This window comes from Maylandia zebra, linkage group LG3 (genome assembly GCF_041146795.1).
Source record: "Maylandia zebra isolate NMK-2024a linkage group LG3, Mzebra_GT3a, whole genome shotgun sequence".
NCBI classification, from domain to species: domain Eukaryota; kingdom Metazoa; phylum Chordata; class Actinopteri; order Cichliformes; family Cichlidae; genus Maylandia; species Maylandia zebra.
In genome coordinates this window covers 3,929,652-3,999,721 of record NC_135169.1, presented here as the reverse complement: position 1 = coordinate 3,999,721, position 70,070 = coordinate 3,929,652, and the positions used below count along the sequence as shown (strand labels likewise).

General features: G+C 45.1%; 6 protein-coding genes across 6 annotated transcripts; all 6 read right to left on the bottom strand.

Moving 5' to 3' along the window:
* Positions 1-1,742: 1,742 nt before the first annotated feature.
* LOC143414209 (P2Y purinoceptor 14-like) lies at positions 1,743-3,720 on the bottom strand. Its single transcript, XM_076878078.1, has 4 exons — positions 3,634-3,720; positions 3,275-3,534; positions 2,047-2,403; positions 1,743-1,965 (listed from the first exon to the last, which is right to left on the bottom strand). The coding sequence occupies exons 1-4, from the start codon at positions 3,718-3,720 to the stop codon at positions 1,743-1,745; spliced, it is 927 nt and encodes a 308-aa protein (XP_076734193.1).
* Positions 3,721-7,618: 3,898 nt separating this feature from the next.
* On the bottom strand, positions 7,619-9,300 carry LOC143414208 (P2Y purinoceptor 14-like). The gene is made up of 5 exons (XM_076878076.1): positions 9,196-9,300; positions 8,832-9,091; positions 8,132-8,213; positions 7,857-8,077; positions 7,619-7,775 (listed from the first exon to the last, which is right to left on the bottom strand). The coding sequence occupies exons 1-5, from the start codon at positions 9,298-9,300 to the stop codon at positions 7,619-7,621; spliced, it is 825 nt and encodes a 274-aa protein (XP_076734191.1).
* Positions 9,301-20,769: 11,469 nt separating this feature from the next.
* Positions 20,770-23,183, bottom strand: LOC106676760 (nuclear factor 7, ovary). The gene is made up of 2 exons (XM_076878771.1): positions 22,729-23,183; positions 20,770-22,627 (listed from the first exon to the last, which is right to left on the bottom strand). The coding sequence occupies exon 2, from the start codon at positions 22,608-22,610 to the stop codon at positions 21,219-21,221; it is 1,392 nt and encodes a 463-aa protein (XP_076734886.1). The 5' UTR covers positions 22,611-22,627; positions 22,729-23,183; the 3' UTR covers positions 20,770-21,218.
* A 12,896-nt stretch (positions 23,184-36,079) lies between these two features.
* LOC143414207 (P2Y purinoceptor 14-like) lies at positions 36,080-37,761 on the bottom strand. Its single transcript, XM_076878074.1, has 3 exons — positions 37,657-37,761; positions 37,293-37,552; positions 36,080-36,674 (listed from the first exon to the last, which is right to left on the bottom strand). Exons 1-3 carry the CDS (start codon positions 37,759-37,761, stop codon positions 36,080-36,082), a joined length of 960 nt encoding a protein of 319 aa, XP_076734189.1.
* A 16,813-nt stretch (positions 37,762-54,574) lies between these two features.
* LOC112430815 (nuclear factor 7, ovary-like) lies at positions 54,575-56,675 on the bottom strand. The gene is made up of 2 exons (XM_076878769.1): positions 56,540-56,675; positions 54,575-56,438 (listed from the first exon to the last, which is right to left on the bottom strand). Exon 2 carries the CDS (start codon positions 56,419-56,421, stop codon positions 55,024-55,026), a length of 1,398 nt encoding a protein of 465 aa, XP_076734884.1. The 5' UTR covers positions 56,422-56,438; positions 56,540-56,675; the 3' UTR covers positions 54,575-55,023.
* A 5,307-nt stretch (positions 56,676-61,982) lies between these two features.
* LOC101485636 (P2Y purinoceptor 14-like) lies at positions 61,983-64,096 on the bottom strand. Its single transcript, XM_014414650.3, has 2 exons — positions 63,892-64,096; positions 61,983-63,000 (listed from the first exon to the last, which is right to left on the bottom strand). Exons 1-2 carry the CDS (start codon positions 64,074-64,076, stop codon positions 62,340-62,342), a joined length of 846 nt encoding a protein of 281 aa, XP_014270136.3. The 5' UTR covers positions 64,077-64,096; the 3' UTR covers positions 61,983-62,339.
* Positions 64,097-70,070: the final 5,974 nt, after the last annotated feature.

The following is a 70,070-nucleotide window of genomic DNA, read 5'->3' as shown; positions in this document are numbered from 1 at the left end:
AGAAAAATGTTGCTTTACCTGTAGCCTAGGTGTGCTTCATTCCAGAGTTAGACTTTCATCCTGCCAGCAGCTCAAAAGCTATAAAATAGGTTTTCCTCCATTCCAGCTGCACATGTCACAACATTACTCTTAATTTTAATTACTTTTGCAGAATCTATTTAGACTTTGAAGCAAAACTATCAGATTTCTCACATAACTAAAAGATTTAATTTATTCATCAGTAATCATCAGTGCACCTGACTCACATATTTTGGGTAAAACACACTGCTAACCTCAGTAAGGGCCAGTCAAAACACCCTTTACCTCAGGTCACAAATAAGTACAGTATTAAAGTTCTGTGAGTGATGAGACATTCTGTATGATTTTAGGATAGATTTCTTCATTTTAGCCCTGATTTTGATTTTGCTGTATTTCCAAATCTTAGACATAATGGAGGATTTCGGAACATAACACTTATTTTTTAATTCTACCAAAGTACAATATTTAGATTCAGAAATTTTTATATCCGAGGTTCGACTAGCTGCTCTTTTTCTCTGGTTCTGTTCATAATTTTTATGGACAAGATTTCTAGGCGCAGCCAAGTGGCGGAGGGCTTTCACTTTGGTGGCCTCAGAATCTCATCTCTGATTTTTGCGGATGATGTGGTTCTGTTGGCTTCATCGGGTGAGGGCCTCCAGCTCGCAGTGGAACGGTTCGCAGCCGAGTGTGAAGCAGCGGGAATGAGGATCAGCCAACCCGTTCTCACTCCCGACGCGTAAAATAATGACGATTTGTCACGTCCCTTAACTTCTCATGCTGACGCCTAAGGTACCCTTCCACGTTTTTATGTGACGCTGTGGGTTGTCAATTCATTCCAATATGAACCCGCTCGCGGCGATCAGAGACGCTTCGAGCAGAGGCTCCAGCCATCCATTTACTCCAATAATAACCCCGTCACGGCGAAACATGACGTCGTGAAGCACAATCTAACTGGAGAACCGGGGACCCTCTCCGCGAACGGGTTTTTCTCCCTAATTTAATGCTTTCTTTTAATGACATCGTTAACATTTCTCAACAAAAACACGTGAAAGTATCACTGATAATTCAACAATAAAATCGCTTCATGTTGTGGCCATCACACAGTGTTTTCCAAACTGATTCACGATCTGAAAGTGCGCAGATTTAACGTACATAATCCTTTGTTAGGTTTATTATTTTCATTTCACACGTAAAACACATTTATAGATTCATTCATAAATAGCTGTGAATGTTTCACCTGGTATTATGAGATAAACAATGATCGGACTGCCTGTAGATGAATGCTGGTGTGTTTGAGGTGACTGAGGGGTAAAAAGTAAAAACTCAGAAAATATTTAATTGTCACATTTCTACTTTATTCCTTACTTATTGCCAAGTCTTTATATCAGCAAAATGTGTTAAACTATAGTGTGTACAAAAATATTTTTTTACAGAAGCAGACACCTGGTAGAGGGAAACTCAAGGTGGCCAGCTTTGGCTTTTATGGGGTACTGTGTTGACACCATGCATTGTTTGTATGATGTTTATCATAGACTGGTTCAGTTTATTCATGTTAAATCACATGTTGTACTAATAGGTGGAATTTGGCTGATTCAGCCTTTTACTGCAGCTCAGCAGAAACTCCTGTGCTACAGTTTTTCTTTTTGTGATCCTTAAAACAAAAAGAAAAACTGAATAACATCTAGTCCTGCCTTTGTGACGACTTGATTTTTTTTCCTTACAGCTCACTGGTTTGACTTGCTGCTCTTAATGATGCTCAGTTTCTCCTCAGTGCTCTGACTCTCTGTGTTTGCTTGTTGGATGTTGGTCCTCCTGGACGCCTTTCTCACCTGGGCCCAAAAAGTCTTACAGAGGAAAAAGTAAACCAGAGGGTCCAGACAGACGTTGAAAACTGACACCATGGTGGCTGCCTCCTTCAGGTAGTACAACACTGGATCCACAGAGCAGCTGTTCAAAAGAAAAACAAATAGAACTCGAAACAGGTGATGGGGCACAAAACAAACACAGAAGATGCTGACCAGCACCAACATGTTCCTGCGAGACTTCACCAGCTTCTCAGAGCCAGAGGAGGCCAGCTGCCTCTGCTGTGCCTGCAACACCCTGCGGGAGGTGCTGTAGTAGAAGAAGACCATGGATATGGACACCAACAGGAAGATGATAGCAGAGAAGGTGTGCATGATTTTAAGCATCAGACTAACTGATGGACTAAACAGGAGCCCACAGTGGTTGGGGATAGAGGTCAGAGGTTTCTGGGTGATTAAAAACATGATGCCGTAAGTAACTGATGGAGCAAGGAGACAAATCCAGGTGACCACCGAGACAATGTTGGCAGTTCGTACTGACTGCAGGACATGAGTTCCTGAAGGTCGGACGATCTTCAGATACCTGAATAGAGAAGACAAAGCATCCAACTTCAACTAATCAGTCACAGTGGAGCCAAATCTCTCATTTTAGGTCAAATTACCACAACTTTCAACCATTGGCACGATTGAAAAAATTCCAACTGTTCCTGACAGTATCAACTCTGTGCTTTTACAGTGATATTAGGATCATTAAAGTAATCTTGGCAAATAACACAGACAAAAAAAAAAAAAAAGAAAAGAAAACATTAAAAAAAACAAAAACAAACAGTATTTAAAAAATGGCCTGAATAAATGCTTGTTTTCTGTTGAACTCCATCACACTCACTGTCTGTTTTCTCAGCCAACCTTCATCCTCACGGGGGTGCTGCAACAGAGTGCCTGAGATTACCATACTGAAACTAATACCACTGAGTTGCTGCTTTCAGGAACTGTTAGTTATTAGAAGTGTGACAGGAAGTTGCTCATGAGTGAAGCTCGACATGGTTGTTCCTTCCAATCTAAAGCCGTCCACTGTATTAAATCCCTTTGAGTGGCAATATGAGTAAGTTTCTTACCTGTGTTCAATTATCAGACAGGGTATATGATATTATTAAAGTGATTTGAAATGTATGATGTGTTTTATATGTCAATAGAAAGAATTCAAATCTAAGCTTGAGTTTATGTGACATTTCTGTATTTTGTGTCTTTTTTGCATTAAATCCTGTCCAAATACAACATGTGTCTGTTCCTTGGAGGAAGTGATGCAAGAGAGAGTTTAACGGGCAGTGAATCTCAATACAGGACACAGGGTCACATTGGGTGCAACAGTGCATACACATTGATAATTTAGTCAGGGACACAGCGTTTGTGGTCATTAACACTTTTTGTAATCATTAGCAGTAAAGGCTCCTCACCTGTTGGCAGCTACATAACACATGAATAAGATGCTGGCGTACATGTTGAGGAAGAGGGCAGAAGCTCCAAAGCTGCAGTAGAGCTGCCAAACGATGACTGATGTGCTACCATAGTGGCTGATGCGCAGTGGCAGAGAGAGGCAGAGCAGGAAGTCAGCAGCTGTCAGGTTCTTCATGTAGACCATCAAGCTGCTTGATGCCTGCTGCTGAGCTCCACAAAAGTAAAACTTCAGGATCAAGCCATTGAGGAGTAAACCTACCTGAACAGACACGGATCATGGAGAACAGGAATTTAGCACATGCACAAAGATCTTTTGTCAAATTAATAACAGTCCACAATCTGAAGATTTGAAACTTACCAGAAACAACAGGCTGTAGACCAGCATAAAGAAAGGGTTGACCGATGTGCCGACAGGATCACAGGTCTCGTTCAAAGGCGAAGTCATGTTTTTTGGGTCAACCATGTTCCTGAAGCTGAAAAATTAATCCTTTTCATTGAGATCCGTCTTTCAAAGTATCTGGCTCGATAGAGTCTACTGTTAGTCAAAGACCAATGATTCACTTCCTCATGTTGTTTTACAAAGAGATTGTAACATGGAAGTGTGCCAAATGTGATGATATCTGAATGTGAGCAAGGTGTTAAGCTGTCACATATAATGCACCAAGTTTCACACTGGTTCAGATCTTCATGCCTCACACTGAAAATCAAGGAAACATTTGTATTTTACATTAAGTCATATCCAAGTATTTTGATGGGGAAGAAATAAAGAAAACAGTGAATGGACTGGACTCATAACTCAGACGCCCTCTACAGGAAAGGGCAGAGCAGGCTGTACCTGCTGCGGAGACTCAGGTCGTTCGGAGTAGAGGGCCCACTCCTGAAGACCTTCTATGACTCTGTGGTGGCCTCAGCCATCTTCTATGGTCTGCTGGGGCGGCAGCATCTCTGCTGGGGACAGGAAGAGACTGAACAGGCTGATCAGAAGGGCCAGCTCTGTTCTCGGATGCCCTCTGGACCCAGTGGAGGTGGTGAGTGACAGGAGAACGGTGGCTAAGATGTCATCCCTGTTGGACAACATCTCCCACCCCATGCAGCAGACTGTGACAGCACTGAGCAGCTCCTTCAGTGGGAGACTGTGGCAGCCACGGTGTGGGACGGAGAGATTTTGCAGGTCTTTACTCCCCACTGCTGTCAGACTCCACAACAAAGACTTTCGCAGCTGATCAAACCCTCACACGTGCAATAAGACTGCTATATGTGCAATTCTTCTTCTGACGAAGTTGTATTTTTGTATTTTCTTACTCAGTTGTATATAGTATTTGTATTTCTATTTTATTGTATTGTATATAGTATTTTATTTTATTCTATTGTATTTTATTGCATTCCAGTGTTTTCTAATTTCTGCTACATAACTTTGCACTTTTGCTGTAACAAAACAAATTTCCCACCTGTGGGACTAATAAAGGTCATCTTATCTTAACCAGGCAGCTACTGACATATATGACTTGATTCTTTTTTATTTATTTATTTTACTTCTTTATTTATTCATTCTATTTATTGTCCAATTCTTCACTTAAACTCATCTAACCACGTTCTCCTAACACAAAACATCAAGCCATTTCTCTTCTTCTTTTCTCTTTTACTCAGTAGAGTGTTGACTCGAGTCAGACCAGTGTTCCAGTCCAGGTTTTCTCTATGTTTCTATAGGTGGTGCAGACTGTTTCGTAAATAAGAAACAAAGAAGGACTCATCCAGGCTGGAGAAACTGATCAGGAAGGCTGGCTCTGTGGTCGGCATGAAGCTGGACACTCTGGTGTCAGTGACAGAGAAAAGGACACTAAAAAAACAGCTGGACATTATGAACAATGCTGGGCATCCTCTGCACACGGCCATTAACAACCAGAAGAGTCTGTTCACTGACAGGTTGCTTCTCTCCAAGACAAGAACTAACAGACTTAAAAACTCCTTTGTCCCACACGCCATCAAACTGTTTAACTCCTCTCTGGAGGGGAGAGGGAGGGGAGACAGGAGGACATAGGAGGGGGGAACAACTAAGCTGTAGTGCCTCTTCACTTCACTGTGCAATACTTTTGTTAATAGTCAATGGTGCAATAGACCTCAATACTTGAAATGTGCAATTCACTTGTATTTTTATTTTTATTCCTATTTATTCTATTTATCCCCTTCGTATATTTTATTTATATTTGTTTCTGTATTTATATATGTGTGTGTTTAATATATATAATATTCTGTAACTCTGTAACTTCTGTCGGTGCTGTGCTTTTGGAAACCGAATTTCCCAGAGGAACCCACCCGAGGGATTAATAAAGTTTTATCTTAGCTTATCTTATCTTATCTTATAAGGAGGGAAGATGAGCGGAGATCTCAGACGGTTGCAGGAAGTACACCAAGACAACCACTTTGCCAGTTTAGCTGAGATGATCCATTTATCTTCAGAACTCATCCTATGACTCCTCAGCTCACATCTGGTTAATGGACGTGTTGTTAGGAGGTGGTGGGTAGGTTTATTGTTGTTGTTTGGGTTTTGTTTTCCCTTTTGTTATAGGTAGGCGAGGCGGGGCTTGATGGCATTTCAACACACCTGCGACGCATCGGACGTCATCAGTGAGCGCTTTTAGGGAGTGGAGTCACGGACGTCTGGTGTCGGAGTATTGTCGCTGTCACAAGTGCCTGTTCCATTGCCTGCCCGCCTACCTAGGATTTTGTGTTGGCTATTGTGGATCCGTGACGGAGTGCTATGTTCCATCAGGCTGCAGTTACTGCAGCTGCTGTGGTTTGTGTGTCAAGTAAGCTCTCCAACTCTCTCTGTCCACTTGTGTTTAACGTTCGGCTATCAACGGTACGCCATAAACTCTGTTTTGTTCCTTGTTGTCAGGTAGCTCCGGTGCGTCACCTGTCTACCTGCATACCTCGGCTCCGCCTCATATCCTCGGTGTGAATCTCCTGGCACATTTTTATTTATCACTGTATATAGCCCTTCCCTTGTAAATATTCCCTAATCGTATATATAAATTGGCATCACAAACTATTTTGTGTCCGTGTGTGTTTCTGCCACGTAATCCATCTGTGTCAGTTTACCTAACACGTGTTTAATGTTGGAGGAACAAATCAATGAATGGGTGGGTATGTGGATTTTCATAAGCATCGGTCACACACTCACATACTATTTTTTCAAAAGGTAACAAATGCATATGTCTGGTTTTGTGTTAAAGTGTAAGGCCAAAGATATTACAGACCAAATCTAAAAATAATATTAATCAGCATTTCGAAAAGCTCTTCACTTAAACAACAGCCAATCAGAAAAAAGCTGCAAACCACAGGAAGAATGAGAACTCTGGCCTCCTTCATGACGCTCCGAGGTCTTAGATTTTCAAACCACTTCCTGAGCTCACACTAAATGTCGTTACAGATCGTATGATGATAAAGAGCGTGAGAATTTAGTGGAGTGATACCACAAAGTAGCCTAAATATGATCCACAGAAAAAGTCAGTACATGTCAACACTAAAATACACCAGCTCATGTTATTAGATACATGCAGTGTGATTTCTGGTCATTTCTGTGTTGGGCTGCTTCAGCCACTGTATTTATTTTAGCTGATATTTTTCAGATGAGGTTTAATTTTGTTTTGCTTTGTTTATTTATGTGAATAAAACCCTGGCTGAGATAATACAGCACAGATGCCCCCTGAAGCATCATTTAAAAAAACTAAATGTTAGTAAGTGTCACCAGGTTCCTGCAGCTCTATGATCATCTTTCCTGTTCATAAATAACAACAGATATTAAAACACAAGGTACCAAACAGACACACACTTTGTAACACTATATACACTTTATTATTAGCTCTGTGATGAGAAATCTTGCTGTAGCAGGAGCAGGAAGTAGCTGCTGTGGTTATACGTGCACATCATACAAACATATAAATAGATACTGTAATGTGCTACTGTTGCCCTGTCTATGTAACTGATAAAGTGAAGTTAAAGAGTTTTATACAGATATTAACTGTCCCATGAGGACAAAAAATGATTTTTGATTTTGTGTTACATCAGCAGGATATGAGAACACCCAAAAGACTGAATAGAAAAAAGCTGACACATGAACACTGATGTTGTTTGTGTGGGAGTGGGTTTGTGCTGAGATCAGCCTTCTATTGATCTCTGAGCTCAGTACAAACTCCTGTGGTTCATGAGGACTTGGGATCCATGACACTGGTTTCACTGAACTAAAATGTCAAACTTTTCCTTAAAGCTCATTGATTTAACTTGTTGCTATAACAATGTCCACTTGCACTCTTGCTCCTGCTCTTGCTATTCTTGGTTGCTTCTTAGATGTTGGTCCCCACTGATACAATCCTCTGGCTCATCTGATCCCAAAAAGACTTACAGAGGAAAAAGTAAACAAGAGGGTCCAGACAGATGTTGAAAACTGACACCATGGTGGCCACCTCCTCCAAGTAGAACAATACTGGACCCGCAGAGCAACTGGTCCACAGAAAAGTGACAGGAAGACAAACCAGATTATAGGGCACAAAACAAACACAGAAGATGCTGACCAGCACCAACATGTTCCTGCGAGACTTCACCAGCTTCTCAGCATTGGAGGAGGCCAGCTGCCTCTGCTGTGCCTGCAACACCCTGCGGGAGATGCCGTGGTAGAAGAAGACCAGGGATATGAAGACCAAGAGGAAGATGATGGCACAGATGGTGTGGAGGATTTTGAAGAATAGGCTGATTGATGCACTGAAGAGGGGCCAACATTGGCTTGGGGTAAAAGTCAGGGGTTTCTGGGTGATGAAAAAGAGGATGCTATAAGTAACTGATGGAGCTAGGAGACAAACCCAAGTGACCATGGAGATGATGTGCGCAGTTCGCACTGACTGCAGGACATGAGTTCCTGAAGGATGGACGATTTTCAGATACCTGAAGAGAGAAGACAAAGGAGACAGTAGATAACTTCACGAAGCAGTCACAGTGGTACCACATTCGCAAAGGTCATTATCAAGTTAAAATGATATGTCTACACTGTTTTTAGGTGTCATGGTGCAGTGAGTGGACGTGTTTGGTGGCTGCTCCTTACAATCAGGAATAGAAAACACTGAAAACTCGTTAACAGACAACTCAACTGAGTAAGGCGAACGTAGTTGGTGAGGAATAAGGCAAACGGAGGCCAAAATGCCAAGGGGACAGGACAAAGCCGCAAAAACTAATACTAACAATGCAACAGGACAAGCTTGCATGAGCCCCAACAGTATAATTAGCGACTCAGCTGGAGAGCTAATAAAAGCTATCGAGTCATCGAAATCAGAAATGAAACAAGATAACGAAAGGCTGAGAGAAGACAACACGCTACAGCAGGAACTGGGCGGCAAACTTGATAAGATAAAGGAGGACATAAAAACTCTGTCGGAGAGAGTGGGGGAAGCTGAGGACCGAGTGGGAAATATAAAATGATATGTCTACACCTTGATCAGCAATGCAGGGGTTTTAGCCATTAACACTGTCATGAACTGTAGTGGGAAATATGTAAAGGTTCCTCACCTGTTGGCAGCGATATAACACATGAATATGATGCTGGCATACATGTTCATGTAGAAGGCAGAAGCTCCAAAGCTGCAGTAGACCTTTTGAATGATGAATGACTTTCTATCATAGTGGGCGATGCGCAGTGGCAGAGAGAGGCAGAGCAGGAAGTCAGCAGCTGTCAGGTTCTTCAGGTAGACCATCAAACTGTTTGACTCCTGCTGCTGAGCTTGACCAATGTAAAACTTTAAGATGAAGCCATTGAGGAGTAAACCTACCTGAAGAGACAGAGAGAGGGTGAGGAGATGAGAACCTTGGTACATACAGTCCTTTGAGAAACTTAAAGCAATTTCTAACACAGCACTGAAGATTGGAAACTTACCAGAAACACCAAACTGTAGACCAGTACAAAGAAAGTGTTGAGTGATGGGACAACTGGATCACAGGTCTGGTTGAAAGATGAAGTCCCATTTGTTGAGTCAGCCATGCTTCTTCAGCTGAAAAACAAATCCACTTTATTCTCTCTTTGAATGGCTTTACCATCATAGTCTAATTTTATTGTTAAAAAAAACAAAGTCAAACTATCCATCCACCCATCTTTATCCACTTTATCCGGCCGGGTCGCGGGGGGAGCACCCTAAGCAGAGAAGCCCAGATCTCCCTCTCCCCAGCCACCTCCTCCAGCTTATCCGGGGGAACACCAAGGCTTTCCCAGGCCAGCCAAGAGATATAATCTCTCCAGCGTGTCCTGGGTCTGCTCCAGGGCCTCCTCCCAGTGGGACATGCCCGGAACACCTCACCCAGGAGGCGCCCAGGAGGCATCCTTGTCAGATGCCCGAACCACCTCGGCTGGCTCCTTTCGATGTAGAGGAGCAGCTGCTCTACTCTGAGAACTTCTCACCCTATCTCTAAGGGAGAGGCCGGCCATCCTTCGGAGGAAGCTCATTTCTGCCGCTTGTTCTTTCGGTTACTACCCACAGCTCGTGGCCATAGGTGAGGGTAGGGATGTAGATCGACCGGTAAATTGAGGGCTTCGCTTTTACACTCAGCTCCCTCTTCACCATGACGGATGAGTGCAGCGTTCGCATCACTGCAGCCGCAGCACCAACCCGTCTGTCAATCTCCGGCTCCCTTCTCCCATCACTCGCGAACAAGACCCCGAGATACTTGAACTCCTCCACTTGGGGCAGGAACTCATCCCCGACCCGGAGTGGGCACTCCACCCTTTTCTGGCTAAGAACCATGGCCTCAGATTTGGAGTTTCTGACCTCATTCCCGCTGCTTCACACTCAGCTGCAAAGCGTTCCAGTGCGAGCTGGAGGCCCTCACCCGATGAAGCCAACAGAATCACATTATCCGCAAAAAGCAGAGATGAGATTCTGAGGCCACCTAAGTGAAAGCCCTCCGCCACATGGCTGCACCTAGAAATCCTGTCCATAAAAATTATAAACAGAACCGGTAACAAAGGGCAGCCCTGGCGGAGCCCATCACCCACTGGGAACGAGTCCGACTTATGCAAACCAAGCTCTTGCAACGGTTGCATAGGGATCGAATGGCCCATAGCAATGGGCCAGACACCACATTCTCCCGCAACACCTCCCACAGGACACCTCGAAGGACACGGTCAGATGCCTTCTCCAAGTCCACAAAACACATGTAGACTGGTTGGGCAAACTCCCATGCACCCTCAAGTATCCTCGAGAGGATAAAGAGCTGGTCCAGTGTTCCGCGACCAGGATGAAAACCGCATTGTTCCTCCTGTATCCAAGGTTCGACTAGCGGACGAACTCTCCTTTCCAGCACCCTGGCATAGACTTTCCCAGGGAGGCTGAGGAGTGTGATCCCCCTGTAGTTGGAACACACCCTCCGGTCTCCCTTCTTAAAGATGGGGACCACCACCCCGGTCTGCCATTCCAGGGGTACTGCCCCTGATCTCCACGCAACATTGTAGAGGCGTGTCAACCAGGACAACCCTACAACGTCCAGGGCCTTCAGGAACTCGGAGCAGACCTCATCAACACTAGGGGCTCTGCCACCAAGGAGTTGTTTAACTGCCTCAGTGACCTCGCCCTGGAAATTGGCGGGTCTTTCCCCTCATCCCCAGACTCTGCTTCCTCCTCGGAAGACGTGTCAGTGGGATTAAGGAGGTCCTCGAAGTATTCCTTCCACCGCCTGACAATTTTCTCAGTCGACATCAGCAGCGCTCCGCCAGCACTATACACAGTGCAGGTAGAGCACGGCTATCCCCTCCTGAGACGCCTGATGATTTGCCAGAATCTCTTCGAGGCAGTCCGAAAGTCGTTTTCCATGGCCTCTCCGAACTCCTCCCACATCCGAGTTTTTGCTTCAGCCACTGCCCGAGCCGCATTCCGCTTGGCCTCTTAATACCTGTCGGCTGCCTCCGGAGTCCCACAGGCTAACCAAGCCCAATCGGACTCCTTCAGCCTGGTGGCTCCCTTCACCTCTGGTGTCCACCATTTGGTTCGGGGATTACCACCACGGCAGGCACCAACCACCTTGCGGCCGGAGCTCAATGCAGCAGCTTCGGCAATGGACATGGTCCATTCGGAATCAATGTCCCCCGTCTCCCTCGGAATGCTGTTGAAGCTCTGCCGGAGGTGTGCGTTGAAGATCTCGCGGATTGGGGCCTCTGCTAGACGTTCCCAGCACACCCTCACTACGTGTTTAGGTGCACCGGGTCCGTCCAGCGTCCTCCCACGCCACCTGATCCAACTCACCGCCAGGTGGTGATCAGTTGACAGCTCAGCCCCTCTCTTTACCCGAGTGTCCAGAACATATGGTCGCAGGTCTGGTGATACGATTACAAAATCGATCATTGACCTGCGGCCTAGGAGAGTCCTGGTGCCACGTGCCACTTATGGACACTCTTATGTTCGAACAAGGTGTTCGTTATGGCCAAACTGTGATTTGCAAAGAAGTCCAATAACAAAACACCGCTCGGGTTCAGATGAGGGAGGCCGTTCAATCACGCCCCTCCAGGTCTCGCTGTCGTTACCCACGCGGGAGGATGGGCCCATGTCTCCTCTTCGGGCTGTCCTAAGGCCCGGCCATCAGACGCTCGCCCTCGGGCACCCTCCCCGGGTCTGGCTCTAGGGCAGGGCCCCGGTAACCCTATCCCGGGCAGGGTAAACTGTTCCCTCGATGTTCTCTTCATAAGGGTCTTCTGAATCGCTCTTTGTCTGGTCCCTCACCCAGGACCAATTTGCCATGGGAGACCCTACCAGGGGGCAGAAGCCCCCAGACAACATAGCCCCTGGGATCCCTGGGAAATACAAACCCCTCCAACACGATAAGGTAGCGATTCACTGAGAGAAAGTTAAACTAATTTTAAATATTCTTTTGAACTCTACTGCATCTCTTTTTAAGACAGTAATTTTAATACATGGAGCTTTCTGGGGGAGTTTGCTGACAGTTTGACTAAATTCAGTTCACAACAGTTGTCTCAAGTTGGTTTCTATATGATGCACCCTACAGTCTTGCAGCATTAAAAGCAAAGTTGAGAGCTTAACATGCAAGTATAGAAATCATTAGTGGTGTCATCTTTCATGTACAGTTTATATTTATGGAAGCAAAAATGAATCACTTCCTCTCACGAGTCTAATCGTAACAATCATTTCAACATGGACCAAGACAATTCTTTACTCTGAGCATTACAAGGTATCATGTATAACAACATATAACTGGTTATAATCTTGTCTGCATATGTCCAGGTCTACAACATGTTCTTCTTAACAAGAGCTTGTAACATGGGATTGCTGCACAGTCTGTGTGATGATATATAAAGCGTGTCTATACAGATGATAATTTCACATACGGAATCGGAGCAAGGAGGTGTTAAGTAGTCACATATGTTGGACAAAGTTTCATACTGGCATTTCATTTGTGTTTCACCCAGAAGTGTAAACAAAAGTTGTATCCAAATATTTTTGATCATCAGAAAGCATGCCAACAAGAGGAAAGTGAAACCAGTCGCTTTTTCTCATCTGTGATTTCCTCACGAAATACCAAATATTAGTTTATTAGATCTTAGATTTTGCACATTGGCAGAGGCCATTTGTAATGCTGATGCAGCTGTGTAGAGTATTTCTATTCCGGGTGTCAGTAGTCACTAAAAGTGATCTTTTAAGCTAAGCATGAAATATGTAGAAGTTCAAACAATTTAAGGATGATCAACCAGCAAGACTCACCTCTGTTTCTGCAGTTTTCAGTGAGCAAGTAAAGCTGCTTGAGTAGTTATGCCCATCTGGTTTAACAGTATTGCTGCACATCAGGAAACACACAGTGATCACACCACTAACAGGCACTCTGACTTATTTCCTGCTTGTCTTCCCTGCTAAATAGGGCCAACATGTTTCTAATACAGGCATGAAATTTTCTGATCAGTTGTGATATATGCCATTTTTCTCAGATGACCTCATGATGAGAATGAGGACCCAAGCACACACAAAATGGTGTGAAGGTGTATGTTAAAAAAAAAGCTAGCCTTTATTATTGGCTTTACACAACACTACAAAGTAATGAGACATGAAACATGAAGGAAACACAGATGGAGATGAAGAACAGAGGTAAACACACATAACAAATATGCACAAAGGGAAAATGAGGAAATGGGTAGGAGACAAAGCTGACACAAATCAGACACGAGCAGGAAGAAGCAAAACAATACACTGATGCAGGGCACAGGACTATCAAAGTAAAATAAGGACAAACATCAAACCAGGGACACTAGACACAACACAAGAAACACAGGAGGCAGAGAGAACACCTAAACACTGGAAATAATTAACAAATAACCAGGAAACAAGTTAAAATTGTGAATATTAATAAACACAAACATAACCACGGAGTCACTAGACTCCAGACCATAACAGTTTGATGTTATCTTCTATTTTAACTGCATCAGTCAGCCATCTAAACCACCCACACCAGCCCCATCTTCATCTTCATCTTGATCCTTATATCTGTCTTTTTTTACTAAAACACACGTTTTGCAGGATGTTGCTGGCACAGCAGTGGCAGAGGCCCCTCTGGCTTTTGGATGAGATTTAAAGTCAGTGTCATAGATGTCAGTCTTCATCAAGATCTATATGAGAGTTAAATCAATACATACACACGCCCACATAGACAGCATCAGTGTTACTGTTGCTATTTTGCTACTGTGGCCGATCAGCTCACAGTGTCACCCTGTATATTATCTCTTCCTCGTTCTGTTGCACTGGTGTTAGGTACTAACATGCAAGTTAGTACCTAACACCAGTGCAGTAATTAACCATTGCAGGTTGATTACTGGTGGTTCCTCTCTCTGCTATAATTGAACTGGTCTCCTGTGCTCATTGATTCATTCATTGGTCTTTCCTGGAGTTTGCTGCTCTCACTGGACAAGCAGTTGACCAATTTACTTGTCACCTTGCAATGCAGTAGTCTTCAGGGGTTACCTGAGTTTAATGACTGATTGACTACACCCAGTGAGTTTTGGATAAAGGTGTCTAAGGCTACGGTCCCACTGCAGGTCATAATGCTTAATTCCGTTTCTTTGATCGAATCCGATTTTTTTTGTCCGGTTGTTCACACTACGAATAAAATGTGACACCAAAACGCACTCTAGTGTGAACTGTTAACGGCCCTCAAAGCAAAAGAAGTCATCACACACAACATGCTTAGACCCAGACCAAACAGTATTGTTTGACTGATGGCCCTTAACCCTTTAAGACCTAGCATAGAACCAAGTCCGCCAGAGCTTATATTATATTTTTACATGCTGTGGAGCCATTTTTGGGAGCATTTCAAGTTGCTATACATCAATACAACCATTATAGCCCAAATTTTAATAATATGTCTGTCACGGTTCTGGGTCAGTTTCGATTTTTAGTTTATTTTTGAATGATTGGTTTGGTTTTGGGCGCTATGAGTATTATTATTATAATGATGATGATTAGAATTCTATGTTTCTGTTTATTCATGTTTAAGGATTTGTTCTCGGTTGTATCTCACGTTTAGTTTAGTTCAGGTTCCATGTGTCATTCTCTGTCTGTCTGTCTCTCAGTGTCAGGTGTGCGTCTTGGTGTAGTGTTCTCGTTTCCTGTTTTATTGTGAAGGTCTGCATCTCATGCGAGTGTGTTCAGTTTTACCTCTGTCTCGTCTTGTTGATTATTCCCAGCTGTGTCCACCACCTGTGTGTAATTCCCCTGTGTTTCTCTGTGTGTATTTAAGTCGTGTCCTCTGTCATTGTAGTTGCTGCTCCATCTGTGTATCCACCATGTTTCATCCATGTGTTCCCTGCTGTCTACCATCGTCTGCCTCTGCTCGCCGTCCTTCATGTTCTGGTTTCTGCGCTGTAGTTCAGTTGTTTTCCACTATAGTTTGTCTTCGTTTGCCACTTTCCCTTTGCCGTTTATTCAATAAACCACCTTCACACCTTCACGACTGCCTGCATTTGGACCCTCCTTCATTTCTTCCACATGGCTCTTCTCACTCGCCGTGACAGTACGGACCAGCCAGATATGGATCCAGCGGCAGTCACCCCACCCACGGAGCTTCGGAATTTCATAACGGACTCAGCTTCAAAATTAATCAACCTGTGGTTAGAGCATGAGGGAGAAACGTTTCTCTACATTCTGGAAGCCAGGCTACAACAGCTTATTTCCGATTATCCCTGGCTATTGGACTCACTGCACCCGCTGGTACAAAACTTCATCCTTCACCCCCCCGCCGCTACCGCTCGTTTCCACGGAGTACGTGCCGTCTGAACAGCCGGATGAGGGATTATCCGGCCCGTCGGAGCCGTCTCCGAAAAGAAAGCGACGTTCCCGCCGTCGGCGTAGCACCCCACAGCCGGATGTCGGGACATGTAAGCCACCGGCAGTGGTGAGTGAGAGGGACACTGTTTCTGCGTTGCCAGAAACAAGGACGATTTATTCATTTTTCACTATCTCACTATCATTTTCTGTGTTTCCACTTAAAATGATAGTGGTTTTTCTATGGCCGCTGCTTCAAAGACTGTTTCTTCTGCCCTCAGTTTAGTCGCCACTAGCTCAGCAGCCTACTCACTCATTCATTCAGTCTTCATCCTCACCGCTGCATTACAAGCAGGGAACACGCTTCATACAAACGTTTGCTGGTTCTCTTAAGCTGGACATCTCTGAGACAATTGCTCCCTCTAGGGCCTCCCCAGAGGCTGGGTGTCGCTCACCAGCCAACTCCACCAGTGACAATGTATGCATTAAGTGCACAGTAATTACATAAATTGCAAAAAAGTGCAATAAACTACAAAACAATTGAAAATCGTTTTTGTTTTTTTAACATATATTTCTAATAGAGAAATTTAAGAGGCTTAACCCTCAAAACTGTAAATACAAAAAAGTTGCACAAAATAGTTTCCCACCACAGGAAATTTATTTTGAGTGTCTTCATAGTTTTATTTTTGAAATACACCATTTTTATATACTGCAGGAAAAACGAAAATAAATATTATAATGCAAATTTGCAGAAATGCAGCATATGCATCAAAACAAACTATTTCCAGCAGTGCAATATGAGTCCTAAGCATCCCAGAAACAACACAGAAAGTCATGAAGTCAAAGATAACTTTTAAAAACACCAGTATAGGCCCTGAGGCCCTGATGGTAAAAAACTACATTTTAGTGAAAATGACGTCACTTCCAGTTTCGGGCAGGTAATGGCGGATATGCGATAGTTCACGCTGGCGTCTAGTCCAATGTAGGAAGTGTTATGAACAGCTGATCGGATCGGCAAAGTGTGTTTCTGGAATATTGTGTTTTTGTTGCTGCAAGTGCTTTTTATGCAGTTTTTGCAAAGCTATATGTGGAAGGAAACTGTGACCGAGGACAAGCTGATGGCATAAGATGTAAGTACAACTCCTCTGGTTTCATATGCAAAAAAAAAATATTGCGCTAGCTTACGTGGTTGCAGAGCTACCGGGATTTAAAAATAGCTACGCAAAACGGAGCGTGCCCGCTCCGACCGGCTTTAAAGGGCTAATATGAAGACTTGTTTCGGACTTTACGTTTCCCAATTTTGTTTTAAGTTATAAATTTACTTTGTTATTTACGAATGGCCTTATAATTATCCTTATTGCTGTTTTAGAGGAGCGGTGCTTCAAAGGATAGTTGCAGATTTCTGTCAGAATCTACAGATTGTACAGTACAAATAAAATGTTCACGTTTCTTGAGCTTTGTCTTTCCATCAGTTTCACTGACATCTACACTGAATGGCCAGGAAATGTTCACGATGTCTTCTCCGGCGCTGATAATTGGCATCTGTCTTGTGTCAGTGACGTAAAAGACGGATTTATGACCTGACTGTAACCAACTTTAAGGTATAAAGGTGAATTACACCACAATAACTACTTGGACCCGTAATCAGGCCCTGGCCAGTATCACAAGACACCAAATTCGTTTGGAGCTAAAGTATTGAGCAGCAATAATGACCTGGACACAATGGTAACTTTTGAGTATCCTCTCTTGTAAAATGATAAATGGCCTGTATTTATATAGCGCTTTTTTAGTCCCTAAGGACCCCAAAGCGCTTTACACAACCAGTCATACGCACACACATTCACACACTGGTGATGGCAGCTTGTATTGTTACAAGGTATAACAGATATTTGTCCAATTTGTACAGCAAAAGTATAAAACAAAATAGTGTGCACACTTAAACAAAATAAAAGTACTCATTGGGGCCCTTTAAGAATTTAGAGTTAAGTTGGCAACTTTAAAGTTCCTTCTGAGTGTAATTGGAATGTATGAGTGTGTGGGTGTGTATCTTCTATGGGGTGGATCGTCCTCAAAGTGGTTGGCTCGCCATCTGTCACACCCAGCCTCCTCAGATGGAAGTTGCCTTTCTTGGACGTCTGGGTCAATAATGAAATTCCCCCTTGTGGGACTAATAAAGGTATATCAAATCAAATGAAGGTATATCAAATCAAATAACGGGTGAGTCATTTTCAATCAAGGCTGTTTGGTTCTTGGCCTGCATGACACTGGCTTTTGTAGAGGCTCACTGCTTTCCTCCACAGGTAGGTAGCCACATGGTAGCAGTCATGTCTATAAAACTTCCTCTCCTGGTTTCTCCTGGTTTCAAAATAAAGGTGTTGCACTGAAGTCGTTTATCACGTAAAAAATATTTTTAGTTTATAATAATTTGATAAATAATAAAATATTAATAAAAACTGGAGGTTTTTTTAGAACTTAGATTTTAAGCTATTTATGCCTTTTTTGCTGCTCTTTTTTACTAATGACTCGCTCTCAGATCTATTTGGGTTTAATGTCAGGGTATATTTGTGGATGAAAGTTTTGGTAGGACACATGATGTGGACAGTCTGGTAATCCCAGAATATTTTAATGTAAGAAAACTCCAGACAGCTCTGGAGAAAGTTTCAGAGTAAAAGCCCTGGAGTGTTTTACATGTTATTCTGTTGGATTCAATCTGACGGAGCTGATTCATAAACACTTCACTGCCAGGTATCAGGTGACCTGCAGAGACTGATCCTACAAACACTCAGAAACAGAGTAAACCAAACTGCACCACAGTGATCAGACGAAACCTTCCTGACATGAACACAGCTCCTCAGTAAAAACTGTGAACCAGCAGAGAGACTACACCCAGCACCATACACCACCTCTCTGACACAGTACACCCTCGGGCAGGTGGTGTCCCCATAAACAGTCTGAGAAGCTCTGATTATTTACTATGTTCAAACAAACTGAGTGTCCACAAACGTCTGAGCTCACAGTGAGAGCTGCTGGCACAGTTTGGAGGTGTTCTGCCCCCTGCTGGACACACAGAGCTACAACATGAGGATCAGAGGAGGCTGGTGCTGCTTCACCTTTAGACACAAGAAGGAGGTCAAAAAATGTAAAGACAGAGATTTTTTTTAAACCTGTAAAAGGGGAAATTCTGATGAACCAATCCACAGCCAGAGAAGAAGACTAACTCTGTGCTGCTCCAATCAGGAATCAGCTCTGTTACTGTGTGAGTGTGTAAAGTCACAGAGTAGCTGGTTTCAAATGTATCTATAAAGTTTATTTCTTTGGACTTTGTTCACTTAGCGCCACCTGGAGGACAGTCAGCTCCCTGCAGCAGCTCTGGAGGACTGTTAACTGATGAAGAGCTCGGACTGCACAGCCTGCTTCATCACCGACTTCTTTAAATAAACATGACCACAATCAGTCGCAGCACCTCAGACAAACGTTTGTTACACAGCAGCCGCCTTCACACTGACTGAGCTCCATCACAGCTTCAGAGCTCAGCTTACTAAAGTCAAAGTTTATTTCCTCTCAGGTTTCTTACTTTCAGTAAAGTTTCACTGTTAGAGCCCTGACCAGCATCCTGCAGCATCTGGAGCAGCTGTGTGGTGCTGTCATGGCAACAAGGATCCAAATCTGTGGGGATGTTTCCAGCAGGGGTTATAACCTGCAGCCAGCAAGGTGTGCCTAATAAAGTGGCAGTGTCTCTGTCACAGTGCAGCACCATCAGAAAACGGTGGTTTAAATCTCTGTTACAGGAAACCTGAAGAGTTAAAACACAAGAGAAGAAAATCTAAACGTTAAACAAAGAACATAAAAGAACTAAACTTCATAAAAACATCACAAATGATGCTTTAAATGAAAAATAAATCCCTGTAAATAATTCAACAGGTCACATGTTAGAACCACCTTAACTAAACTCTGTAGCCGGTCACTGTGGTTTGTCCCAGCAGCTCTTAGGAAACAAACTGCTAACTTCAGTGTCAGCACACACTGTTAGTAAACTATGCAACACTGGATTCAGGTTTCAGTTGTGTTAAGTTGTGAAGTTGTGATTAAAGTCTTCTTACTGACACAGGTAGGATGGTCAGGCGTCCTCTGTTCCTTCACCGTTCATGAACTGTCACTTATAAAATGCTGCCAAACATCAACTACACTCAATAACTAAACGTGTGCAGGTTAAAGTGATGGATGCCCAGATCTGCACTCCAAATACAAACAGACTAAAGGTGTTTCCTCCAGAAACAAAGACAATATTTACAAAGGTCTCACAGGTAAATTGTGAGCGATCACAGCAGCATCTCATCCTGACTAACAGCTTTTAGATGCAGGGAGAGCGTCGTGGTTCAGAGGTGGTTCAGCAGATGATGAAGGCCTTTCTGTTGCATTGTGTAGTGCTGTGGAGGCCATGATGGTCGACTGGGTCTGCTTCTACTGAACTCACAAACACTTCTGAGGTATTTACACCTGAAGCCTCATTGAATGCGAGTCAGAAACAAACGGCTCAGCTGTGATTAATGGATGTTTCCCTGCATTTCTATTTTCACACAGTTTATTTCTTACAGCAGGGAAACTGAACAGAATGTATGTAAGAGGTCAGAGTGAGGATGATGTCACTTAATACAGGAAATACATGTTTGTCTGTTTTGATGATGAAGGACTTCTTCAGCTCTGTAAACAGCTACACTTGAGAGGACAGAGGTGATTTCATGGATCAATAACAATGTGTTTATCAGCTTTCATCATCGCAGTGCAGACATGACGTCAGATCTATCAGAGTGAAGGCCGTCTCTCTGATGACGTCACAGAGCAGAGTCCTTCTGTCCAATAAAGGATCTCAGATCAGCTGCTGCCATCTTGTGGCCACAGTTGGTTACTGTCTCTGAAAGTTGTCTCATGTTTCCTGTTGTCCTGTTAACAAAGGCTGGAGCTCATCATGCTGAGAGGGCAGCAGCATTTTGTGGCTCTTCACACATGTTCATTATATTCTGATGATCCTGGATGGAGACAAACTACAGATAAGTGTGTTCAGCCCAACTAGTTTATCTCATTACAGCAGTTTGATGTTTCCCTTTGAATCCCCCTGAAGATCCTGACAGTGAAGCACGTACATAATACTCCAGCCTTTCAACTCTGAGCTTATTTAGTTCTATTAATACACTGAAATCTCATTTGTGTCATGAAGAAAGTCTTTAATCAAACAGAATTCAAAGATCAGAAACATTTCATATATGGAGTTAAACATGAATCATTGTTTCAACAACATATTTATTGTTGTCATAAACAGACAAGAAGACAACAACAAACTGCTCCTCCCATTCAACACATGTCAGTCCATATCCCAGCAAACTAAATCATCTCCATTTACACATCAAATAGAAACATGAATCACTTGTAATGATTAGAAACTTGATAGAATTTCAAATCTAGTTTGGGGAGTCATTCAGTGAGAAACAGTGAAATGATTTTCCATGTGAAAAGGTGGACAGCAGAAACAGAAAGAAACAGTGAAACTAAAAGAGAAACAAAGAGCTTTGGAACAACGAGGCAGCAGGAGGACAGCTGCAGTTTAACAGCTTCAACTCACTGACAGGAAACAACATTAGAAACATCATCATCCTCAACTCATCTGCTGCACTGACACTGACACCTTCAACGGACACACCTTCAGTTTATCAACAGTCCATATGTATGGAAACATCCTGTGAGTGAAAGTGTGTGTGAAGGTGTGTATGTGTGTGTTAGTATCAGGATCAGAGAATGACAGCTTTCCTCTGTTCCAGTCCAGATTCACTCTGATCCTCTGGAGCTTCTTCTGGACTGAGAGAGCAGTGAGGGGAGCTGATGGTGACAGTGTGTAGTATTCACCTTTATGTAACAATATTCTCCATAATCCAGACTGTATGCGTCCCTTCCTCTTCACAGACTCTGCTAACACACCCAGTGTCCACCCTGCACTGTCTCCAACCTCAACATCCCAGCTGTGAGTCCCTGAGTTAAAGCCCTCAGAGCCCAGGACAGAGCCGTAATAATCAAACCTCTCTGGATTGTCAGGAAGCTGCTGCTTCTCTCCTCCTAGTCTCACACTGGTCAGATCTTCAGATAGGATGAGGTTTGGATGAATAGTATTTGGGTCCAGAATGAGAGGAGTGTAGGAGACCATGTCCTTCATGTTGTTCCAGATGTTGAAGGTCAGGTTGCCCAGGTGTTTGGCCTGGTCTATCAGAGCTCCTGAGGGCAGCTGTGGATCATCCAGCAGGGGGCAGCGCTGGACTCTTTCCACTGCAGCCTTGTAGTTGTGCAGGAATGAGACGTCTTCAGCTCTCAGCTCCTCCTCTGTGGCTCTGACTGTGTCTGAAAGAGCTGCTATCTCTCTGCTCAGAGCCTCCATCTTCTCCTTCATCATCCCACTCTTCTGCTCCTCTTCCTCCCTCAGTGCAGCCAGCCTGGCCTCCTCTTCCTCTGCTAGAAACTGGTGAAGCTTCTTAAACTGCTCCTTAATCTGCCTCTCTGTGTGTCGGGCCTGGACCTTAATGTGTTCTGCTGTTTGATCAAACTTCACTTGAACTCGTTTGCAAACCTTTAACTTCTTCTTTAAGGGCTCCAGAGTTTCCTGAAGTTCCTTCTTGTGTTGTTGTGCAGCTTCATCGATGGGTCTGAATCTGTGATTGGTGTGTTTTTCTGAGTCTCTGCAGACGACACACACTGGCTGCTGATGGTCCAGACAGAAGAGTTTGAGTTTCTCAGAGTGCAGACTGCAGAGAGCCTCTGAAGCTCTCTGATCTCTCTCCTGTAAGAACGACTCACACAGGTTCCTTAAAGCCAGACATAAAGGTGGATCATCCCTTGAAGATCTTCTCTTACAAACTGGACACTCGTGTGTTGGTCTCTCTCTCCACCATCTCTTCAGACAGTCTTTACAGAAGCTGTGGCTACATGACAGAATAACAGGATCTCTGAAGACCTCCTGACAGACCGGACAGCAGAGATCCTCCTCTGATCTGGAAGCCATTGAGTCTGTGAGTGAAGCTGAAAACAGCAGACAGGAAGTACAGTCAGTCCTGGCTCCCCTCCCTCCTCTACCACCTTCACTGAAACTTGCTTTGAATCGTGTTTTTGCTCAAACTCACATTCAGTGTGTGGAGCGTCAGCAGCTTGAAGCAGCAGTGTTGGAGTTTTCCACTTTTCTCTCCTGTAGCTGGACTCACTCAGAGGAAGCTGCTAGTTTGGTCTGAGCTCAGTCTGATCGTCTGTGCGTCTCTCTTTACTGAGGACGAAGAACTTCCTGTTTCCTGGTTTGTCACATTTGAGTGACGTGAGGGGAGGAGAAAATGTTGCTGTTTGACTTTTAACTAAGGTGTGTTTCAATCCTGCCTGCAGCTCAAAAGCTGTAAAACAGGTTTTGTGTCTTTTCACCTCCACAGGTCACAACATGAAACCTGTTGTGAAGTTTATAAAATAAAGTGTCACTCGGTGGTGCAGCTGTTTGTCAGCTTCTATTTTAGACTTTGTTCTGGTTCTTGTTCAGGTTCCCAGCAGTGGGAGTGTAATGCAGTCACACACACACAGGTGGTGTTAAGGTGGATTCACTTTGTTACAGACAGTGGTGTTATTTCCTGTAACTAAGGGTGTGTTTCACTCCAAAGTTCAGACATTAACCTGCCAGAAGTTGTAAAAGTTACTGATAAAGAGCTTTTATCTCATTTCACATGGAGGTCAGAGCATGAAACCTGTGATGCAGCAGTTTGAGAAAAATTGCTGCTGATATAAAATATTTGTTGCAGTTTTACAAAATATATAAAAGAGCAGAAAGAAAAGAAATAAGTGTAAACAGTGCAGCAAAATGCATGTTTTAGTGTGAGTGAAAGCCAAAAACTGCGCTTCCTCCACTTCCATAACATTGATTCATTTATGTTGAATTCTCTCGCAGCTGCTCTATTCCCATGTTGTTGCACTGTATTAATAACTAACCTCGTATTGTGGATGAATAATCTCAGTTGTTCTCCAGACTGAAGTTTGGCCCGTGTCTAGAGAATAGAATCGAATAGAATGCCTTTATTGTCACTATACAGTTGTACAATGAGATACAGAGCATCTCCTACTCAGTGTAAACATACTGGGGGGAGGGGGGGGGGTACAATTCTACAGCGCTATGTACATATGGACAGTATTAACAAAGGGAAAAAACACAAATTTTAATACATAAAAATATTAATTTCACAGTACTTGATACAGTTATAGATCCAGAGGGCAGATTCTTAATCATTAAACTATCTATACTTGATAAAAAGCTATGTATTGCAAGTGTATATGGTCCAAATGTTGATGATCCCTCATTCTTTCACAGTTTTTTCAGTGCACTCTCTGAACACTTAGATGGCACACTTGTTCTTGGAGGCGACCTCAACCTTGGACTAAATGAAGACATGGATAGGCTCAATACAGCGGGAACTCCGCGTAATTGGCAGTCCATAAATATAATCAAACAGTATATGAGCGACTTTGGTCTTTGCCATGCATGGCGCTCCCTTCACCCCACCAGTAAGGAATATACTTTTTTCTCACATATTCACCACAAATAAACCCATCTAAAAAAGAAATTGATCAGTTTTTGGACAACATAACTCTTCCAAAATTATTAGACACTCAAGCAATGGCACTGGATTCACCACTGACACCAGGTGAACTCCAGGAAGCCCTGATAAGTATGCACAATAATAAGGCTCCAGGTCCAGACGGCTTTCCTGCAGAATTCTACAAAGAATTCTGGTCGATTCTAGCACCAGTTTTCTACAGAACGTTGTTGGAAATTAAAGAAAAGGGCAGACTTCCATCAAATATGAATTCTGCAAACATTAATCTCCTGCTAAAACCAGGCAAAGACCCTGTATATCCCTCAAGCTATCGTCCAATATCCCTTATAAATGTAGACCTTAAAATAATCTGCAAAGCTCTCTCAAAGAGACTGGAGAAAATAACCCCCCTCTTAATTCATCCGGACCAAACTGGTTTCATAAAAGGTAGGCACTCATCAACAAATACACGTAGATTACTTAATTTGATAGACTACTCATACAGTAAAAACCTAGAAACTACAATATTCTCTTTAGACGCAGAAAAAGCATTTGACAGAATTAACTGGAAATTTCTATTTGCAACTTTACACAAATTTGGTTTTGGATCCTCTTTCATAAACTGGTTAAAAATATTATATAATTCCCCAACAGCTTGTGTTAGAACAAATGACCAGACATCCTCCAGCTTCTGTCTCTTGAGGGGCACCAGGCAGGGATGCCCACTCTCCCCTTCACTGTTTGCAATTTTTATTGAACCACTAGCAGCAGGAATTAGACAGAATTCAGTAATTAAGGGCATAAAATGCAAGAACGTTGGAACATAAAATCAGCCTTTATGCGGATGATGTGTTACTCTTTCTCCAAAATTCACAAACCAATATCTCTGGGGTGATTGAATTGATAAACTCTTTTGCAAGAATATCAGATTACTCAATTAACTGGTCAAAATCTACAGTAAATGGCCTGTAAATGGCCTGTATTTATATAGCGCTTTACTAGTCCCTAAGGACCCCAAAGCGCTTTACATATCCAGTCATCCACCCATTCACACACACATTCACACACAGTTCTACCGATTAATTGCTCCCTCCATAATTCCTCTTCTACACCACTGCAATCGGGAAATATAAAATATTTAGGTATTAATGTTTCTCCCAAGCTTGCAGATCTAACTAAATTAAACCATATCCCACTTTTAAAGAAGGTAGAAGATGAGCTGGCTAGATGGAAATGTCTACCCATATCACTCATGGGAAGGGTTGCCGCTATAAAAATGATGGTCTTACCAAAAATAAATTATTTATTCTCAATGATCCCAACTAAACCGCCACAAGATTGGTTCAGATCGCTAGATTCATGTATGTCCAAATTCCTTTGGAAAAATAAACCCCCACGTATAAGCTTAAAACACTACAAAAGACCAAGGATAAAGGAGGACTAGAACTGCCTGACTTTCAGCACTACTTCTTAGCCAACAGGCTTCAGTTTATCTCAGGATGGCTAAAACATACCCTCTTAGATGAACCTTGGCTAGATGTAGAACAAGCACTTTGCAATAATCTAGAGATCTCAGACCTACCATTTATCAGCTCAAACATCCAACGACATGAATGCTTTAAAAGCATCAACATCAGCTCTTCTCTGACAGCATGGTGGGAGTTTCTAAAATTCATTAATCCCATGCAAACGTACACCTATCTGGAACAACCCTGACATATTACAAAACAATAATATGATAAACTTTTCAGATTGGAGTGGTAAAGGAATCAAATATTTAGAACATATACTAGAAGGAACAGAATTTATCTCATTTGACAGACTAGTTACACAATATGGGATCAACAAGAAAAGATTTTTTAGAATATCAACAAATTAAATCCATAGTAAAAAAGACATTTAAACCGGGTCAAGTTGAACTACAAACACCACCAAGTGTGGTTCAGTTTCTTACTCTTAAAACCTCCAAATTACTATCCAAAATATACAGAATGCTTTCTAAAACAGATGAATCAATATCACTTCCTATTGCAAAATGGGAAGCGGATTTATCAGTTAATTTAGACCTAAACTTCTGGTCTCAGATTTGCTTAAAAACCTTTCATCTAATTAGAAATCCCAGTCTTCAAATAATTCAATACAAATTATTACATAGACTGCACTATACAGGTCATCGGATGTTCAAGCTGGGCTTTACGTCTACCAACAACTGCTCACACTGCCAAACCAATTCACCGGACAATTATATCCACGCTCTTTGGTTCTGTCCACCAGTTGAGAAGTTTTGGCGCGAGATATGTGAAGACTTATCGAAGTGTCTGAAATGTAACATTCCAACTTCCCTCTTAGTGTGTTTGTTGGGCAGCTTAGATAATGTCACTTCAGAAAAGAATATCGCCCATATGGTTTTCACTGCCCTATGCATAGCCAAGAAAACTGTCCTCATGAACTGGAAAAATAAAAATAATCTTAATTCTAACCAATATAGAAATTATCTACTAGATTACATTAGTCTTGATACAGCCTCTGCCACCACATCAGATCAATTGCTCTGGGCTCCTTTGATCAGCTCCATCACCTAGTGGGGGTGGGGGGTCATAGTTTGGTCCCGCCTTCACTGTTGTGATTGGTGTGGGGGTAGGGACAGGCTTAGGGCGTCGGGGGGTTCCCCGGAGGCATCTTCCTTGGGGGGCTCAACCCGGGGTAGCGGTCATGTCTGGTTAGGGGCTCTGTTGGCTCTCAGGTGACTGTTTCCTCGCGGCTGCGTGCAGCGGGGCTAGGGGAGGGTCTGTGCTGACGGACGTGGGTTACTGACCTGGTAGCCTGGCTGCCCCTGGGTGGGTCCGGGATGGGCGTGAGGTTCTGGGGGCAGTCCGTCTCTGGGCTGGGGCCCGGGCCGGGCCTCGGGGGCTTGGGTCCTGGTTGATGTGTTGCCGGGGTTGTGGGCGGGTGGGTGCATGGGGGCCCAGCCCTGGAGCAGGGTGCCGCCGGTGCATCGAGCCACCTGGGGGGCTCTTCAACTGGTGGGGGAGATTGTCACATCTTGCAGGAGCTTTCCTCTCCTCGGGAGCTCTCTCTGCAGGAGGGGGAGATACAGGAGAGGTGGAGGAAGATCTCAGCCTGGGTGTTTATTGTCTTATGTAGTCTGGAAGATGAGTGGATGGTGGGGTGGGTGCAGTTTTCTCTGTGGTGGGGTTGGGTGGACTGTCCCGGGCTCTGTGGGGCCGGGAGGCGCTGCTGCACTGGGCCCGGTCTGGATGGGCCTGGGCCCCCTTTCCCTGGCGGGTCGCGGAGTATGGGGGTGCCTACTGGGGTCAGCGGGGGAGCTGGCCCCAGGGAGGGGTCACTTGCCCCTCCCTTCCTTCCCTCCCATCTCCAGCTGCCTCCCTCTTCCCGCTCCACCACAACCACCCACACATGCAGGACCTTGGAGTAGGGGTATGTCACCAGGGTGCAGAGGAGGCTACCCCCCCCCCCCCCCTCCCCTCTGTCCCCTTCTGGCTGCCTCTGCCTCAATTTTATCCCACAACTTAGACATTCACATTACTCACACTCTCATTACACATACATATAGGATCTTGGGGGTGGGCACGATACACGGAATCCAAAGTACCATCAGGGTGTACACCCCATCCCTGGCATCGTTGCCCACCTCTCAGTTTTAAATACACGTAGACATTGAGGGCTTTCAGGAGGGACTATGCGCTTACCTGCTGCTCTCTGGCAGGTAGCTCCATGCCCTCCTGGGTTTTAAATGCACCTTAGAACACACATGCATCAACACTACAATGAGCGGGTGGAGGGAGGTTTGGAGTCTTCTCTCACCCCCATTCTCTGCGACCTGCTGGAGCGGGGGGGCTATGAGGAGGAGTTGGCCGTCCGACTGCGGTCTGGAGTGTGGGGCCTCCCTGCTGCTGCGGAGTCGGGACGGTCTGCCTCCCCCCACCGCAGGGAAAAGGGTAACACCACCTGGGTCTGGGTGCAGTTCCCCCTCCAGGGGCAAGGGTACCTAGACCCGGTTTGTAGAGTACGCTTGGGGAGTGTGATCGTGTGGACAGCGTCTCTTTATGTCTGTCTCCACGTTGGTTGAGTGTGGAGTAAGTGCACATGAGAGCATGAGGGTGGGAATGGATGTTTGTGTCTGTGTGTGCCTGTATGTCTGTGTCTATATGTCAGGTTGGGTGTCAGGCGCCACCTCTCTGGGGACATCTTAGGCCCTCCAAGGTTTGGAGGCCTATCTCCTCCTACCACCACTTCCCCTGCCAGTGGCGGACTCCCTCAGACATCGGTGCGTTGGTGGTTCTTTGTGTCCGGGGATGGGCGTCCAGGTACACGCCGGCTCACTCCTTGGTGGCTGCTTATCGGGGCCTGGAGCCTGAGGCTCGCTCGGGCCACTTCGGAGGTGGGGTGCCCCCGGCCTCTCGGCCTGGGGCTCGGTCACTCAGGCACGGCTGGCTGCCGGCGGAGCTCACGGGCGCGTCACTGCAACACCCCTGGCTTCTGCTCCGCGGCTGCTGAGTGAGCCCTCATCTGGGACTCTCCTCAGCTCTTTCTGGGACAGTGGCGCGGCTGCCCCTCTGTTGGTCTTCCTTGGTCTCTTGTGTTCTGGGGGCCTCTGGATGTCTGGAGTTTTGATCTCCTCCATACCTGCTTCATGCCCTGGAGGACGGGGCTGTGGCCCCCTCCCACACCCTCTAGCAGATCATTACATGAAGGAACCTTTTAAAATAACAAGCGCGTCCATGCTCACAGGTGTACACACGGGTGATCACACCGACAAACTACACCCTTTTTGGCTCCTACCTCAAAGCACACTGTGTTCTGTTGATCTTATGTGCTGCACAATAATGTTTAATATTTAGTATTTACTGTCATATTCCCATATATCATTGTGACGCCTTGATATTCCCCCGGATAAGCTGGAGGAGGTGGCTGGGGAGAGGGAGGTCTGGGCCTCTTTGCTTAGGCTGCTGCCCCCGCGACCCGGCCTCGGATAAAGCGGATGAAGATGGATGCTGTTTATTCTAATACTCTTGTTCTCTTCTGCTTGTTTTCTTTTTTCTTTCTCAGCAGGTGATCCAGGTGATTGATATATGCATTTTTTATTTCTTTTTTTTTTTTCTCTGCTCATTCTGTTGGTTTTTGTCTTTTGCCCTTCTCCCCTGTCCCTCTTCTCAGCTGTTTCTCTTTCCCTCTTTCTTTCTCCCCTTCTTTCCCCCAGTCAAGTCTTTCCCGTATTCAGTAAGTGAAAATAAAATAAACAATAAAAGGTGAATCAAATGGACCATTACTGCAAGGCTGGGATGGTCAATTTGGTAAAGTAAATCCGTTGGGCATCTTTCTTTGCCTTTAGACAATAATTCTGATGGCAAAAGAGCCAAACTGGACAGGCAAAAAAAAAAAAAAAAAAAAAAAAAAAGGGAAAAACCTATATATATATATATATAAAATGTACAATATATATATAACAATGTATAGCAATGTATAGCATCCTGCTATGCGATTGCATTTGTCCCTGACCACCAGAACCCCTCACGTTAACTTTTATCGAGTGGAAGAAAAGTTGGCTTTCATCCAGCTTCACTGTGCTAATGTTATGCTAACATAGCATAACATTAGCACATATGATGTCACTAGTGTGCACCACTGCCCTCTCTGTGATTTATGGGAGCAACGTGCTTGCATGCGAATACATGGAGAGAGACGGACTTTATATGTTTTACCCCTCCAGAAACCCTTTGCAATGCTACGGGTTGTATGAACACTGTCTGTCATGCTTGATAAGCAGCAGCCATTCAACTATGGCGCTATGTGCCACTATTCTGAACGCACGTAAAAAAAAAAATTGAGCGCACATAAAAAAAAGTTTGTGTTGCATTTTGAGGAGAAATTTATTTTGAGCGAAGAGAAGCTGAATTTGAGTGAACAAACTTCATTGCTGCGTGCAAAAAATGTATTTCAGTGTTTGCTATTATCCACACACACACAACAGCCCCTCTCGCTCAGTTTTTGTATTTGTGATGGCTCGCAATGTGTTGCGCGCGCTCTCAACATTTCTGCCCGTGCACGCTCAACTCTTTCTGTACACCGTTATATTTGTGCCACAAAACCAGCCAATCACAGACTTGGATGCAAAAAATCTGATTTGCTGTTCTGGTCTCCAATCAGCTCGAAATGACGAAATGCAATATCCCAAAATGCATTTCGTCCAAAACTCAAACGAGGCAGTGGCGGAGTTTGAAATATTACTCTTTCTGAGTCACAAAATAAACTTTTAAGATATTTTCATGCGAGATTAGTGCTGTGTAAACTTCAAATATCTGCTCGATTCATCAGACATCACATATTTCCATAAGTGCTCTAACGTTTTCGGAGATGGCTGTTAAGGGGGGGGGGCACGGTATGAAAAGAAAAAAAAAGAATGCTTGGACACTGCTAGCATAATGGACAGGTTTTTGACGGGGCTCCCACACAAACGCAAACCGATGAAACGTCGCCAAATAAGTTTCCAAACCGACTGCCTTCCAAGTCAAAGACTAGAGAATATGATGAAGCATATCCTCCCTGGCTTCACCTGCACAAGTGCCAAGATATGTCCGTGAAGGTTCTCAGTCATCCAGGTCATCGTAGTCTAAGGAACTTGGAAAGAATAGCGTCAGTTCTAAGGTCAAATGGTGTAGAGTCCCAGATTTAAACCCTGTGGCAGTGTCCTCCCATAGAGGGACAAAGGACCCCCTGATGATCCTCTACCTAATCACATGAGCCGAGGTGTGAAAACGGGTGTGGGTCACAATCAGCCAGGGTTTCAGCTGAGCTCACCCTATTATGAGATTTCCTGAGGTCAGATGGCCCATGGTGTGAGTGGGCATTAAGGCGTCTGGGAAGGTGTTTGGGGGGGTGGGGGGGGGGGGGGGGTTTAAGTGGTGGGGGGGGCACAAACATTTTTCTTGTAAAACAAAGGGGGTCCAAGCAAAAGAAGTTTGGGAGCCACTGAACTACGATGACCTAAGACTATGTTAAGCAAAAGGATGGAGGCTGAAGACTGGTGAGTGTCTGAACCACTATTCTCTCAGAGAGCATGATCACCTTACATGATATCCTGGGTCGCCCATGCCCTGGCATTTGTATTGTACTTTATAAAGCTCCAATTGTGATACCAGTTACGTCTTGGAACTTCTTGTTGGTACACTGAGCTACTAGTTATTTCAAGGTTAGTCCACATGTTGGGTGTCAAAAAATCCATAAGGTCCACATCCTATTCATGGAACCGCCTCCACTGGGGTTACTCGGATTGTAGCATTCAAACAGCGAGCTGTTCTCATCCCTTGTCCATGAATGCCTACTTGCTTTTTTTTTCTGTTTTTGCTATTTTTATGATAACACGATATACAAAATACACACTGTATATATGTACTCAGGTCTGGGGCCTGGATGGACCAGTTAGAGACCACTCACTGGACACCAGTTCTTGGACAGGTAGACTCCTTCAGTGAGCCAAAGGCAGTAAACTTGCAGATCAGTAAACCCAAATCCAGAACCATGGGTTGTGTGTTTTGTTTAAATCAATACAAATGATAGAATGAAGAAAAGTTAATAAACGCATTAGATCGATCACATTTAAACTCATAAAAAGGGTTTTGGGGACAGTTTTATATTGATGAAAGGACATATTGTAGTGGACTCAATAATTCCTCCATTTTGTTCATTCCTAAATGTTGACTTCCCCAGTTTATGAGAAAAAAATATCACATAAGCTGACCCACAATGTCACAGTACCATGAATAAAACGGCTTCCTCCCTCAGTTTCAAATGAAAACTTTTGTGAAAGTGTGCAGTTTGGTACAGCACTCTGTCTATGAAACATCAGCCTAGTGTTAAAAATGAAACATCACTGAGCTGCACTTGTGGTACTTTGATGTAATGTTTAGGTTTATTAGTTGTTTATCTCATAACCAGAAGTCCTCGTTATGTCCTGCAGAAGTTCTCTGATGACTCTGCAATAGTCGGCCTCATCACTGATGGGGACGACAAGGAGTACAGAGGACTGACTCAAGACTTTGTGGACTGGTGCCAGCTGAACTACCTCCAGATCAACGCCAGTAAAACCAAGGAGCTGGTGATAGACTTCCGCAGGCACAAACATCCTTTACATTACAGATGTAATATTATCTACAGTTACTCTTAGTACCATTGATATTAAGTTAGACTCTTTTTCTCCAATTGATCTTTCTGAGTTAACTTCAATAATTACTTCCTCCAAACCATCAACGTGTCTTTTAGACCCCATTCCTACAAAACTGCTCAAAGAAGTCCTGCCATTAATTAATTCTTCAATCTTAAATATGATCAACCTATCTCTAATAATCGGCTATGTACCACAGGCCTTCAAGCTGGCTGTAGTTAAACCTTTACTCAAAAAGCCATCTCTAGACCCAGCAGTCTTAGCTAATTATAGGCCAATCTCCAGCCTTCCTTTCATATCAAAAATCCTTGAAAGAGTAGTTGTCAAACAGCTAACAGATCATCTGCAGAGGAATGGTTTATTTGAAGAGTTTCAGTCAGGTTTCAGAGCTCAGCACAGCACAGAAACAGCTTTAGTGAAGGTTACAAATGATCTTCTTATGGCCTCTGACAGTGGACTCATCTCTGTGCTTGTCCTGCTAGACCTCAGTGCAGCGTTCGATACTGTTGATCATAATATCCTATTAGAGCGATTAGAACATGCTGTAGGTATTACAAGTACTGCGCTGCAGTGGTTTGTATCATATCTATCCAATAGACTCCAATTCGTGCATGTAAATGGAGAGTCCTCTTCACACACTGAGGTTAATTATGGAGTTCCACAGGGTTCAGTGCTAGGACCAATTCTGTTTACATTATACATGCTTCCCTTAGGCAGTATCATTAGAAGACATAGCATACATTTTCACTGCTATGCAGATGACACCCAGCTCTATCTGTCCATGAAGCCAGATAACACACACCAATTAGTTAAACTGCAGGAATGTCTTAAAGACATAAAGACCTGGATGGCCGCTAACTTTCTGCTTCTTAATTCAGATAAAACTGAGGTTATTGTACTCGGCCCTGAAAATCTTAGAAATATGGTATCTAATCAGATTCTTACTCTGGATGGCATTACCTTGGCCTCCAGTAACGCGGTGAGGAACCTTGGAGTCATTTTTGACCAGGACATGTCCTTCAACGCACATATTAAACAAATATGTAAGACTGCTTTCTTCCATTTGCGCAACATCTCTAAAATTAGAAATATCCTGTCTCAGAGTGACGCTGAAAAACTAGTTCATGCATTTATTACTTCCAGGCTGGACTACTGTAATTCATTATTATCAGGATGTCCAAAAAACTCACTGAAAAGCCTTCAGCTAATCCAAAATGCTGCAGCAAGAGTCCTGACAGGGACTAGAAAGAGAGAGCATATTTCTCCTGTTTTGGCTTCCCTTCATTGGCTTCCTGTTAAATCCAGAATTGAATTCAAAATCCTGCTCCTCACATACAAGGTCTTAAATAATCAGGCCCCATCTTATCTTAATGACCTTGTAGTACCATATCACCCTATTAGAGCGCTCCGCTCTCGCTCTGCAGGCCTACTTGTTGTTCCTAGAGTATTTAAAAGTAGAATGGGAGGGAGAGCCTTCAGTTTTCAGGCCCCTCTTCTGTGGAACCAGCTTCCAGTTTGGATTCAGGAGACAGACACTATCTCTACTTTTAAGATTAGGCTTAAAACTTTCCTTTTTTCTAAAGCATATAGTTAGGGCTGGACCAGGTGACCCTGAATCCTCCCTTAGTTATGCTGCAATAGATGTAGGCTGCCGGGGGATTCCCATGATGCATTGAGTTTTTCCTTTCCAGTCACCTTTCTCACTCACTATGTGTTAATAGACCTCTCTGCATTGAATCAAATCTGTTATTAACCTCTGTCTCTCTTCCACAGCATGTCTTTATCCTGTCTTCCTTCTCTCACCCCAACCAGTCGCAGCAGATGGCCGCCCCTCCCTGAGCCTGGTTCTGCCGGAGGTTTCTTCCTGTTAAAAGGGAGTTTTTCCTTCCCACTGTCGCCAAAGTGCTTGCTCATAGGGGGTCATATGATTGTTGGGTTTTTCTCTGTATCTATGAAGCGCCTTGAGGCGACTTTTGTTGTGATTTGGCGCTATATAAATAAAATTGAATTGAATTGAATTGAATTGAACATCCTCCACTGCAACCACTGAACATCCAAGGTATGGACATTGAGGCTGTGGACAGCTACAGGTACCTTGGTGTTCATCTGAACAACAAACTGGACTGGACTCATAACTCAGACGCCCTCTACAGGAAAGGGCAGAGCAGGCTGTACCTGCTGTGGAGACTCAGGTCGTTTGGAGTGGAGGGCCCACTCCTGAAGACCTTCTATGACTCTGTGGTGGCCTCAGCCATCTTCTATGGTGTGGTCTGCCTGGGCGGCAGCATCTCTGCTGGGGACAAGAAGAGACTGAACAGGCTGATCAGAAGGGCCAGCTCTGTTCTAGGATGCCCTCTGAACCCAGTGGAGGTGGTGAGTGACAGGAGAATGGTGGCTAAGATGTCATCCCTGTTGGATAACATCTCCCACCCCATGCAGCAGACTCTGACAGCACTGAGCAGCTCCTTCAGTGCGAGACTGCAGCACCCACGTTGTGGGACAGAGAGATTTTGCAGGTCTACCCACTGCTGTCAGACTCCACAACAAAGACTTTTGCAGCTGATCAAACCCTCACACGTGAAATAAGACTGCTATATGTGCAATTCTTGTACAATTCATCTTCTGACGAAGTTGTATTTTTGTATTTTCTTACTCAGTTGTATGTAGTATTTGTATTTCTATTTTATTCTATTGTATATATTATTCTATTTTATTCTGTTGTATATAGTATTTTATTTTATTCTATTGTATTTTATTGCATTCCAGTGTTTTCTAATTTCTGCTACATAACTTTGCACTTTTGCTGTAACAAAACAAATTTCCCACCTGTGGGACTAATAAAGGTCATCTTATCTTATCTCTCATCTTATCTTAACCAGGCAGCTACTGACATATATGACTTGATTCTTTTTTATTTATATATTTTACATCTTTATTATTTATTCTATTTATTGTCCAATTCTTCACTTAAACTCATCTAACCACGTTCTCCTAACACAAAACATCAAGCCATTTCTCTTCTTCTTTTCTCTTTTACTCAGTAGAGTGTGAATAAAACCCTGGCTGAGATAATACAGCACAGATGCCCCATGAAGCATTATTTAAAAAAACTAAATGTTTGTAAGTGTCACCAGGTTCCTACAGCTCTGTGATCATCTTTCCTGTTCATAAATAACAACAGATATTAAAACACAAGGTACCAAACAGACACACACTTTGTAACACTATATACACTTTATTATTAGCTCTGTGATGAGAAATCTTGCTGTAGCAGGAGCAGGAAATAGCTGCTGTGGTTATACGTGTGCATCATACATACATATAAATAGATACTCTAATGTGCTACTGTTGCCCTGTCTATGTAACTGATAAAGTGAAGTTAAAGAGTTTTATACAGATATTAACTGTCCCATGAGGACAAAAAATGGTTTTTGATTTTGTGTTACATCAGCAGGATATGAGAACACCCTAAAGACTGAATAGAAAAAAGCTGACACATGAAGACTGATGTTGTTTGTGTGGGAGTGGGTTTGTGCTGAGATCAGCCTTCTATTGATCTCTGAGCTCAGTACAAACTCCTGTGGTTCATGAGGACTTGGGATACATGACACTGGTTTCACTGAACTAAAATGTCAAACTTTTCCTTAAAGCTCATTGATTTAACTTTTTGCTATAACAATGTCCACTTGCTCTCTTGCTCCTGCTCTTGCTATTCTTGGTTGCTTGTTAGATGTTGGTCCCCACTGATGCAATGCTCTGGCTCATCTGATCCCAAAAAGACTTACAGAGGAAAAAGTAAACAAGAGGGTCCAGACAGATGTTGAAAACTGACATCATGGTGGCCACCTCCTCCAAGTAGAACAATACTGGACCCGCAGAGCAACTGGTCCACAGAAAAGTGACAGGAAGACGAACCAGATTATAGGGCACAAAACAAACACAGAAGATGCTGACCAGCACCAACATGTTCCTGCGAGACTTCACCAGCTTCTCAGCATTGGAGGAGGCCAGCTGCCTCTGCTGTGCCTGCAACACCCTGCGGGAGATGCCGTGGTAGAAGAAGACCAGGGATATGAAGACCAAGAGGAAGATGATGGCACAGATGGTGTGGAGGATTTTGAAGAATAGGCTGATTGATGCACTGAAGAGGGGCCAACATCGGCTTGGGGTAAAAGTCAGGGGTTTCTGGGTGATGAAAAAGAGGATGCTATAAGTAACTGATGGAGCCAGGAGACAAACCCAAGTGACCATGGAGATGATGTGCGCAGTTTGCACTGACTGCAGGACATGAGTTCCTGAAGGATGGACGATTTTAAGATACCTGAAGAGAGAAGACAAAGGAGACAGTAGATAACTTCACGAAGCAGTCACAGTGGTACCACATTCGCAAAGGTCATTATCAAGTTAAAATGATATGTCTACACTGTTTTTAGGTGTCATGGTGCAGTGAGTGGACGTGTTTGGTGGCTGCTCCTTACAATCAGGAATAGAAAACACTGAAAACTCGTTAACAGACAACTCAACTGAGTAAGGCGAACGTAGTTGGTGAGGAATAAGGCAAACGGAGGCCAAAATGCCAAGGGGACAGGACAAAGCCGCAAAAACTAATACTAACAATGCAACAGGACAAGCTTGCACGAGCCCCAACAGTATAATTAGCGACTCGGCTGGAGAGCTATTAAAAGCTATCGAGTCCTCGAAATCAGAAATGAAACAAGATAACGAAAGGCTGAGAGAAGACAACACGCTACAGCAGGAACTGGGCGGCAAACTCGATAAGATAAAGGAGGACATAAAAAGTCTGTCGGAGAGAGTGGGGGAAGCTGAGGACCGAGTGGGAAATATAAAATGATATGTCTACACCTTGACCAGCAATGCAGGGGTTTTAGCCATTAACACTGTCATGAACTGTAGTGGGAAATATGTAAAGGTTCCTCACCTGTTGGCAGCGATATAACACATGAATATGATGCTGGCATACATGTTCATGTAGAAGGCAGAAGCTCCAAAGCTGCAGTAGACCTTTTGAATGATGAATGACTTGCTACCATAGTGGGCGATGCGCAGTGGCAGAGAGAGGCAGAGCAGGAAGTCAGCAGCTGTCAGGTTCTTCAGGTAGACCATCAAACTGTTTGACTCCTGCTGCTGAGCTTGACCAATGTAAAACTTTAGGATGAAGCCATTGTGGAGTAAACCTACCTGAAGAGACAGAGAGAGGGTGAGGAGATGAGAACCTTGGTACATACAGTGCTTTGAGAAACTTAAAGCAATTTCTAACACAGCACTGAAGATTGGAAACTTACCAGAAACACCAGACTGTAGACCAGTACAAAGAAAGGGTTCAGTGATGGGACAACTGGATCACAGGTCTGGTTGAAAGATGAAGTCCCATTTGTTGAGTCAGCCATGCTTCTTCAGCTGAAAAAAAAATCCACTTTATTCTCTCTTTGAATGGCTTTACCATCATAGTCTAATTTTATTGTTAAACAAAACAAAGTCAAACTATCCATCCATCCATCTTTATCCGCTTTATCCGGCCGGGTCGCGGGGGGAGCAGCCTAAGCAGAGAGGCCCAGATCTCCCTCTCCCCAGCCACCTCCTCCAGCTTATCCGGGGAAACACCAAGGCTTTCCCAGGCCAGCCGAGAGATATAATCTCTCCAGCGTGTCCTGGGTCTGCTCCAGGGCCTCCTCCCGGTGGGACATGCCCAGAACACCTCACCCAGGAGGCGCCCAGGAGGCATCCTTGTCAGATGCCCGAACCACCTCAGCTGACTCCTTTCGATGTGGAAGAGCAGCGGCTCTACTCTGAGAACTTCTCACCCTATCTCTAAGGGAGAGGCCGGCCATCCTTCGGAGGAAGGTCATTTCTGCCGCTTGTATCCGCGATCTCGTTCTTTCGGTCACTACCCACAGCTCGTGGCCATAGGTGAGGGTAGGGATGTAGATCGACCGGTAAATTGAGGGCTTCGCTTTTACACTCAGCTCCCTCTTCACCATGACGGATGAGTGCAGCGTTCGCATCACTGCAGCTGCAGCACCAACCCGTCTGTCGATCTCCGGCTCCCTTCTCCCATCACTCGCGAACAAGACCCCGAGATACTTGAACTCATCCACTTGGGGCAGGAACTCATCCCCGACCCGGAGTGGGCACTCCACCCATTTCCGGCTAAGAACCATGGCCTCAGATTTGGAGTTTCTGACCTCATTCCCGCTGCTTCACACTCGGCTGCAAAGCGTTCCAGTGCGAGCTGGAGGCCCTCACCCGATGAAGCCAACAGAATCACATCATCCACAAAAAGCAGAGATGAGATTCTGAGGCCACCTAAATGAAAGCCCTCCGCCACTTGGCTGCACCTAGAAATCCTGTCCATAAAAATTATGAACAGAACCGGAGACAAAGGGCAGCCCTGGCGGAGCCCATCACCCACCGGGAACGAGTCCGACTTATGCAAACTAAGCTCTTGCAACGGTTGTATAGGGATTGAATGGCCCATAGCAATGGGCCAGACACCACATTCTCCCGCAACACCTCCCACAGGACACCTCGAAGGACATGGTCGGATGCCTTCTCCAAGTCCACAAAACACATGTAGACTGGTTGGGCAAACTCCCATGCACCCTCAAGTAACCTCGAGAGGATAAAGAGCTGGTCCAGTGTTCCGCGACCAGGACGAAAACCGCATTGTTCCTCCTGTATCCGAGGTTCGACTAGCGGACGAACTCTCCTTTCCACCACCCTGGCATAGACTTTTGGCTGAGGAGTGTGATCCCCCTGTACTTGGAACACACCCTCCGGTCTCCCTTCTTAAAGATGGGGACCACCACCCCGGTCTGCCAGTCCAGGGGTACTGCCCCTGATCTCCACGCAACATTGTAGAGGCGTGTCAACCAGGACAACCCTACAATGTCCAGGGCCTTCAGGAACTCGGAGCAGACCTCATCAACACTAGGGGCTCTGCCACCAAGGAGTTGTTTAACTGCCTCAGTGACCTCGCCCCCGGAAATTGGCGGGTCTTTCCCCTCATCCCCAGACTCTGCTTCCTCCTCGGAAGACGTGTCAGTGGGATTAAGGAGGTCCTTGAAGTATTCCTTCCACCACTTGACAATTTTCTCAGTCGACGTCAGCAGCGCTCCGCCAGCACTATACACAGTGCAGGTAGAGCACGGCTATCCCCTCCTGAGACGCCTGATGATTTGCCAGAATCTCTTCGAGGCAGTCCGAAAGTCGTTTTCCATGGCCTCTCCGAACTCCTCCCACATCCGAGTTTTTGCTTCAGCCACTGCCCGAGCCTCATTCCGCTTGGCCTCTTAATACCTGTCGGCTGCCTCCGGAGTCCCACAGGCTAACCAAGCCCGATAGGACTCCTTCTTCAGCCTGGTGGCTCCCTTCACCTCTGGTGTCCACCATTTGGTTCGGGGATTACCACCACGGCAGGCACCAACCACCTTGCGGCCGGAGCGCAATGCAACAGCTTCGGCAATGGAGACGCTGAACATGGTCCATTCGGACTCAATGTCCCCAGTCTCCCTCGGAATGCTGTTGAAGCTCTGCCGGAGGTGTGCGTTGAAGATCTCGCGGACTGGGGTCTCTGCTAGAACTTCCCATCACACCCTCACTACGTGTTTAGGTGCACCGGGACCCGTCCAGCGTCCTCCCACGCCACCTGATCCAACTCACCACCAGGTGGTGATCAGTTGACAGCTCAGCCCCTCTCTTTACCCGAGTGTCCGTCCAGTGTCCTCCCACGCCACCTGATCCAACTCACCACCAGGTGGTGATCAGTTGACAGCTCAGCCCCTCTCTTTACCCGAGTGTCCAGAACATATGGTCGCAGGTCTGGTGATACGATTACAAAATCGATCATTGACTTGCGGCTTAGGAGAGTCCTGGTGCCACGTGCCACTTATGGACACTCTTATGTTCGAACAAGGTGCTCGTTATGGCCAAACTGTGATTTGCAAAGAAGTCCAATAACAAAACACCGCTCGGGTTCGGGTCAGGGAGGCCGTTCAATCACGCCCCTCCAGGTCTCGCTGTCGTTACCCACGCGGGAGGATGGGCCCATGTCTCCTCTTCGGGCTGTCCTAAGGCCCGGCCATCAGACGCTCGCCCTCGGGCACCCTCCCCGGGTCTGGCTCTAGGGCGGGGCCCCGGTAACCCTATCCCGGGCAGGGTAAACTGTTCCCTCGATGTTCTCTTCATAAGGGTCTTCTGAATCGCTCTTTGTCTGGTCCCTCACATAGGACCAATTTGCCATGGGAGACCCTACCAGGGGGCAAAAGCCCCCAGACAACATAGCCCCTGGGATCCCTGGGACACACAAACCCCTCCAACATGATAAGGTAGCGATTCACTGAGAGAAAGTCAAACTAATTTTAAATATTCTTTTGAACTCTACTGCATCTCTTTTTAAGACAGTAATTTTAATACATGGAGCTTTCTGGGGGAGTTTGCTGACAGTTTGACTAAATTCAGTTCACAACAGTTGTCTCAGTTTGCTTTCTATATGATGCACCCTACAGTCTTGCAGCATTAAAAGCAAAGTTGAGAGCTTAACATGCAAGTATAGAAATCATTAGTGATGTCATCTTTCATGTACAGTTTATATTTATGGAAGCAAAAATGAATCACTTCCTCTCACGAGTCTAATCGTAACAATCATTTCAACATGGACCAAGACAATTCTTTACTCTGAGCATTACAAGGTATCATGTATAACAACATATAACTGGTTATAATCCTGTCTGCATATGTCCAGGTCTACAACATGTTCTTCTTATCAAGAGCTTGTAACATGGGATTGCTGCACAGTCTGTGTGATGATATATAAAGCGTGTCTATACAGATGATACTTTCACATACGGAATCGGAGCAAGTAGGTGTTAAGTAGTCACATATGTTGGACAAAGTTTCATACTGGCATTTCATTTGTGTTTCACCCAGAAGTGTAAACAAAAGTTGTATCCAAATATTTATGATCATCAGAAAGCATGCCAAGAAGAGGAAAGTGATTTCCTCACAAAATACCAAATATTAGATATTAGTTTATTAGATCTTAGATTTTGCACATTGGCAGAGGCCACTTGTAATGCTGATGCAGCTGTGTAGAGTATTTCTATTCCGGGTGTCAGTAGTCACTAACAGTGATCTTTTAAGCTAAGCATGAAATATGTAGAAGTTCAAACAATTTAAGGATGATCAACCAGCAAGACTCACCTCTGTTTCTGCAGTTTTCAGTGAGCAAGTAAAGCTGCTTGAGTAGTTATGCCCATCTGGTTTAACAGTATTGCTGCACATCAGGAAACACACAGTGATCACACCACTAACAGGCACTCTGACTTATTTCCTGCTTGTCTTCCCTGCTAAATAGGGCCAACATGTTTCTAATACAGGCATGAAATTTTCTGATCAGTTGTGATATATGCCATTTTTCTCAGATGACCTCATGATGAGAATGAGGACCCAAGCACACACAAAATGGTGTGAAGGTGTATGTTAAAAAAAAAGCTAGCCTTTATTATTGGCTTTACACAACACTACAAAGTAATGAGACATGAAACATGAAGGAAACACAGATGGAGATGAAGAACAGAGGTAAACACACATAACAAATATGCACAAAGGGAAAATGAGGAAATGGGAGGGAGACACAGCTGACACAAATCAGACACGAGCAGGAAGAAGCAAAACAATACACTGATGCAGGGCACAGGACTGTCAAAGTAAAATAAGGACAAACATCAAACCAGGGACACTAGACACAACACAAGAAACACAAGAGATGCAGAGAGAACACCTAACACTGGAAATAATTAACAAATAACCAGGAAACAAGTTAAAATTGTGAATATTAATAAACACAAACATAACCACGGAGTCACTAGACTCCAGACCATAACAGTTTGATGTTATCTTCTATTTTAACTGCATCAGTCAGCCATCTAAACCACCCACACCAGCCCCATCTTCATCTTCATCTTGATCCTTATATCTGTCTTTTTTTACTAAAACACACATTTTGCAGGATGTTGCTGGCACAGCAGTGGCAGAGGCCCCTCTGGCTTTTGGGTGAGATTTAAAGTCAGAGTCATAGATGTCAGTCTTCATCAAGATCTATATGTGTCACGGTCTGGCTGGCAGACCGTGGGGATGTGTGGGGAAGGAGGACCCAGGCGCGGTGCTCTATGTATAAACAGTGTGTTTATTTACAGTGTGCAACAAGGTAACAATAAATCCCCGTGTTTTCCCAGACTCCCGTGTCGTGTCTCCCCGTGAATAGTCCGTGTCTCTGTGCTCTCCGCTCCCGTGTCAGCACCCCCCGGTGCTCGCTGCTCTCGTGTCTTCCACGCTCCTCCTGCTGGAAACAATAGACGCAGCCGTCAGGACACATACAACTGCGGGCATATACACACACTAACTCAACTGAACAGAAGACTAACGTGGCGTCTCAAGCAATGATCCCGCGTCGGTGGGAGCTCCAAGATTGTCTTAAGTAGCTCCCCCGACGAGGCCTGATCAGCAGCAGGTGTGTTGCTTCAGGTGTGGCCAGTCCCCTTGCAGGGCCACACCCTCCAGGCCTGACGCCGCCTATAAACAAGTGCTCAGCCACCCACACACACATATACACAAGCACAGGGAAGGGGGAGCAACACCAAAATACACAACAATAATAATAATATAATACATAACTGCTCAGGGACCCTGGGCCGCTCAGTCCCAGGACCCTGACAATATGAAAGTTAAATCAATACATACACAGGCCCACATAGACAGCATCAGTGTTACTGTTGCTATTTTGCTACTGTGGCCGATCAGCTCACAGTGTCACCCTGTATATTATCTCTTCCTCGTTCTGTTGCACTGGTGTTAGGTACTAACATGCAAGTTAGTACCTAACACCAGTGCAGTAATTAACCATTGCAGGTTGATTACTGGTGGTTCCTCTCTCTGCTATAATTGAACTGGTCTCCTGTGCTTATTGATTCATTCATTGGTCTTTCCTGGAGTTTGCTGCTCTCACTGGACAAGCAGTCGACCAATTTACTTGTCACCTTGCAGTGGCAATGCAGTAGTCTTCAGGGGTTACCTGAGTTTAATTACTGATTTACTACACCCAGTGAGTTTTGGATAAAGGTGTCTAAGGCTACGGTCCCACTGCAGGTCATAATGCTTAATTCCGTTTTTTTGATCGAATCCGATTTTTCTTGTCCGGTTGTTCACACTACAAATAAAATGTGACACCAAACGCACTCTAGTGTGAACTGTTCACGGCCCTCAAAGCAAAAGAAGACGTCACACACAACATGCTTAGACCCAGACCAAACAGTATTGTTTGACTGATGGCCCTTAACCCTTTAAGACCTACCATAGAACCAAGTCCGCCAGAGCTTATATTATATTGTTACATGCTGTAGTGCCATTTTTGGGAGCATTTCAAGTTGCTATACATCAATACAACCATTATAGCCCAAATTTTAATAATATGTCTTTCACGGTTCTGGGTCAGTTTCGATTTTTAGTTTATTTTTGAATGATTGGTTTGGTTTTGGGCGCTATGAGTATTATTATTATAATGATGATGATTAGAATTCTATGTTTCTGTTTATTCATGTTTAAGGATTTGTTCTCGGTTGTATCTCACGTTTAGTTTAGTTCAGGTTCCATGTGTCATTCTCTGTCTGTCTGTCTCTCAGTGTCAGGTGTGCGTCTTGGTGTAGTGTTCTCGTTTCCTGTTTTATTGTGAAGGTCTGCATCTCATGCGAGTGTGTTCAGTTTTACCTCTGTCTCGTCTGGTTGAATATTCCCAGCTGTGTCCACCACCTGTGTGTAATTCCCCTGTGTTTCTCTGTGTGTATTTAAGTCGTGTCCTCTGTCATTGTAGTTGCTGGTCCGTCTGTGTATCCACCATGTTTCATCCATGTGTTCCCTGCTGTCTACCATCGTCTGCCTCTGCTCGCCATCCTTCATGTTCCTGTTCTGGTTTCTGCGCTGTAGTTCAGTTGTTTTCCACTATAGTTTGTCTTCGTTTGCCACTTTCCCTTTGCCGTTTATTCAATAAACCACCTTCACACCTTCACGACTGCCTGCATTTGGACCCTCCTTCATTTCTTCCACACGGCTCTTGTCACTCGCCGTGACAGTACGGACCAGCCAGATATGGATCCAGCGGCAGTCACCCCACCCACAGAGCTTCGGAATTTCATAATGGACTCAGCTTCAAAATTAATCAACCTGTGGTTAGAGCATGAGGAAGAAACGTTTCTCTACATTCTGGAAGCCAGGCTACAACAGCTTATTTCCGATTATCCCTGGCTATTGGACTCACTGCACCCGCTGGTACAAAACTTCATCCTCCACGAACTCCACCTTCACCCCCCCGCCGCTACCGCTCGCCCGCTCGCTTCCACGGAGTACACGGAGTACGTGCCGTCCGAACCGCCGGACGAGGGATTACCCGGCCCGTCGGAGCCGTCTCCGAAAAGAAAGCGACGTTCCCGCCGTCGGCGTAGCACCCCACAGCCGGATGTCGGGACATGTAAGCCACCGGCAGTGGTGAGTGAGAGGGACACTGTTTCTGCGTTGCCAGAAACAAGGACGATTTATTCTGGGGCCATTTTCTGTGTTTCCACTGAAAATGCTAGTGGTGTTTCTATGGCCACTGCTTCAAAGACTGTTTCTTCTGCCCTCAGTTCAGTCGCCACTAGCTCAGCAGCCTACTCACTCATTCATTCAGTCTTCATCCTCACCGCCGCATTACAAGCAGGGAACACACTTCATATAAGCTTTTGCTGGTTCTCTTAAGCTGGACATCTCTGAGACAATTGCTCCCTCTAGGGCAGGGGTGCCCAATCCCGGTCGTCGAGAGCTACTGTCCTGCAGCTTTTAGATGCATCCTTGTTCCCACACACCTGAATCAAATGAATGGCTTGTTATCAGGCCTTTGCCAAACATGATGGCATGCTGAAGAGATCAAACCATTTGATGCAGCTGTGTTGGAGTAGGGATGCATCTAAAAGCTGCAGGATAGTAGCTCTCGAGGACCGGGATTGGGCACCCCTGCTCTAGGGCCTCCCCAGAGGCTGGGTGTCGCTCACCAGCCAACTCCACCAGAGACAATGTTGCATTAAGTGCACAGTAATTACATAAATTGCAAAAAAGTGCAATAAACTACAAAACAATTGAAAATCGCTTTTGTTTTTTTAACATATATTTCTAGTTAGAGAAATTTAAGAGGCTTAACCCTCAAAACTGTAAATACAAAAAAGTTGCACAAACTAGTTTCCCACCACAGGAAATTTATTTTGAGTGTCTTCATAGTTTTATTTTTGAAATACACCATTTTTATATACTGCAGGAAAAACAAAAATAAATATTATAATGCAAATTTGCAGAAAAGCAGCATATGCATCAAAACAAACTATTTCCAGCAGTGCAATTTGACTTCTAAGCATCCCAGAAACAACACAGAAAGTCATGAAGTCAAACATAACTTTTAAAAACACCAGTATAAGCTCATGAGGCCCTGATGGTAAAAAACTACATTTCCGTGAAAATGACGTCACTTCCGGTTTCGGGCAGGTAATGGCGGACATGCAATAGTTCACGCTGACGTCTAGTCCAACATAGGAAGTGTTATGAACAGCTGATCAGATCGGCAAAATGTGTTTCTGGAATATTATGTTTTTGTTGCTGCAAGTGCTTTTTATGCAGTTTTTGCAAAGCTATATGTGGAAGGAAACTGTGACCGAGGACAAGCTGATGGCATAAGATGTAAGTACAACTCCTCCGGTTTCATATGCAAAAAAAATGTTGCGCTAGCTTACGTGGTTGCAGTGCTAACGGGATTTAAAAATAGCTACGCAAAACGGAGCGTGCCCGCTCCGACCGGCTTTAAAGGGCTAATATGAAGACTTGTTTCGGACTTTACGTTTCCCAATTTTGTTTTAAGTTATAAATTTACTTTGTTATTTACGAATGGCCTAATAATTATCCTTATTGCTGTTTTAGAGGAGCGGTGCTTCAAAGGATAGTTGCATATTTCTGTCAGAATCTACAGATTATACAGTACAAATAAAATGTTCACGTTTCTTGAGCTTTGTCTTTCCATCAGTTTCACTGACATCTACACTGAATGGCCAGGAAATGTTCACGATGTCTTCTCCGGCGCTGATAATTGGCATCTGTCTTGTGTCAGTGACGTAAAAGACGGATTTATGACCTGACTGTAACCAACTTTAAGGTATAAAGGTGAATTACACCACAATAACTACTTGGACCCGTAATCAGGCCCTGGCCAGTATCACAAGACACCAAATTCGTATGGAGCTAAAGTATTGAGCAGCAATAATGACCTGGACACAATGGTAACTTTTGAGTATCCTCTGTTGTAAAATGATAAATGGCCTGTATTTATATAGCGCTTCTTTAGTCCCTAAGGACCCCAAAGCGCTTTACACAACCAGTCATTCACACACTGGTGATGGCAGCTTGTATTGTTACAAGGTATAACAGATATTTGTCCAATTTGTACAGAAAAAGTATAAAATAAAATAAATAGTGTGCACACTTAAACAAAATAAAAGTACTCATTGGGGCCCTTTAAGAATTTAGAGTTAAGTTGGCAACTTTAAAGGTCTTTCTGAGTGTAATTGGAATGTATGAGTGTGTGGGTGTGTATCTTCTTTGGGGTGGATCGTCCTCAAAGTGGTTGGCTCGCCATCTATCACAACCAGCCTACTTAGATGGAAGTTGCCTTTCTTGGACGTCTGGATCAATAATGAATTTCCCCCTTGTGGGACTAATAAAGGTATATCAAATCAAATAACGGCTGAGTCATTTTCAATCAAGGTTGTTTGGTTCTTGGCCTGCATGACACTGGCTTTTGTAGAGGCTCACTGCTTTCCTCCACAGCTAGTTTGCCACATGGTAGCAATCATGTCTATAAAACTTCCTCTCCTGGTTTCAAAATAAAGGTCTTGCAATCCAAATTGATGCAAAACAGCTTTTATTGTGAAGGAGACCCTGCAGGAAGGAAAACATACTGTGTAAACATAATGTGGTAATCTATGTTAAAGACAAGTCTCAGCAAAGCAAGCCCTGAGTCTGTCACACACAGGCCCAGTGTTACTGATAACACATCACTCAGCTGCTTAATTGGGTTTTTTTTTTTTTCTTTTTCTATTGGCCAACACTCTCTTGGTACTAATGTAGGATTTTTCTTAACACAAGTAAGGGAGAGTCCAATCCAGGTTACCTTAATTGATGATTCTAAATTTCCCATAGGTGTAGATGTGAGTTTGAACCGTTGTCCATCACCCTGTGCTAGCCCTGTGACAGACTGCAGACCTGTCCAGGGTGCAACTCGCCTCTCAGCTCACAATAAAAAGTGCTGTAGAGTACACCCAGCACAGACACACGCACACACAGGCAGGTATAGCCAACTTCCACGTTTATTGATATTTGTATTTTGACAGCAGACTCAGTCGCACCGTCTGACAGCTGGAGCCCAGCTGATCTCCCTTGGCCGCTCCTCCTCGTCTCACTATAAACACAGCGGAGGAGACCATCATTAGTCCATAAACAATATCAGCTGTTCTTACCGGCCTCGCGGCGCCGCCCCGTTGAGCCTTCCGCTCCACTCCTCCCCTGCAGCTGCGCCCGGGGCCACGCCTCCGCCACACACCCCCACCGCCCGTTCGAGGCCGGGGAGCCGTCCGGCCGAGCCAACTCCCCCCCCCGCGAGCGAGAGAGGAAATCGGCCACTGCCATCTGCGCCCCCGGCCTATGGATCACCTTGAACTTAAAGGGCTGCAACGCCAGATACCACCGGGTGATCCGGGCGTTGGCATCCTTCATGCGGTGGAGCCACTGCAGCGGGGCGTGGTCCGAACAGAGGGTGAATGAGCGTCCCAGGAGGTAATAGCGCAGGGAGCCGACCGCCCACCGGATGGCCAGGCACTCCTTCTCCACGGTGCTGTACCGGTGCTCGCGCTCTGCTAGCTTCCGGCTGATGTATAGGACAGGGCGGTCGGCCCCCCTTACCTGCTGGGACAAAACGGCTCCCAGCCCTCTGTCCGAGGCGTCAGTCTGCAGAACAAAAGGGAGGGAAAAGTTAGGAGTGTGAAGCAGCGGCTCCCCACAGAGAGCCTTTTTCACCTGCACAAACGCCGCCTGGCACGGCCCCGTCCACTGGACCAGATCCGGGGCACCCTTTCGAGTGAGATCGGTCAGGGGGCTGGTTAGCTGCGCAAACCCCGGCACAAAGCGACGATAGTAACCCGCCAACCCCAAGAACCGTCTCACCTCCTTTTTCGTCCTGGGGCGCGGGCAGGATGCGATAGCCGCCGTCTTCTCCACCTGTGGACGCACCTGCCCGCCCGCCAGGTGGTACCCCAGATACTGCACCTCCCTCCGTCCAACCGCGCACTTCTTCGGATTGGCCGTGAGCCCCGCCCCCCTCAGGGACTCCAGGACCGCGGCCACCCGCAGCACATGCTCCGCCCAGGTGTCGCTGTGGATGATCACGTCATCCAGGTAGGCGGCAGCATACGCTGCGTGCGGACGCAGTACCCGGTCCATGAGACGCTGGAAAGTGGCCGGGGCCCCGAACAGGCCGAACGGAAGTGTCACGAACTGGTACAAACCGTACGGAGTGGAGAAGGCCGTTTTCTCCCTGGCCTCGGCAGACAAGGGAATCTGCCAATAGCCCTTGGTTAAGTCCAGTGTCGTGAAAAAGCGGGCTGTGCCTAACCGGTCCAGGAGCTCGTCGACCCGAGGCATGGGGTAGGCATCAAAGCGTGACACTTCGTTCACCCTGCGATAGTCGACACAGAACCGTATAGACCCATCCTTCTTCGCCACCAGAACGATGGGGCTACACCAGGCGCTGTGCGACTCTTCTATTACTCCCATCCTCAGCATTTCCGCCAATTCCCTCTGCACGATTTTTCGCTTGTGCTCCGGGAGCCTGTAGGGCCGTGAACGCACCGTCACGCCAGGCTGCGTCACGAAATGGTGCTCGATGAGGGACGTCCGGCCGGGCAGGGGGGAGAACACGTCCGCAAAACGCTGTTGCAACGCGACAACATCCGCCCTCTGGGCCTGTGTGAGATGGTCATCACAAGGGAGGGAGGCGGGAATGATAGAATTTGGCACCTCCGGCCCCAACTCATCTCTCTCCTTCACCAAGCTCACCAGAGAAGCGGTTTCAACCTCTCGCCACAGTTTGAGGAGATTGAGGTGATAAATCTGCGTGGCTCCTCCCCTGTCCGACCGAGCGACCTCATAGTCCACGTCCCCGACTCGCCGTGTGACCACAAAGGGTCCTTGCCACTTGGCGAGCAACTTCGAGCTGGAAGTAGGGAGTAACACAAGCACTTTATCTCCCGGTGAGAATTGCCTGAGCCTAGCCCCTCTGTCATACAGGCGTTGCTGACGCTGCTGAGCCTGGAGCAAATTCTCCCGTGACAACCTCCCCAAAGTGTGGAGTTTTGCTCTCAGGTCCAACACGTACGGAATCTCATTTTTGGCGGGGCTCGGACCGTCCTCCCAGCTTTCTTTAATCAGGTCGAGCACCCCACGTGGCCTCCTGCCGAACAGCAGTTCAAAGGGAGAAAATCCCGTGGAGGCCTGGGGCACCTCCCGCACTGCGAATAACAGAGGGTCTAGCCAGTGATCCCAATTGCGTTCATCCTCGTTAATGAACTTCCGAATCATGGACTTTAAAGTCTTATTCAGCCGCTCCACCAGCCCGTCAGTCTGAGGGTGGTAGACGCTGGTCCGAATAGATTTAATGCCCAGTAATTCGTACAGTTCCCGCAGTGTACGAGACATAAACGACGTGCCCTGGTCAGTCAGTATCTCTTTCGGGATTCCGACTCGGGAGATGACCTGAAACAGTGCCTGCGCCACACTCTTTGCAGAGATGGTGCGCAGCGGAACTGCTTCCGGGTACCGTGTTGCGTAATCCACCAGGACTAACACAAAGCGGTAGCCGCGTGCACTCCGGTGAAACGGCCCGATGAGGTCCATGCCGATGCGCTCAAACGGGACCTCAATGAGGGGGAGAGGGCGCAGCGGCGCCTTCGGTATGGCCGGCTGGTTAACAAGTTGGCAGTCCGGGCAGGACGCGCACCAGCGGCGCACATCCGCTCGGATGCCCGGCCAATAAAATCGGGCCGTTATTCGCTCCAGAGTTTTCTCGTAGCCCATATGCCCTGCCATGGGGTTATAGTGGGCCGCCTGGAAAAGCGTTTCCCGGCGGCCCTGCGGCACCAACAACTGGGTGTGTGTTTCCTCGGTCTGAGTGTCACGACTCACTCGATATAACCGGTCGTTTAATAAGACGAAACGCGGGTAGGTCTGCGCGGCCTCAGGGCGCACCACGTGACCATCAATAGCCATCACTTGGTCAAAGGCTGAGCGTAGGGTGCCGTCACGAGACTGCTCCAGTGGGAAATCACCCATGGGGGACACTTCCGGGGCCGGCGGGACGTCCCGTGAGGGACCCGCCGGCTCCTCCCCCCCGGAGTCGGTGTCGGACGACCCCGCGTCACCGCTGAATGCCGCGCACACGCTACACCCCGCTTCCGGTCGTGATCGCACCCCCGCGTACTGCCCCAGTAGCTGATGAAACCCCGGCCAATTGGTACCCAGAATCAGGGGGTGCGACAGGCGCGGGCTAACCGCCGCCGTTACTCTATGCATTTTGCCCTTATATTTTAATAACAGCGGCACTATGGGATACCTGTGAACGTCACCATGCACACACCTCACCTCCACCCATTCTGCCTCCAGCAATGCCCCGGGGCGAACCAAGCTTTGGTGTACGAGGGTCTGCGTGCAGCCCGTGTCCACCAACGCCTGGCGTATACCCCCTCGAGTCCTTACCGGAATACTGTATGTCCCTCCTAGACCGGGGGAGGGTGCTGGGGCGCCAGCAACACGAAACACCTGCCCCACTTCCATAAGCGGACAATCCCTCCTCAGGTGCCCCGGCTGCCCGCACTTCCAACACTCCGGCCCCGGCGTCTGTGCTGCTCTCCGTGGCTCGGGGGCGGCTCCACTTGGCTCGGCTGCCCTGGACGGCACCAACGCCGCGAAAGGGTTAGTGGGGCTCAGCGCCGGCAGCCGCTCTGCCTGCCCTGGTGCCGGCACACGGCGTCTCGGGGCCGGCACTGGGGCCTGTTTGTTCGGTCTCCGTCCGGCGTCCCCGGGTTCCCCTGCTCCAGCGGCAAGGTGGTCTTCCGCTAGCGTCACCGCTACCTCCAGGCTTGCGGGCCGGTGGCACCGGACCCATCTCGCCGTCTCCGCTGGCAATCCCTCCGTGAACTGCTCCAGCACCACCTTGTCCACCAGCTTCGTCTCGCCCTCCGATGCTCCCGGTTGCAGCCAGCGCACCGCCGCGTCGCGCAGCTGCCGGGCCCAGGCGAATGGTCGGTCCGTTGTAGCCAGCCGACAGGCCCGGAACCGCCGGCAATGGTCTTCGGCGGTGAGCCCCAGCCTGTCCACCACCGCCCGGCTCACGTCCGGGAAGCTGCTCCTCGACGCCGGAGGCAGACTCAGGGCCGCTGTTTGTGCCTCCCCAGACAGCAGGGGGAGCAGCCGCGGAGCCCACTCCTCCCGCGGCCATTGGCAAGCCTCCGCCGTGGCACGGAAGGTCTCCAAAAAAACTTGGGGGTCGTCCCCGTCCCCCATCCGGGGCACCGACACCGACAGCGGCGAGGGCTTCGGCGTGGCAGCGGCCCCGACCAGCCGTTCCAGAACTTGCGTCTGTCGGTCCGTCTGCTCCCGCAGCGCGGCCAGGTGGGCACGCTAGTCGGCCGCCTGATCCCGGCTCATCGTCGCCATCTCCGCCAGCATCTGCGCCAAGAATTGCAGAGGCTGGGCGGGTGGCGTGGCCTGTGGGTCGGACATTTCCCCACCGGCACTATTCCTGGGTTTCGGCACCACTTGTAGAGTACACCCAGCACAGACACACGCACACACAGGCAGGTATAGCCAACTTCCACGTTTATTGATATTTGTATTTTGACAGCAGACTCAGTCGCACCGTCTGACAGCTGGAGCCCAGCTGATCTCCCTTGGCCGCTCCTCCTCGTCTCACTATAAACACAGCGGAGGAGACCATCATTAGTCCATAAACAATATCAGCTGTTCTTACCGGCCTCGCGGCGCCGCCCCGTTGAGCCTTCCGCTCCACTCCTCCCCTGCAGCTGCGCCCGGGGCCACGCCTCCGCCACAAGTGCCTTGAGGTGACTGTTGTTGTATTGTTTTGTTGTTTCGACATCATCATCTTTCTCTTCACCTCAAGCCTAAACTCCTTCACTGGAAGAATGCTCTAACACACAAAACGGTGCATAAACATGAGGATTTTCCCTGATATTCCTACATAAATAGCACAGCTGTTGAACGAGTCTCCAGCTTAAGTTCTTGGGGACCCACATCTCTGAGAATCTGTCAATTAACACCTCCAGCCTGATCAAGAAGGCCCATCAGCAATGTTCCCCCACAGCAGCCGCCTTCACACCGACTGAGCTCCATCACAGCTTCAGAGCTCAGCTTACTAAAGTCAAAGTTTATTTCCTCTCAGGTTTCTTACTTTCAGTAAAGTTTCACTGTTAGAGCCCTGACCAGCATCCTGCAGCATCTGGAGCAGCTGTGTGGTGCTGTCATGGCAACAAGGATCCAAATCTGTGGGGATGTTTCCAGCAGGGGTTATAACCTGCAGTCAGCAAGGTGTGCCTAATAAAGTGGCAGTGTCTATGTCCCAGTGCAGCACCATCAGAAAACGGTGGTTTAAATCTCTGTTACAGGAAACCTGAAGAGTTAAAACACAAGAGAAGAAAATCTAAACGTTACACAAAGAACATAAAAGAAGTAAACTTCATAAAAACTTCACAAATTATGCTTTAAATGAAAAATAAATCCCTGTAAATGATTCAACAGGTCACATGTTAGAACCACCTTAACTAAACTCTGTAGCCGGTCACTGTGGTTTGTCCCAGCAGCTCTTAGGAAACAAACTGCTAACTTCAGTGTCAGCACACACTGTTAGTAAACTATGCAACACTGGATTCAGGTTTCAGTTGTGTTAAGTTGTGATGAAAGTCTTCTTACTGACACAGGTAGGATGGTCAGGCGTCCTCTGTTCCTTCATCGTTCATGAACTGTCACTTATAAAATGCTGCCAAACATCAACTACACTCAATAACTAAACGTGTGCAGGTTACAGTGATGGACGCCCAGATCTGCACTCCAAATACAAACAGACTAAAGGTGTTTCCTCCAGAAACAAAGACAATATTTACAAAGGTCTCACAGGTAAATTGTGAGCGATCACAGCAGCATCTCATCCTGACTAACAGCTTTTAGATGCAGGGAGAGCGTCGTGGTTCAGAGGTGGTTCAGCAGATGATGAAGGCCTTTCTGTTGCATTGTGTAGTGCTGTGGAGGCCATGATGGTCGACTGGGTCTGCTTCTACTGAACTCACAAACACTTCTGAGGTATTTACACCTGAAGCCTCATTGAATGTGAGTCAGAAACAAACGGCTCAGCTGTGATTAATGGATGTTTCCCTGCATTTCTATTTTCACACAGTTTATTTCTTACAGCAGGAAAACTGAACAGAATGTATGTAAGAGGTCAGAGTGAGGATGACGTCACTTAATACAGGAAATACATGTTTGTCTGTTTTGATGATGAAGGACTTCTTCAGCTCTGTAAACAGCTACACTTGAGAGGACAGAGGTGATTTCATGGATCAATAACAATGTGTTTATCAGCTTTCATCATCGCAGTGCAGACATGACGTCAGATCTATCAGAGTGAAGGCCGTCTCTCTGATGACGTCACAGAGCAGAGTCGTTCTGTCCAATAAAGGATCTCAGATCAGCTGCTGCCATCTTGTGGCCACAGTTGGTTACTGTCTCTGAAAGTTGTCTCATGTTTCCTGTTGTCCTGTTAACAAAGGCTGGAGCTCATCATGCTGAGAGGGCAGCAGCATTTTGTGGCTCTTCACACATGTTCATTATATTCTGATGATCCTGGATGGAGACAAACTACAGATAAGTGTGTTCAGCCCAACTAGTTTATCTCATTACAGCAGTTTGATGTTTCCCTTTGAATCCCCCTGAAGATCCTGACAGTGAAGCACGTACATAATACTCCAGCCTTTCAACTCTGAGCTTATTTAGTTCTATTAAAACACTGAAATCTCATTTGTGTCATGAAGAAAGTCTTTAATCAAACAGAATTCAAAGATCAGAAACATTTCATATATGGAGTTAAACATGAATCATTGTTTCAACAACATATTTATTGTTGTCATAAACAGACAAGAAGACAACAACAAACTGCTCCTCCCATTCAACACATGTCAGTCCATATCCCAGCAAACTAAATCATCTCCATTTACACATCAAATAGAAACATGAATCACTTGTAATGATTAGAAACTTGATAGAATTTCAAATCTAGTTTGGGGAGTCATTCAGTGAGAAACAGTGAAATGATTTTCCATGTGAAAAGGTGGACAGCAGAAACAGAAAGAAAGAGTGAAACTAAAAGAGAAACAAAGAGCTTTGGAACAACGAGGCAGCAGGAGGACAGCTGCAGTTTAACAGCTTCAACTCACTGACAGGAAACAACATTAGAAACATCATCATCCTCAACTCATCTGCTGCACTGACACTGACACCTTCAACGGACACACCTTCACTTTACCACCATCAACAGTGCTAATGTATGGAAACATCCTGTGAGTGAAAGTGTGTGTGAAGGTGTGTATGTGTGTGTTAGTATCAGGATCAGAGAACGACAGCTTTCCTCTGTTCCAGTCCAGATTCACTCTGATCCTCTGGAGCTTCTTCTCTACTGAGAGAGCAGTGACACCAGCTGATGGTGAGAGTGCTGAGTATTCACCTTCATAGAACCCTATTCTCCATAATCCAGACAGCATGTATCCCTTCCTCTGCACAGACTCTGCTAACACACCCAGTCTCCACCATGTACTGTCTCCAACATCAACATCCCAGCTGTGAGTCCCTGAGTTAAAGCCCTCAGAGCCCAGGACAGAGCAGTAATAATCAATCCTCTCTGGATTATCAGGAAGCTGCTGCCTCTCTCCTCCTCCTCTCACACTGGTCAGATCTTCAGACAGGATGAGTTCTGGATGAGCAGTGTTTGGGTCCAGAATGAGAGGAGTGTAGGAGACCATGTCCTTCATGTTGTTCCAGATGTTGAAGGTCAGGTTGCCCAGGTGTTTGGCCTGGTCTATCAGAGCTCCTGAGGGCAGCTGTGGATCATCCAGCAGGGGGCAGCGCTGGACTCTTTCCACTGCAGCCTTGTAGTTGTGCAGGAATGAGACGTCTTCAGCTCTCAGCTCCTCCTCTGTGGCTCTGACTGTGTCTGAAAGAGCTGCTATCTCTCTGCTCAGAGCCTCCATCTTCTCCTTCATCATCCCACTCTTCTGCTCCTCTTCCTCTCTCACTGCAGCCAGCCTGGCCTCCTCTTCCTCTGCTAGAAACTGATGAAGCTTCTTAAACTGCTCCTTAATCTGCCTCTCTGTGTGTCGGGCCTGGACCTTAATGTGTTCTGCTGTTTGATCAAACTTCACTTGAACTTCTTCACAAACCTTTAACTTCTTCTTTAAGGGCTCCAGAGTTTCCTGAAGTTCCTTCTTGTGTTGTTGTGCAGCTTCATCGATGGGTCTGAATCTGTGATTGGTGTGTTTTTCTGAGTCTCTGCAGATGTGACACACTGGCTGCTGATGGTCCAGACAGAAGAGTTTGAGTTTCTCAGAGTGCAGACTGCAGAGAGCCTCTGAAGCTCTCTGATCTCTCTCCTGTAGGAACGACTCACACAGGTTCTTTAAAGCTCGGTTTAAAGGTGGATCATCCTTTGAAGATCTTCTCTTACAAACTGGACACTCGTGTGTTGGTCTCTCTATCCACCATCTCTTCAGACAGTCTTTACAGAAGCTGTGGCTACATGACAGAAGAACAGGATCTCTGAAGACCTCCTGACAGACCGGACAGCAGAGATCCTCCTCTGATCTGGAAGCCATTGAGTCTGTGAGTGAAGCTGGAAACAGCAGACAGGAAGTACAGTCAGTCCTGGCTCCCCTCCCTCCTCTACCACCTTCACTGAAACTTGCTTTGAGTCGTGTTTTTGCTCAAACTCACATTCAGTGTGTGGAGCGTCAGCAGCTTGAAGCAGCAGTGTTGGAGTTTTCCACTTTTCTCTCCTGTAGCTGGACTCACTCAGAGGAAGCTGCTAGTTTGGTCTGAGCTCAGTCTGATCGTCTGTGCGTCTCTCTTTACTGAGGACAAAGAACTTCCTGTTTCCTGGTGTCGGGATGAAATATTATTTTACTGCTACTATTAATAATCATTATTATTATTATTGTTGCATCACTTATGATTTATCATTATCATTTCATTGACACATTTATTGAAACTGTTGTTACATTAAAGTCTGTATTTCAGGTGTTAGCATAAGCACATAATAATCTTTCATTGCAGGTGCAACTGTAATCATGTTATACACATATGGCATAAGTAAAGAGTTGAAGCTCGGCCAAGTTAATTAGTGGTTCGAAGCTACGGGCAGCGCGACGTCTGGCCGATCTATGGAGCAAAGTACAGCTATTGAAAGAATTGCCTACATGTTTACAGTACAATTTACATATTGCCTGTGTGCATTCAGCAGCCTGCTGCATTGAAGTTTGCCTGATAACAGGTGACATAGAGGGGGGTCATGCACTGAGGTTAAAACACAGACACATAGTCTGCCTGAGTGAACTGACTGCAAATGTTGTGTACCTGCATACGTGACAGTTTCGTTCTGATAAGCCCAGAAGAGTGTAATAACAGGATGCATCTGGCGGGTGGTACAGGAAGGAGCTGTTCTTTTTTAGAATATGTCCAGGCTGGACTTACTGGAACATGCATCTGCAGTGACGCATGTCATCATGGTCATCATATCTACAAGTATCACACCCCAACTATTGTTCTGGGGAGATCGAGGCTGATGTTTTGCAGAGCTCATCTTCACCACATATATGTGTTTTAATAAAATCATTGTGTTGACCCACTATGGACCTTCAGTCGTGTGTCTCACTTCAAATCTTCAAATTTTACTTTTAGAGCCCTGAGTGTAAAGAGTGCAGCAAAATGCATGTTTTAGTGTGAGTGAAAGCCAAAAACTGTGCTGTGGCGGAGTTGTGGTCCCGGGCGCGGCTGCAGGGGAGGAGTGGTGCAGTGAGCTCAACGGGGCGGTGCTGGAGACGAAGGTGAGAACAGCTGATGGCGATTTGGACTGATGATGGTTTCCTTACCCTTTTTATAGTGAGACGGAGAGGAGCGGAGGGAAGAGGGAAATCAGCTGGGACCGACAGCTGTCAGACTGTCGGTCATAACCACAAAAAAAACCCCCCAAAAATAAATGTGGCATCTGGAGACAAAGACCTGTGTGTGTGTGTGTACCTGTGTGTAGTGCATTTCACATGCGCTTCCTCCACTTCCGTAACATTGATTCATTAATGTTGAATTCTCTCACAGCTGCTCTATTCCCATGTTGTTGCAGTATATTAATAACTAACCTCGTATTGTGGATGAATAATCTCAGTTGTTCTCCTGACCAAAGTTTGGCCTGTGTATAGCATCCTGCTATGCGATTGCATTTGTCCCTGACCACTTGGATCCCTCACGTTAACTTTTATCGAGTGGAAAAAAAGTTGGCGTTCATCCTCCAGCTTCACTGTGCTAATGTTATGCTAACATAGCTGTGTCGCTAGCAATCACGTAGCACAACATTATATACCAGGTAGTCCAACTTCAGTAACCCTGCAAACACCACTGCTGTTTAGTTTTCTGTGTTTATTTATGTTGGAAGTGTTAGCAGAGCTGTACATTTTAATTAGTTTCAAAAATCTCTCAGTCAGAACATGGTATGAAATGTTTAGGTGGAAACTAGCGAGCTAACTTCCTGTTCACTTCTAACTCCGTTAAATTTAATAAATTATGCTTTCATGGATGCCTGGATGTTAAACGTAATTGTTACACCTGGTAAAGCAGCAACGCTGATCATTTTATTAAAGATTAAAGAATTTAGACCGTTTTTAACTCTTAGTGTTCTTTTGACTTTGGGACCTGAATGGACGGAGTTTTGGACCCAGATTACTCCGCGAAGCTCCTCACTACGGCAGCCGTAATGCTCTGACAATCCATCAAGCAGTGCGGCTTACCAAAGTTGTACTAAAACATTTTTAACAGATTTCTGCAGCCAAAATCGGTTCGAGGTCAGTAAGCACAACCAGAATTCATACATAAGGCACACTCTCGATTCTTGAGAAAATGAACCCTAGAACACTATCGCTGGGTGATTTACACCCGAGCAAATACATTTACATGATTTCTCTCTCCTGCAGCTGTTTGCATGTCGAGGAGCCTGTGCCTTCACCAGGGAAGTCTCAAATGTCCCAGGAATGGGTGGACCAAAGACCATCTTTCCAGAGTCATTATTTTGTTTTAGGTTTGTTTTTTTTTTCATTTTGTTAGACATGGCACAGTTGAAAGTAAAAGAAGACCACTCTAATTTGTCATGTGTTGTCATATTTTGATATATTTGATTACTTTTTATTGGCTATATTATATCGGGTAAAAATCACCCGGCATTAGTGATTGTGTTACTATTTATAGTGATAGTGTTCTAGGGTTAAAGGATTTTAAGTGTGCCTTATACTGTGGAAAATACGTTATACAGAAGAAAACAATATATCGCGATATGAATTTTAGGCCATATCGCCCAGCCCTACTCTAAACTGTAAATACAGTTTTAAAATACCCTGTTTTTCTGTCACAAACTATACTTTAATAATGTGTAGTGGTGTAATCTTTACATATCTGATCAGGTTGTCAACATAGAGCATGTTTGCAAAACTCCTCCGATGTTTTCCCAGATGTTGCTAGCTCCGATAACAGTCAGCTGACAGTGTACTGAGCTCACAGCTCCGATGTTCGAACTGTTTTTTACGTTAACCGGTTAGAATTGTGTGTTCCACATGTGGCATCCGCAGATTCTCATTTTCACGTGACGGTTGTCTCTTTCTGCCTGGTCTTGTGTCTCTGTGCTTCTGTAACTTAAATAACGAGCCGACATTTTGCTCACGATACCAGCGATCAGCTTGACAGACCCTCAGTTTATCTGCATACATCCTCCTCACCTGTCAGCTGTTTAACACCTGCTGCTAATTCAGGAAAGACGCCCACGTTACCTGGTGATAGCCACAGTTTAACGTGGGCAGCTGCAGCTTGATATAACGTAATTTCGGCACAATATTCTGCACAAGATAAGTAAATGTAGTTTGTTTCCTGAGCACAGAGCTGCTGGAGCTTGTGTTTCATTCAGAGTGACTGACCTGTGTTAAAGATGACAAACGAGATTTAAAAGGAGGTGATGGACACTGAGAAAACTAGAACACTCGAACCACGGACCAACTTTATCAGCGGCTGATATCCGATCACTGGCACACAGCTTTAAAACCTCCGCTGAGTTTTCGCTCTCAGTGATTAAACACAGGACATAATTCACTCAGGTTTTGTCTGTTGGGTCATGTTTACTTTGCTGTTTTATTTACAATTGAGCAAATCGGTTTGGCTGAGGTTAAAGTTAAGTTTCATAACTGCATAGTTTTAGTAAAGTTTAATGTCTCACTTGAGCATGTTAGGCTTAACCATTCGTTTTCTTTGTTATCTGGTGTTCATTTGTGTTAAACTTTGTTAAGCATTAATTTTGAATTAAAACTAACATTTAACATTTTTTTATACAAGGAGGAAAGAGGGGGGGGGGGGGTGGCGGGGGGGTGGGAGCATTTCCACTGGGAGTACCCACTGAACAACGGCCACCAGGCAAAAGCAATGGTTATGACTCGATCAGTGTGAACCCCACCCCCTGACTTGGCCACCTGATGGGTGAGGCTGACAGATAAAATAAATTCTTGAAGACAGCCGCAGGGCCAGGACTGCCATAATGAATTAATTAAATACACCATTAAATAATTAATTAAATGTGTCAATAATTAATTAATTACATAAATATTTACGACACATGTAATTAATTATTGCCACATTTAATTCATTAATGACACATTTAATTAATTATTGACACATTTAAATAATTATTTAATGGTGTATTTAATTAATTCATTTTGGCACAGTTGACTCCTTCAGGTCTCACCATGAAATAATTGTATCTGTCAACCATCAGTGCCTCTTTGTCTTGAAGACACTGTAGCAGAACCACCTGTCTACTGACATACTGGCAAACTTCTACTGGTGTGCGATAGAGAGCATCCTGACCAACTGTGTCACAGTCTGGTATCGGAACTGCTCTGTTGCTGACCGCAAGGCACTGCAGCGGCCAAAACATCACAGGGACACCACTTCCTGTTATTGAGGATGTCCACAAGAAGAGAGGTATACACGAGCATGCATCATTCTCAGGGACTCCTCTCATCCTGACAATAAACTTTTCCAGCTCCTCCCCTCCAGAAGACGCTGACGCGGACCCTGCAGATTAAAACCAGCTGGTTTAGGAACAGCTTATTACCCACAGATGTCACCCCACTGAACTCAATATCCCGCTGAACCTTTCCATCCACACCCCCCTATCCCTCCCAGTGACCATGATCACGACTATCATTCATTCTCAACATTCACCATATGCTCACAGTGGTTACTGTTATAGTTTAGGACAGCGGTCCCCAACCCCCGGGCCTCGGACCAGTACTGGTCCGTGAGTCGTTTGGTACCGGGCCGCGAGAGTTGAGGCTCAGGTGTGAAATGTATAGTTTTCAGGGTTTTTATCGATTTTCAGCGTTATTTTGTTATCGTTTTTATCGTTAACTCGGTTTTCCTGGGTCTTTTCACGTGTGTTATGAATAAATCTTCTTTTTTTCGGTACCGGTACTAGTTTTATTTTGTTGTATTTATCCGCGACACCTTAAAGGCCGGTCCGTGAAAATAATGTCGGGCATAAACCGGTCCGTGGCGCAAAAAAGGTTGGGGACCGCTGCTTTAGGACACTGGCATAGTCTCTGTTATGGTGCGTACACTCATAGGACTCTGTAGATCTGTTTAACTCACACCAGTACATTGGTCTATATGTAGCACATCTATTTAGAAAATCTGTATAATTGTTCATGGTGCATCTGTATATCTGCCCATCTGTACAGTAATAGAGAACATCTATATGCTATACAGATCATCTGTACATTTATGTTATTGCACTTACTACTCTTGCACTTCTGATTAGATGCAAACTGTATTTCATGACCCTGCATTTATACATGTGTAATGGCAATAAAGTTGAATCCTATCCTATATTGTAACAGTTACTGATTTTCAGCAGATTAGACCTCCCATCTCCAACCACTGGTGAAAAAGAGTTACAACTTCCTTCAGAGGAAATAGCTGTGAATGTTTCACCTGGTATTATGAGAGAAACAATGATCGGACTGCCTGTAGATGAATGCTGGTGTGTTTGAGGTGACTCAGGGGTAAAAAGTAAAAACTCAGAAAATATTTAATTGTCACATTTCTACTTTATTCCTTACTTCTTGCCAAGTCTTTATATCAGCAAAATGTGTTAAAATATAGTGTGTACAAAAATATTTTTTACAGAAACAGTCACCTGGTAGAGGGAAACTCAAGGTGGCCAGCTTCGGCTTTTATGGGGTACTGTGTTGACACCATGCATTGTTTGTATGATGTTTATCATAGACTGGTTCAGTTTATTCATGTTAAATCACATGTTGTACTAATAGGTGGAATTTGGCTGATTCAGCCTTTTACTGCAGCTCAGCAGAAACTCCTGTGCTTTATAAAGAATTGGGATTACTCATTTGATCCTTAAAACAAAAAGAAAAACTGAATAACATCTAGTCCTGCCTTTGTGATGACTTGATTTTTGTTTCCTTACAGCTCACTGGTTTGACTTGCTGCTCTTAATGATGCTCAGTTTCTCCTCAGTGCTCTGACTCTCTGTGTTTGCTTGTTGGATGTTGGTCCTCCTGGACGCCTTTCTCACCTGGGCCCGAAAAGTCTTACAGAGGAAAAAGTAAACCAGAGGGTCCAGACAGACGTTGAAAACTGACACCATGGTGGCTGCCTCCTTCAGGTAGTACAACACTGGATCCACAGAGCAGCTGTTCAAAAGGAAAGTGTCGGGAAGTCGAGCCAGGTGATAGGGCACAAAACAAACACAGAAGATGCTGACCAGCACCAACATGTTCCTGCGAGACTTCACCAGCTTCTCAGAGCCAGAGGAGGCCAGCTGCCTCTGCTGTGCCTGCAACACCCTGCGAGAGGTGCTGTAGTAGAAGAAGACCAGGGATATGGACACCAACAGGAAGATGATAGCAGAGAAGGTGTGCATGATTTTAAACATCAGACTAATTGATGCACTAAAGAGGAGCTCACAGTGGTTGGGGATAGAGGTCAGAGGTTTCTGGGTGATTAAAAACATGATGCCGTAAGTAGCTGATGGAGCCAGGAGACAAATCCAGGTGACCATGGAGACAATGTTGGCAGTTCGTACTGACTGCAGGACATGAGTTCCTGAAGGTCGGACGATCTTCAGATACCTGAATAGAGAAGACACAGCATCCAACTTCAACTAATCAGTCACAGTGGAGCCAAATCTGTCATTTTAGGTCAAATTACCATAACTTTCAACCATTGGCACAATTGAAAAAATTCCAACTGTTCCTGACAGTATCAACTCTGTGCTTTTCCGGTGATATTAGGATCATTAAAGTAATCTTGGCAAATAACACAGACAAAAAAAAACAAAACAACAAACAGTAAAAAACCAAAAAACCAACGGTATTTAAAAAAATATTCCAAATGCCTGAATAAATGCTTCTTTTCTGTTGAACTCCATCACACTCACTGTCTATTTTCTCAGCCAACCTTCATCCTCACAGGGGTGCTGCAACAGAGTGCCTGAGATTACCATACTGAAACTAATACCACTGAGTTGCTGCTTTCAGGAACTGTTAGTTATTAGAAGTGTGACAGGAAGTTACTCATGAGTGAAGCAGGACATGGTTGTTCCTTCCAATCTAAAGCCGTCCACTGTATTAAATCCCTTTGAGTGGCAATATGAGTAAGTTTCTTACCTGTGTTCAATTATCAGACAGGGTATATGATATTATTAAAGTGATTTGAAAAGTATGATGTGTTTTATATGTCAATAGAAAGAATTCAAATCTAAGCTTGAGTTTATGTGACATTTCTGTATTTTGTGTCATTTGAGTTTCACACTTTTTTGCATTAAATCCTGTCCAAATACAACACGTGTCTGTTCCTTGGAGGAAGTGATGCAAGAGAGAGTTTAACGGGCAGTGAATCTCAATACAGGACACAGGGTCACATTGGGTGCAACAGTGCATACACATTGATAATTTAGTCAGGGACACAGCGTTTGTGGTCATTAACACTTTTTGTAATCATTAGCAGTAAAGGCTCCTCACCTGTTGGCAGCTACATAACACATGAATAAGATGCTGGCGTACATGTTGAGGAAGAGGGCAGAAGCTCCAAAGCTGCAGTAGAGCTGCCAAACGATGACTGATGTGCTACCATAGTGGCTGATGCGCAGTGGCAGAGAGAGGCAGAGCAGGAAGTCAGCAGCTGTCAGGTTCTTCATGTAGACCATCAAGCTGCTTGATGCCTGCTGCTGAGCTCCACAAAAGTAAAACTTCAGGATCAAGCCATTGAGGAGTAAACCTACCTGAACAGACACGGATCATGGAGAACAGGAATTTAGCACATGCACAAAGATCTTTTGTCAAATTAATAACAGTCCACAGTCTGAAGATTTGAAACTTACCAGAAACAACAGGCTGTAGACCAGCATAAAGAAAGGGTTGACCGATGTGCCGACAGGATCACAGGTCTCGTTCAAAGGCGAAGTCATGTTTTTTGGGTCAACCATGTTCCTGAAGCTGAAAAATTAATCCTTTTCATTGAGATCCGTCTTTCAAAGTATCTGGCTCGATAGAGTCTACTGTTAGTCAAAGACCAAGCATTCACTTCCTCATGTTGTTTTACAAAGAGATTGTAACATGGAAGTGTGCCAAATGTGATGATATCTGAATGTGAGTAAGGTGTTAAGCTGTCACATATAATGCACCAAGTTTCACACTGGTTCAGATCTTCATGCCTCACACTGAAAATCAAGGAAACATCTGTATTTTACATTAAGTCATATCCAAGTATTTTGATGGGGAAGAAATAAAGAAAACAGTGAATGTTGAATATTTATGTGTTATCACAGATAATGAAAATGAGGAACATTTGTTATGTGAAACTATGATTATCATCGTGTGAAGTATCAAATGTTCAGTTTCAGATTTTATGTCTGTAGCATTCACGTTTTTATAATACTGCAGTTCAGCTGTTAAAAAGTTTTGTACATCTTTCCTCAGAACATATGAGCAGAGCTTTTAGTTCAGCTGTTCAGATAACTGTACGTGAAGTTTTTGGAAGAAACACCTGTGCACAGAGCAACTAGCAAGACTCACCTGTATTTCTGCAGATTTCAGTGAGCAGGAAAAGCTGCTTGTATGTCCTCTCAGTCTAACGATATTCTTGCAGATCATGAAACACACAGTGATCACACTTCTAACTTGCAACTTGCAACTTGCACACTTCTAACATGCAACCATTTCCTCTTTGTGTTTACAGCTTTGTATCCACAGGAAACAAACACGTCTTTTTCTGATCAGTCATGTGTCTGTACTTTTACTTATAACTTTTACTTATAACTTATAGCAATAACTCTTCAACAAGATGTAATCTGGAAGCAAAGCAAAGCAGCAGCACAGAGTATTTCCACCTCCATGAAAATCTGTATTTGATCTGAACTTTTGGGGGGTGTGGATCTTTGATTTATCTGTACTGCATATTCTTTCTAAAGGCTTGGGGATTAGTACTAAATTTCTTCTTTGCTGCTCTTTGATGTTATATTGAACTGTTTTAGTCATTCTGCTCATCAAAACCAGCTGCACCAGCTGCATTAACACCTCCTTGTTAGTCTGAGTCAGAGTGGCTTCCCTTTTGGCTGGGCTTCCTGTTAGCGTTCATTCACTGAGTGGCGTTTCATTAGTCAAGGTCAAATCAAAATTAGAAATAAATTAAAAATGTACCAAAGAAAAGCAATCTGTTTCCTTTCATCACAGACACTGCTGTCATAAAGCTCATCACCTGCCAATTAATATGTTAATCCAGCGTTTACATTTCTGCCATCTTGTGGCCACAGTGGACAATTGTCAAAGATGCATTTATTTCAGTCTGGCTGGAGCTGGGTGAGCAGCGAGGGCAGCAGCATGTTTCTGGTGGTTTGCATCTGTGCACTGTAAATAAACTGCTGCTGTGTGAGTGTAAACTGATGGAAGAGCAGCATGCGAGGTGCTCTGCTGCCTCAGCTTTCACTGCTGTGCTATGAGTTACTAACTTACTATGGAAGCACAGTTAGGGGACAGCAGCTCTCACCATCTCTGATTATAAAACAGGCATGTTCATCAGGTGCAGGCTCAGCAACACTTTCAGATTGGCATCTATGAGAATGACAAAATGAGCGGCTGTTTAACCCACTCCACATTACTTTTCTTATTCAATGTTTTTCATTTCAGTGTTGTCTAAGGGCTATGGTTGTGTATGTATGATTTTAACACTAAATGTTTTGAACAGCAGTTTACATTTTGCCACATGAGAGAAAAAATGTGAAAAATATGACATTTTCTTTGAACTGTTACTCTAAGCTTTCTTTGAGCTGCTTAGTTACATTCAGAGGATTTAACATCCCCCAAATTCACTTGCATACCTTTTCTTATTTTATTTTTTTCTTAGTTTTTATTTCTTATTTTTTCACCACTTATCCAACCAGGCTCACAGTTTGGCTTTTGTTTTGCAAAAGAAGAGAGGCAGGGATCACTCTGGGATATGAAAAGAAAAAAAAAGAATGCTTGGACACTGCTAGCATAATGGACAGGTTTTTGACGGGGCTCCCACACAAACGCAAAGCGATGAAACGTCGCCAAATAAGTTTCCAAACCAACTTCCTTCCAAGTCAAAGACTAGAGAATATGATGAAGCATATCCTCCCTGGCTTCACCTGCACAAGTGCCAAGATATGTCTGTGAAGGTTCTCAGTCATCCAGGTCATCGTAGTCTAAGGAGCTTGGAAAGAATAGCGTCAGTTCTAGGGTCAAATGGTGTAGAGTCCCAGATTTAAACCCTGTGGCAGTGTCCCCCCAAAGAGGGACAAAGGACCCCCTGATGATCCTCTACCTAATCACATGAGCCGAGGTGTGAAAACGGGTGTGGGTCACAATCAGCCAGGGTTTCAGTTGAGCTCATTGTGAAACCTAGCCCCACCCTATCATGTGATTTCCTGAGGTCAGATGGCCCATGGTGTAAGTGGGCATTAAGGCGTCTGGGAAGGTGTTTGGGGGGGTGTTTAAGTGGTGGGGGGGCACAAACATTTTTCTTGTAAAACAAAGGGGGTCCTAGCAAAAAAAGTTTGGGAGCCACTGAACTACGATGACCTAAGTCTATGTTAAGCAAAAGGATGGAGGCTGAAGACTGGTGAGTGTCTGAACCACTATTCTCTCAGAGAGCATGATCACCTTACATGATATCCTGGGTCGCCCATGCCCTGGCATTTGTATTGTACTTTATAAAGCTCCAATTGTGATACCAGTTACGTCTTGGAACTTCTTGTTGGTACACTGAGCTACTAGTTATTTCAAGGTTAGTCCAGATGTTGGGTGTCAAAAAATCCATAAGGTCCACATCCTATTCATGGAACCGCCTCCAGTGGGGTTACTTGGATTGTAGCATTCAAACAGCGACCTGTTCTCATCCCTTGTCCATGAATGCCTACTTGCTTTTTTTTCTGTTTTTGTTATTTTTATGATAACACGATATACAAAATACACACTGTATATATGTACTCAGGTCTGGGGCCTGGAGGGACCAGTTAGAGACCACTCACTGGACACCAGTTCTTGGACAGGTAGACTCCTTCAGTGAGCCAAAGACAACGTTTGGCTTGCAGATCAGTAAACCCAAATCCAGAACCATGGGCTGTGTGTTTTGTTTAAATCAATGCAAATGATAGAATGAAGAAAAGTTAATAAACGCATTAGATCGATCACATTTAGACTCATTAAAAGGTCATTTTGGGGACAGTTTTATATTGATGTAAGGACATATTGTAGTGGACTCAATAATTCCTCCATTTTGTTCTGTCCTAAATGTTGACTTCCCCAGTTTATGAGAAAATACAAATCACATCAGCTGACCCACAATGTCACAGTACCATGAATAAAATTGCTTCCTCCCTTAGTTTCAAATTAAAACTTTTGTGAAAGAGACCCAGCAGGAAGTATGCAGTTTGGTAGAGCAGTCTGTCTATGAAACATCGGCCTAGTGTTAAAAATGAAACATCACTGAGCTGCACTCGTGGTACTTTGATGTAATGTTTAGGTTTATTAGTTGCTCTTCTCATAACCAGAAGTTCTGGTTATGTCCTGCAGAAGTTCTCTGATGACTCTGCAATAGTCGGCCTCATCACTGATGGGGACGACAAGGAGTACAGAGGACTGACCCAAGACTTTGTGGACTGGTGCCAGCTGAACTACCTCCAGATCAACGCCAGTAAAACCAAGGAGCTGGTGGTAGACTTCCGCAGGCACAAACATCCTCCACTGCAACCACTGAACATCCAAGATATGGACATTGAGGCTGTGGACAGCTACAGGTACCTTGGTGTTCATCTGAACAACAAACTGGACTGGACTCATAACTCAGACGCCCTCGACAGGAAAGGGCAGAGCAGGCTGTACCTGCTGCGGAGACTCAGGTCGTTTGGAGTGGAGGGCCCACTCCTGAAGACCTTCTATGACTCTGTGGTGGCCTCAGCCATCTTCTATGGTGTGGTCTGCTGGGGCAGCATCTCTGCTGGGGACAGGAAGAGACTGAACAGGCTGATCAGAAGGGCCAGCTCTGTTCTAGGATGCCCTCTGGACCCAGTGGAGGTGGTGAGTGACAGGAGAATGGTGGGTAAGATGTCATCCCTGTTGGACAACATCTCCCACCCCATGCAGGAGACAGCACTGAGCAGCTCCTTCAGTGGGAGACTGTGGCACCCACGTTGTGGGACAGAGAGATTTTGCAGGTCTTTCCTCCCCTCTGCTGTCAGACTCCACAACAAAGACTTTTGCAGCTGATCAAACCCTCACACGTGCAATAAGTCTGCTATATGTGCAATTCTTGTGCAATTCTTCTTCTGACGAAGTTGTATATTTCTGTATTTTCCTACTCAGTTGTATATAGTGTTTGTATTTCTATTTTATTCTATTGTATATATTATTCTATTTTATTCTGTTGTATATAGTATTTTATTTTATTCTATTGTATTTTATTGCATTCCAGTGTTTTCTAATTTCTGCTACATAACTTTGCACCTTTGCTGTAACAAAACAAATTTCCCACCTGTGGGACTAATAAAGGTCATCTTCTTATCTCTCATCTTATCTTAACCAGGCAGCTACTGACATATATGACTTGATTCTTTTTTATTTATTTATTTTACTTCTTTATTTATTCATTCTATTTATTGTCCAATTCTTCACTTAAACTCATCTAACCACGTTCTCCTAACACAAAACATCAAGCCATTTCTCTTCTTCTTTTCTCTTTTACTCAGTAGAGTGTTGACTCGAGTCAGACCAGTGTTCCAGTCCAGGTTTTCTCTATGTTTCTATAGGTGGTGCAGACTGTTTCGTCAATAAGAAACAAAGAAGGACTCATCGAGGCTGGAGAAACTGATCAGGAAAGCTGGCTCTGTGGTCGGCATGAAGCTGGACAATCTGCTGACAGTGGCAGAGAAAAAGACACTAAAAAAACTGCTGGACATTATGAACAATGCTGGGCATCCTCTGCACATGGCCATTAACAACCAGAAGAGTCTGTTCAGTGACAGGTTGCTTCTCCCCAAGACAAGAACTAACAGACTTAAAAACTCCTTTGTCCCACACGCCATCAGACTGTTTAACTCCTCTCTGGAGGGGAGAGGGAGGGGAGACAGGAGGACAAAGGAGGGGGGAACAACTAAGCTGTAGTGCCTCTTCACTTCACTGTGCAATACTTTTGTTAACAGTCAACGGTGCAATAGACCTCAATACTTGAAATGTGCAATTCACTTGTATTTTTATTTTTATTACTATTTATTCTATTTATCCCCTTCGTATATTTTATTTATATATGTCTCTGCATTTATATATGTGTGTGTATATACACTCAACAAAAATATAAACGCAACACCTTTGTTACTGCTCCCATTCCCCATGGGATGGACGTAGAGGCCTAAAATTCATTCCAGATACACAATATAACCATCCCTCCCAAACAGTGGTCACAAATCAGTCCAAATGTGTGGTAGTGGGCACATCTGCTATATTGAGATAATCCATCCCACCTCACAGGTGTGCCACATCAGGATGCTGATCTGACATCATGAGTAGTGCACAGGTGTACCTCAGACTGCCCACAACAAAAGGCCACCCTGGAATGTGCAGTTTTTTGCGCTATTGGGGGTCTGGGGACCCAGAACCGGTCAGTATCTGATGTGACCACCATTTGC

What these genes read in the sequence shown, in the direction of transcription:
- LOC143414209 (XM_076878078.1), bottom strand. Translation starts at nt 3,720, where the DNA reads ATGACTTCGCCTTTGAACGAGACCTGTGATCCTGTCGGCACATCGGTC. An exon ending in TCTACAGCCTGTTGTTTCTG is followed by an intron (nt 3,535 to 3,633) that starts GTAAGTTTCAAA and finishes GTGTCTGTTCAG; the next exon opens with GTAGGTTTACTCCTCAATGG. An exon ending in GTGAAGTCTCGCAGGAACAT is followed by an intron (nt 1,966 to 2,046) that starts GTTGGTGCTGGT and finishes TCTTTTGAACAG; the next exon opens with CTGCTCTGTGGATCCAGTGT.
- LOC143414208 (XM_076878076.1), bottom strand. Translation starts at nt 9,300, where the DNA reads ATGGCTGACTCAACAAATGGGACTTCATCTTTCAACCAGACCTGTGAT. An exon ending in TCATCTCCATGGTCACTTGG is followed by an intron (nt 8,078 to 8,131) that starts GTTTGTCTCCTA and finishes TTCATCACCCAG; the next exon opens with AAACCCCTGACTTTTACCCC. An exon ending in GTGAAGTCTCGCAGGAACAT is followed by an intron (nt 7,776 to 7,856) that starts GTTGGTGCTGGT and finishes TCTGTGGACCAG; the next exon opens with TTGCTCTGCGGGTCCAGTAT.
- LOC106676760 (XM_076878771.1), bottom strand. Translation starts at nt 22,610, where the DNA reads ATGGCTTCCAGATCAGAGGAGGATCTCTGCTGTCCGGTCTGTCAGGAG.
- LOC143414207 (XM_076878074.1), bottom strand. Translation starts at nt 37,761, where the DNA reads ATGGCTGACTCAACAAATGGGACTTCATCTTTCAACCAGACCTGTGAT. An exon ending in TCTACAGTCTGGTGTTTCTG is followed by an intron (nt 37,553 to 37,656) that starts GTAAGTTTCCAA and finishes CTGTCTCTTCAG; the next exon opens with GTAGGTTTACTCCACAATGG. An exon ending in TGTTATATCGCTGCCAACAG is followed by an intron (nt 36,675 to 37,292) that starts GTGAGGAACCTT and finishes TTCTCTCTTCAG; the next exon opens with GTATCTTAAAATCGTCCATC.
- LOC112430815 (XM_076878769.1), bottom strand. Translation starts at nt 56,421, where the DNA reads ATGGCTTCCAGATCAGAGGAGGATCTCTGCTGTCCGGTCTGTCAGGAG.
- LOC101485636 (XM_014414650.3), bottom strand. Translation starts at nt 64,076, where the DNA reads ATGGTCTACATGAAGAACCTGACAGCTGCTGACTTCCTGCTCTGCCTC. An exon ending in TGTTATGTAGCTGCCAACAG is followed by an intron (nt 63,001 to 63,891) that starts GTGAGGAGCCTT and finishes TTCTCTATTCAG; the next exon opens with GTATCTGAAGATCGTCCGAC.